Source organism: Hibiscus syriacus, unplaced genomic scaffold (genome assembly GCF_006381635.1).
Source record: "Hibiscus syriacus cultivar Baekdansim isolate YM2019G1 unplaced genomic scaffold, ASM638163v2 tig00111022_pilon, whole genome shotgun sequence".
NCBI lineage: Eukaryota > Viridiplantae > Streptophyta > Magnoliopsida > Malvales > Malvaceae > Hibiscus > Hibiscus syriacus.
The window spans coordinates 4,625,933-4,697,101 of record NW_024062956.1 but is presented as its reverse complement, the minus strand read 5'-3'; the positions used below and the strand labels follow the sequence as shown (position 1 = coordinate 4,697,101).

At 37.3% G+C, this 71,169-nt stretch overlaps 6 protein-coding genes, 1 long non-coding RNA gene and 3 pseudogenes across 9 annotated transcripts in view; 5 read left to right on the top strand and 5 right to left on the bottom strand.

Annotated features, from left to right (window-relative positions):
* Window positions 1-22,644: 22,644 nt before the first annotated feature.
* On the bottom strand, window positions 22,645-23,675 carry LOC120150211. The gene is made up of 2 exons (XR_005518509.1): window positions 23,529-23,675; window positions 22,645-22,789 (listed from the first exon to the last, which is right to left on the bottom strand). It is a non-coding gene; the product is annotated as an uncharacterized LOC120150211 (long non-coding RNA).
* A 1,238-nt stretch (window positions 23,676-24,913) lies between these two features.
* LOC120150314 (elongation factor 1-gamma 2-like) lies at window positions 24,914-27,799 on the bottom strand. Of its 2 annotated transcripts, XM_039163008.1 has the most exons (8): window positions 27,759-27,799; window positions 27,623-27,667; window positions 26,799-26,948; window positions 26,629-26,689; window positions 26,496-26,548; window positions 26,282-26,383; window positions 25,520-26,036; window positions 24,914-25,441 (listed from the first exon to the last, which is right to left on the bottom strand). In XM_039163008.1, exons 2-8 carry the CDS (start codon window positions 27,629-27,631, stop codon window positions 25,062-25,064), a joined length of 1,272 nt encoding a protein of 423 aa, XP_039018939.1. In that variant the 5' UTR covers window positions 27,632-27,667; window positions 27,759-27,799; the 3' UTR covers window positions 24,914-25,061. The 2 variants fall into 2 exon arrangements, with proteins under 2 accessions (XP_039018939.1, XP_039018938.1); XM_039163007.1 differs by lacking the exon at window positions 27,759-27,799 and having other exon boundaries at window positions 27,623-27,718.
* Window positions 27,800-31,881: 4,082 nt separating this feature from the next.
* LOC120150629 lies at window positions 31,882-34,644 on the bottom strand (annotated as a pseudogene).
* A 2,748-nt stretch (window positions 34,645-37,392) lies between these two features.
* LOC120150643 lies at window positions 37,393-40,995 on the top strand (annotated as a pseudogene).
* Window positions 40,996-42,107: 1,112 nt separating this feature from the next.
* LOC120150389 (cytochrome c-like) lies at window positions 42,108-44,123 on the top strand. Its single transcript, XM_039163071.1, has 3 exons — window positions 42,108-42,302; window positions 42,910-43,043; window positions 43,861-44,123. The coding sequence occupies exons 1-3, from the start codon at window positions 42,191-42,193 to the stop codon at window positions 43,951-43,953; spliced, it is 339 nt and encodes a 112-aa protein (XP_039019002.1). The 5' UTR covers window positions 42,108-42,190; the 3' UTR covers window positions 43,954-44,123.
* A 1,486-nt stretch (window positions 44,124-45,609) lies between these two features.
* LOC120150253 (uncharacterized protein At5g08430-like) lies at window positions 45,610-50,148 on the top strand. 2 transcript variants are annotated; one of them, XM_039162945.1, is made up of 10 exons: window positions 45,610-45,704; window positions 46,339-46,418; window positions 46,793-46,980; window positions 47,215-48,082; window positions 48,287-48,399; window positions 48,481-48,540; window positions 48,872-48,922; window positions 49,022-49,092; window positions 49,248-49,501; window positions 49,831-50,148. In XM_039162945.1, the coding sequence occupies exons 1-10, from the start codon at window positions 45,610-45,612 to the stop codon at window positions 50,133-50,135; spliced, it is 2,085 nt and encodes a 694-aa protein (XP_039018876.1). In that variant the 3' UTR covers window positions 50,136-50,148. The 2 variants fall into 2 exon arrangements, with proteins under 2 accessions (XP_039018876.1, XP_039018875.1); XM_039162944.1 differs by having other exon boundaries at window positions 49,822-50,148.
* On the top strand, window positions 50,144-50,553 carry LOC120150254 (zinc finger CCCH domain-containing protein 44-like). Its single transcript, XM_039162946.1, has one exon. It carries the CDS (start codon window positions 50,175-50,177, stop codon window positions 50,535-50,537), a length of 363 nt encoding a protein of 120 aa, XP_039018877.1. The 5' UTR covers window positions 50,144-50,174; the 3' UTR covers window positions 50,538-50,553.
* A 2,755-nt stretch (window positions 50,554-53,308) lies between these two features.
* LOC120150628 lies at window positions 53,309-55,390 on the top strand. The gene is made up of 11 exons (XM_039163269.1): window positions 53,309-53,481; window positions 53,578-53,637; window positions 53,728-53,829; window positions 53,935-54,018; window positions 54,101-54,219; window positions 54,303-54,404; window positions 54,522-54,638; window positions 54,734-54,799; window positions 54,891-54,957; window positions 55,080-55,133; window positions 55,208-55,390. Exons 2-11 carry the CDS (start codon window positions 53,605-53,607, stop codon window positions 55,388-55,390), a joined length of 927 nt encoding a protein of 308 aa, XP_039019200.1. The 5' UTR covers window positions 53,309-53,481; window positions 53,578-53,604.
* Window positions 55,391-56,717: 1,327 nt separating this feature from the next.
* LOC120150371 lies at window positions 56,718-66,239 on the bottom strand (annotated as a pseudogene).
* A 3,867-nt stretch (window positions 66,240-70,106) lies between these two features.
* Window positions 70,107-71,169, bottom strand: part of LOC120150376 (protein ALTERED XYLOGLUCAN 4-like) — a 1,453-nt gene continuing 390 nt past the window's right edge. Inside the window, exon 2 of the mRNA XM_039163063.1 lies at window positions 70,107-71,169. This exon is cut by the window's right edge and continues 78 nt beyond it. Coding sequence (XP_039018994.1) covers window positions 70,128-71,169 — 1,042 coding nt within the window. The 3' untranslated portion in view covers window positions 70,107-70,127.

Below are 71,169 nucleotides of genomic sequence, written 5' to 3'. Positions count from 1 at the left end.
TGAGTTTGAGGTTAATTGTCGTGGAAGGAATCATCATCAAGGGAAGTTTGGAATTTTTTGTTTGAAGAGTCAAATCAAGAACCCATCATTTTTTGGATATTAGGTGGGATTCGGAGATTTCTTTGGAAATATTTTAAATGGAAGTATTTAAGGAGACTCAAGAATGATATAGGGTCCTGTCATATGGGAGGAAAATTTTATTATGTGTTTCGTTGGAAGCAGAATGTTCAACAGGACGGTATTGCTCATTGCAGTATGGGGTTGGTCTACTCGATATACTGTTTGGTTCAGACAGTAGGTGAGAGTAGCTGGGATCAGGTATGGGGCGGGTTTTTGAAGTCATGTCGAGCAGAGCAGGTTAATAGTTGCGACGACTACAGTATGGACAGGTCATGCGATCACTGTACGGACATGTCTAAAGGTTGGAAAATATGTGGGAGATTGACTGTTTTTGGGGAAATGTTTTATTTACATATGTCTATCTTGGGCGATATAATGGTTAGATATTTTATTTTAAAGGGTCTATTTAGAGTTGGCAGAGGGTGTAAGAGGGGAAAGTCACATCAGAGAGCTTATAGTCAATTCGGTGGGGTTACTAGACGGGAAAAGGAAATGAGGCTAAGGGGAGAGAAGGTTTTTCTTTCTTACTTCATTATCTATAGAAAGTTTTCTGCCATTTTCTTTGTTCTTCGAAGTAACTCTTACAAAAAAGGGAGTAGGAGTGGTAATTTGATTTCTCATGCGGTTGCTCATTGTACTAACACAATGTCTGAAGAGGTTGCGGATCTTATGAAGCATTTGCGATTCAATGAAGAGGAATCGGAGGATATCTCTCCACCAAGGGTGATTACTAAAAATGACGTGGTTGAAATGGATAAATGGATCGTAGCAAAGATAATTGGATTTAAGATAGTGGATAGTGAGGTGGTGTTAAGGGTCTTTCGTTTGATTGGGGGCCATGCTAGACTCATAGACTCAAGCATTTTGAAAGATAATATGTTCGTGTTTAAGTTCAAAACGCTCTCGGACAAGCAAGCGATTTTGAAACGCACCCCATGGAGTTTTGAAGGAACTCTCTTTTCAATCACCCACTTTGATCCTACTTTAACTCTTGAAGAATTCGATTTTAGGCCCCTTGCTGTGTGGGTTAGAATTTATGAGCTCTCTTTGGGGTTAATAAGGATTGAGACAGTGGAAAAGATAGGTAATAAGATTGGGAAGACCATTACTACCGACACAAGGTCAGGAGAAGGAAGAATGGGCGACTACCTTCGCGTAATGATGGAAATTGATTGCACTAAGCCGTTACGTAGATGTGCCAAGATGGGGGTGCTTACAAATGGGCAACCGAGGAAATGCTTACTAAAGTATGAACGACTGCTGGCATTTTCTCATAGATGTGGTGTTATTGGTCATGTGTTTACGGAATGTCCGGGTTTCTCGGAGCATTTACAGCAGCCGCTCCAGTTTGGAGAATGGCTCAGAGTGTTGCCTATGAAGCGGGCAGAAGCTAGCAGCAATAGAAGAAGAGAATGGATAATTTATGTTGAAGGGGAAAATGATGATAGGTCGATGACAAGTTCGGCGAATAGCCCGCTATCGAATCGTGTTGCAATGAGCCCCCGAGGTAGACCGTGGTTGTCAGGAAGAGATCTGTTACATTCTTCCAACTCTAATTAGGAGGATAAATCTGATCCGACTGATCCCACAAGATCATATAGCTCCCTTTCTCGAACGTTCTCGTAGGTATTTATGACTCGTGAGCGAGAGTTTTTGGAGGAGAATCATCCAGACCAAGAACCGAGTGTGAGGTCCATAGTAGGTTCTTCTAGCTCGGGGAAAAGAAAGAACGGGGAGCCGAGTAAAGGGAAAAGGAAGATTAAAAGGGTGAATCGGCAGACGGTGCATATTTTTTACTCTACTTTAAATTCTAAAGTAGGTGTTAGTGTGGAGAAGGACCCAAGCGAATTACCAGAGGGAGATGCGGGAGATGCTTTAGTTACGGCAGAGGCTGAGGTTTAGCCTCGTCAGGAGCTGTGACGATCCTGTGCTGGAACTGTCGGGAGCTTGGGAATCCCGCGACAGTTCGAGAGCTTAGGAGATTGATCTCCGAAAAGGACCCGATGTTGATTTTTGTTTCTAAAACTAAGTTGCGAAAAAATAAGACGGAGGCTATAAGACTGGCTACAAAAATGTTTGGTTGTTTTTCAGTAGAAAGAGCGGAGGATTGCGTGGGCTTAATGATACTTTGGAATGAGGGTTTTGATGTCTCGCTTCAGAGCTTCTCCAACTTGCATATTGGTGTGGAAGTTCTTTGGATGAAGCAGAAATTTAGATTTACGGGGTTTTATGAGCGCAGTGCATGGTCGGATAAAAAGCATAATTGGGAGGTGATTTCTCATTTGGCTTCCACCTCTTCACTTCCTTGGTGTTTGGGAGGAGACTTCAATGAAATTATTCATCCGGACGAGAAGAGAGGAGGTCAGAAACCGGTGAGGGTTCATATGGAGGAATTCCAGCGTTGTCTTCGTGGAGCCGATTTCTGGGACATTAGACCTAAGATTGGATGGTTTTCTTGGGTAAGTGATACTCGAGCTAAGTCGTTTGTGTGCGAGAGAATTGATAGATTTGTTGCGAAAAATGACTGGCGGCTCTTGTTCCCGGAGTGTTCAGTGGAAACGATTTCGACGGCGATGTCTGATCATTCTGCGGTCTCGTTGAGCTTGGAGGGTGCTATTACGAGTTGCTCTCCTCGAAGGGATTATTTTAAATTTGATGCGTGTTGAGCTAATGAATATCAATGCCGAAATATTATGCATCGCGTTTGGGAGAATAATGAAGATTCTTTCTCGGTTAAAGTGGGGAAGATAGGGGCTACGCTAGGAGATTGGTAGAAAGCGAGAATGAGTCATGCCAAGAGGGATGAGAGGCGCTTAAGGAGTAATATTCTTAGGCTTGATTCAGGTCTGGTCACTGATGAGTCTTGTGAACAACGCAGGAAAACACTTGTGGATCTTAAGGATATTATGGATAAAGATGAGAAATTTTGGCTTCAAAGATCTCGTGTTGTGTGGCTTAAGGATGGGGGTCGTAATTCTTCTTTTTTCCATGCAAGAGCTAATGGGCGTCGCAAAAAGAATTGGATCGAGGGGTTGGAGAGTGAAGGGGGTTGGTGTGACAAGCTGGAGGACATTTTTGGTGTTGCTACAAGCTACTTTTCCTTTTCCTCTCTCTTTTGTTCTTTTGAAGCGGCTCCCGACGAGGAAATTCTCCAAGCCATTGCTCGATGTGTTTCGCCTAGTGATAATGAGATGCTTTGTTGAGAATTCTCTGTCGAGGAGGTCACCATTGCTTTTTCTCAAGTTAATCCCTCGAAAGCTCCAGGATTCGATGGCCTTCCAGGTCAATTTTTTCGTTCTTTTTGAAATATTATTGGATATGATTTTGTTAATCTTTGTCTTAGCCTTTTTGAATGGTATGATGGATTTTAATTATGTTAATCGTACTATTATTGTTCTTATTCCCAATGTTACCAGTCCAAAATTAATGAAGCAATTTAGACCGATTAGCTTATGCTCGGTCATCTATAAAGTTGTGTCAAAAGCTATAGTTAACCGCCTTAAACCATTGATGCATGTTTGTGTTGTCGAGAAACAATGCACGTTTGTCCCTGGTCGTCGTATATCCGACAATTTTGTAGTGGCTTATGAACTTATCCATTATCTTAAGGGGTCTAAAAATGGCCTTAACAAGGGCGCTGCTATTAAGTTAGATATGGAGAAAGCTTATGATAGAGTGGAATGGGGATTTTTGTTGGATGTTATGCTTCGGATGGGTTTTAGTTATTCCTTTGTCAATCTTATTCGGAAGTGTATTTCCACGGTCTCTTTCCAAGTGTGTATTAATGATGTGCGTATTAATGATGTGCTATCTGACTCTTTCATTCCTCAGAGGGGTCTCTGACAAGGAGATCCCTTATCTCCATATGTGTTTCTGTTTTGCGCTCAGGGACTTTCTGCTTTACTTCTTAAGGCCCAAAGGAGGAAAGAGATTAAGGGCATTAGAGCGAGCTTGAGAGGGCCGAGGATTACTCATTTGTTGTATGCAGATGATAGTTTGTTGTTCGTGAAGAATTTGGCTACGGAGGTGCGCAAAGTAAAGAGTATCTTGGCTCAGTATGAGAAGGCTTCAGGGCAGAAGGTGAACTATAAGAAGTCCAGCATTTTCTTCAGTCCAAATACCCCCGGTGTGGATAGGAGGATCTTCTTAAGTGAGTTAGGAGTCGTTGAGACCTCGGACCCGGGGAATTACCTTGGTCTTCCTCTTGCAGTAGGGAAAGGCAAACGGGAAGCTTTCAACTTTATCAGAGATAAGACAGAGAAGAGGATTCAAGGTTGGACTAAGAGACTCTTTTCTTTTGGAGGACGAGAAGTATTCATCAAGTCTGTGGTTCAGGCTCTTCCCGCATATGCCATGACATGTTATCTTCTCCCGGAGGGTGTTATTGATGATATTAAGTCTCAAGCTAGATCTTTTTGGTGGTCTGGGAAACAAAATACTAGAGGATGGGCGATGGTAGCATGGGATAAGATTTGTCGTTCCAAAAAATTTGGAGGGATGGGCTTCAGGGACCTTAGTCTGTTTAATATTGCGCTCCTTGGGAATCAGATTTGGAGACTTATTCAGGATGAACATTCTTTGGCTTTCAAGGTCCTTAAAGCAAAATACTTCCCGTGCTCTTCGTTTTTTGAGGCAAAACTTGGGGCTAGATATTCTTATGCTTGGGCGAGTCTCATAAAGGCCAAAGAAGCCCTCAAGGATGGTTTTGTTTTTTGGAGAGTGGGTATGGAGAGCAAGGCTCGCATGTTCGAGGATAAATGGGGGGACGCTTTTCCTATTCGTTGGAACGAAAGATATATGGATCATGCTGAACAGCCGGTTAGAGTTGCGGATTTTATGATTCCAGGGTATGCGAGGTGGGATGAACATAAGGTGGTTAGAGTGCTACGGACGGAGGAAGCTTCGCAAGTTCTTAATACGTTGATAGCCCTGACATGGGGTGACAGATTATTGTGGGGTCATCATAGTTCGAGATGTTACTCTACTAAGTCAGGCTATAATTGGTTGAAAATTCAAAATAGCCCGTCTTTGATTGCGGAAGGCATTTGGAATGCTGTGGCTAAAGCGAAGGTTCTCCCAAAAATCAAAATTTTTGGTTAGCGCATTTGTCATGAAGCCATTCCCGTGGGATCTAAAATTAAACAAGTAAAACTTGGAGATGGCGTTTGCCCTCTTTGTCTTAGTGAGCTAGAATCGATTATGCATGCGATTAAAGATTTCCCCAAAGCAAAGAAAGTTCTTTTGATGTCGGGTCTTCCCCCCGAGATTGTTGATTGGTGTGGAAACTCTTCTCTCCTTTGGTTGTAATATGTTCAGTCCAAGCTGAATGGTGAAGGATTTGAATTGTTTCTTTCTTTGCTTTGGAACATTTGGAACCGATGCAATAATCTTGTTCACAATGGGGAATTGCAATCGGATAGGGATATCATTATCAATTCTTCGAATTTGATTGGGGAGTACAAAATTGCTACGAATCCTTTAGGGAGTTCAAGTGATGATGTAATTCTCCGAAGACCGCGTATTTTGAGTAAGCCTTCCCAGGATGAGGTTAAAATTAATGTTGATGGGGCTTATTGTAAGGCTTCTCGAGTTGCGGCTGTTGGCATAGTGGCTCGGGATTCGCATGGAATGGTTATCGGGGGATTGGCTAAGAAGATTGATACTCCGTTCATGGCCGAGTCCACTGAAGCAGTTGCTTTTACTGAGGGTATTCGCTTCGCTTCCGAGAATGGTTGGAACAATGCTATTATCGAAGGCGATGTCATTACGATTGTTTACAGGTTGTCTAATCAGGTCACTAAAAAGACACAGGACATCTCTACAATTTGATTGTTGCTCAATGAGGCTAGATTGATTTTAGCTGACCTCCCTTCTGTTAAAGTGCACTATGTGTGTAGGGAAGCTAACCGAGTTGCCCATTCTTTAGCTCAATGGACCTTATCGAACCACAATCCAGTTTGGTTTTTCTTATATGAACCTGATTGTATTAAGCAAGTTGTAATTGATGATGCTATTGGAATATAAGCTTTTATTCCTTCAAAAAAAAAGAGGATCACAAAGACAGTTTATCTACACACCTCGAAGAGGATGAGCTCAGTTTTCAATGATGTCAGTCGCGAAGGCCAAGTTCAGCCTCGAGGTCACCATCTTCTTCAAACAACTTCAAAAGACGGGCATATTGTTCGTCTCGTTTCCTTTTCTGCTGTAAACACACAATTTCGTCCTTGCTTATAACAATATATTATACAATATCTATGTGTTACATTATTTTAGTGTGCACTATGTACATTGTATAATATGCATGCATATGATATTATTTTATACAGCAATAAAATGGCCCAAGCGACCCAGGCCCAACAGACTCGTGACCCAGCAAGCAAAGGTTTCCAGGAACCCTAGCAAGTTCCAGCCAACGCCGTAACTGTCCCCATGCGAGAGTCCCGTGTCCCATGTCTCACCGGCATTCATCCCCGGTTATCTCGGCGCCTTGAACTCCTCAATGTCAAACAACCACCAACAAACGTAAGCACGTGAAACAAAAGCAAAGCAACGTGCATTAGTAGGACTCCAAACAACCAAACCGAGTCTTACTCGGATTCAATCTCTAAGGACAGTTTATTTCTTGTACTATAAATAAGATGTAACCCCATTGTATTTGGGAGACACAAAAAATACTGGAAATCACGAGTGCACACACAGGAAATTACTCAGTGAAAAAAAAAACGAGCCTTGTAAGCGTTTCAAGAAGAAATAAAAAGGTGAAAGTTTATACTTTTCTTACTTCTTTCCCTTGCATGCGTTATGTCCTTGTCGTTTTACTCGAAAAAACAGAAGATTTGGGGCCGATGAACACACGGGAACCGTGATATTCTCTCTTAGATCTACGGTTCCCCGAGGCTCGGTTGGAAAAAATATTTTGGTTTTTAAAACGTGCGGGCGAAGAGCTTTCAAAAAAACCAGTTTTTTTAGTTGGTTGCCGCCGATGACCGGCGGCCGTCGCCGATTAACGGCGGTGGCAAGGCGGCGAGAGGAGGCCAGGGAGGCCGATTTCTGGAATACATAGCCTTGTTCTTCGTTTTGAAGAACAAGGCAGAGGAAATGAAAGAGAGAAAGAAGTTCTCTCGTTTGGTGAAGAGAGAAATGAGCGAGATTAAAAAAATTTTAACTTTTATAACAGCTCTTGACCCGCGTCTGGACCCGACCCGGTTTTGATGGACCCGCGTGTTTTTTGCAAGAAGCGAGAGATTTGCGTTTTGGTTCTCCAGTTTCAAAAACCTTTAATTTGGTCCTCTGAATCGATTATTGAACCCGAAATCCTTGTAAATTGACCCTCGAGTTTATTTCGTTTTCAATTTAGTCCCTACTATTATTATATACTATATTTTCATTATTATTATATTTTATTCCTTTATTATATATATATATATATTTATGTTTATTTCATTTTATTTTATTATACATATATATATATACATATAATCATCGTATTTTTATTATTTTAAGTATCATTGATAGCGTATATAAACATATTTTTTTCCCTTTATTATTATAGGTATATTCTTTATATTTTTCATTTACTTTATGTATTTATTTTTATTTATCTCTATACATAACCATCGTTAATTTATTATTTAAGTATTATTGATAGCGTATATAAACATATTTTTTTCTTTTATTATTATCTGTATATTTATTTCTATTCATTGTTTTATTAATAATATATTTGTTATTTATATATAGTTTTCGGGTTTTTTAACATCATTATCATTTTCATTTTATTCTACTTTATATTTTTAGTTTATTTTCATTATTACTTTTTATTTTATACGTACATATTTGATTATAGTTATTTATTTATTTTAGTTTTTTTTTTAGTTTTTATTTATTTATTACTATTATATATATCTTTTTCCCATTATTTACATCTTTATCATTATTACCGTTATTCTTATTTATCATTTGTTTACTTATCTTTTATTTTATTTTTATTGTATTTCCTCTAATATTTTATATATTTATATATGTATATATATTATGTATACTTTATGTAATTTTTATTATTATTTTTCTAATGCCTTATTTATATGCCATATTTTATTTTCTTTTCTTTTTTTCTTCTCTCTATTTTACCTTACGTTTTTATGCTTGTCCTTATTTTTGTTTCATTCATGTTCTCTACCTTTATGTTAATTATGTTTATTGTTTATTTTTGTCTATTTTGTTCTTATTGCACTTTCTTTATTTTTGATTTATTTTCACCACCATTTGTTAACGCTTTCATGACTTTTTAAGGGTATACTTTTAAATCGAATCAGTGGTAAGCAATTTGGATCAATATTTTACCTTTTAATTTAACTTTCAATTTTCTTAATTAAAGACAACTGGAAATTACACAGTACCGAAAGGGCAGTTCAAGGGTGCTAGCCCTTCCTTGACTGTAACCGACTCCCGAATCCGACATATCTCTGGTAAGACGCAGATCAGGTAAGAAATAGGGTATCCGATCAACCCATTTATTTTTAAATAAATGATCGGTGGCGACTCCAATCCACATTTTTCAAGTCGAAGCCCAATTCCGGGGCCCAACCGAAAGACGGTTACGACAGCTTGGCGACTCCGCTGGGGACACAGGTAAGTGGGTCAGGCTAAGGTAATTTCCAGTTGTCTTTTTAATGAAAAGGGTAAGTTTGAACTTTAAGGTAACATTTCGATCCTTATTACTTACTTTTGGTTATATTTTTTTGAGTAAATAGTTGGACTGACCGTTTTCTAATGATTTCAGTTTTCCAAACTTTTTCATCCAAAGGCTCTATACCCGAGCTCCGAACCCTTTAAGTGGGGGTGAAAGCGACGCATTCGTGTGAATTTATTCACCGCATATGCCTAGCGAGTAGCCTTCGGGATTCATATACCTTATGTCTTCGTGTGAATTTATTCTCCGCATAGACATAAGGGAATGTGTCCCCTCGAGTTTAACTTAGTCCACACAAGCCTGTGATGGGTTTAGGACTAAGGGTCTGGTAAGCCCAAGGGGGCACCAGCAAGGAGAACTCGGGTACCGTTTTTAGAACCTAAACCAGGAGACTTCGAAGAAATAGAGCCTACCCCAAAACCACATTCCAAAACCTAGGACAATTGTTTCCTAATCATTTGTTTTTTTTCTTATGTTTTTATTGCCATTTATTTCTTGTTATTTTTATTTATTTTCATTTATTTTTATTTTACTAACCATTTGCCTTTGTGTTTGTTTTTAGCATTTGCATCATAACAAGAGGCCATTGATCCCTAAAAAGACGTTCATTACGTACAAAATAATCTGAATTAATGGATAAAGGTGTTGTAATACAAGAGATTAAAAACCCTGAGGTACGACTATGGTCCGAGAAGACTCAGAAGGAAAAGGGAGACAGTCTTCAAGACAGCTATGTGTCAGAGCTGGTTAGCTACGCCTCGATCAGCCTAAAGCAAAATGACGTACAAGAGCTCCGGGATATCTGGGACAGTTGGAAGAATGAGGTGAAACAGAAGTTCAGCCAACGGTACGGTGATGTTGCACTTTTGCTTCATGTTAAGATTGATGAGCCCTTAATTAGAGCCTTGGTTCAATTCTGGAACCCGGGATACAGTTGCTTCACCTTTAACCGGGAAGACATGGTGCCCACCATAGAAGAGTACACTACACTGCTGCATTGTGAAAACATCAAACTCGAGCGGGCCTACCTTAAGCACATTAAAAGTCAACCTTTCAAAAATACACTAGCTAAGGTTGCCGGAGTTGATGAAAAATGGGTAACTGACCGAGCTCGATGTAAGGGTAGTGGAGAAGGAATCGCTTGGCTTCATATCAAACAACTAATGAAGCACCATCCTGATGAATGGAAGACAATAGACCTGTTTGCATTAGGTCTGTATGGTCTAATTTTATTCCCAAAGACCTTGGGATACATCGATGCCACCGTAGTGGAGCTATTCGAAACAACTCTCGAGAAGGGTCAATCCAGCACCAGCCATCTTGGCTGAGACCTTTCGATCTCTCAATCATTGCCGAAGAACTGGCGGAGGAAGATTCACGGGTGCATTCAGCTCCTTCAAGTCTGGATTCACAGCCACTTCTGGAAGACTGACGGGGTTGCCTACCGCCGTTTCAGCACCACCTATTCACCTCTAGGTGAATTTATTACCTTAAAATGGCATGAAGGCGCCTCGAAAGAAAAATGGATGAAGGTCTTTACGCATCTTCAAGACCGAGATATTGTTTGGAGAGCCCCTTGGTTATTCCTCAGTGATGTTCTTTTTCGATGTGGTGACTCCGACACTGTGACCTTACTTGGACTTTGGGGAGCAGTCGGGTATGCTCCGCTATTAGCACTCAGACAATATGGAGCACGTCAGTTTGTCCCAGCAACATGCGGGTTAGCTAGGTCAGAGTTTGAGTATCACGGCGACAGCTATAAGAAGATGATCAAAGAAGTAGCCGATTCGTGGAGGAAAGTATTCCGGATGGATGTTGTAGCTGCCAGAAGTATGCTCACTCCGGATTATGTGGAGTGGCGAAGATTGAGAAAGAATGACAATATCCCTGTGCCAGACTGTGATGACACCCGGACCATGGAGGAACATCTCAGGCACGTCCCTTCTGAACTCGAGATAGCCAAGACCGAGTTTGAAGCCGTGAATAATGAGCTGAAGCAAAGAATAAAGGAACTTGAAGCTGAACGTTATCAGTGGAAGCTTGATGCTGACTCTCAGAAAGATCGGGCAGAAAAACTGGAAAAAGAACAAAAAAGAGTCCGTTTTGAGCTCGAAGACTTGAGAAAGGGGTATCAAGATAAGGTCAAGGATAACTCCAAGCTGAAGGTAACCTCTGAATACTGGAAAGATGAAGCTCATAGCCTGAAAAGGAAGTTCGAGGGGCCTGATGAGAGAGCTTGGAAAGAACAAACAAAGACTGCCCAAAGACGCTTGGCAGATAGTCAATATCAGAACCAACGCTTGAGAATTCGGGTAGCTGACTTAGAGAAACAGCATGAGAAAGATGGCAAGACGATAGCTGAGTTAGAAGCTATTATAGATGGATTCAACAGGCAAGCAAACGAGCTTCAGATGGTGCCCTTCGACGGAGGACTACAATGGCGTTTCCGTTGGGAACAAGCACAACGAAGGGTGAGGGCCCGAGACGCAACCATCCGAGATTTCCTGGATCAAGTGCAAAAAGCAGCCCATCATCTTCACGGCCTAGCAAGGGAAGCTGGTGTGGTTCGACAAGGCATTCAACCAGTGACAGATGAAGGCAGAAGACTTGTCAACCTACTGGAAGCTGTTCGGGGTCTAGAGGATTTAGTCCGAATGTACCTTTAATCTGTCTTTATGTCTCTAAAAAGATAAAACATTTTCGTCTGAATAAGGATTATTTATAATAATGAACACTTTTCTGGATCAATGCCTCCAATTGCATAAATCATACATTGCATTTCTTGCATTTTATATTTCATGTTTGTTTATTTTATATTTTCCATGTTTTTACATTCATATTAACTAACAGAACATGTCTCAGACACCGAGCTTACCACCGCAAGCATCAGATACACATCACCCGCACAATACTCGAGCAAAAAAGAGACAAATGGAAGCCAGAATGGAGAAGATCGAAGAACACATGGCAAGACTTCAAAAGGAGCTAGAAGATAAGATGGCTTAGAACAGTGAAAGTACTCTTGAGTCCATCAAGAAAAATCAGGAGTCCTTGGTCGACCAAATCGTAGCCAAGTTGTCAGGTCTACAGCAAGCTAGTGCATCAGGGGGTATCTCTTCCGAGGGGGTGGCCATACCACCAACCCCGCAAGTGTTTCTCTCACCCGGAATATTACCCGGGGACGCATCTGCTACTAAAGGGAAAGCAGCACTACCCGGGGACTCATTCGCTACCAAAGCGAAAGTTGCACCTGCTGTGAAGATACAAACTTCTACAATCATCCCTGATGATCATCCGGATGATTATAATGTCCCAGACTTGACGAGGAAGATAAAGCCAAAAAGATGGAAGAAAAGATAAAAATATTAGAAGATCAAATAAAGATGGTCCAGGGAGACCATGATTATTATGGAGTGGACGCAATGGAGCTAAGCCTAGTTCCAGACTTGGTGCTTCCACCAAAGTTTAAAATTCCTGAGTTTGAGAAGTTCGACGGGAACAGCTGCCCTTCAGCCCATATCACTATGTTCTGTCGAAAGATGACAGGATATGGAGGGAATGATCAACTCCTGATCCATTGTTTTCAGGAGAGCCTGTCCGGTTCAGCTATTCGGTGGTACAACCAGCTTAGCCGAACTCATATCAAGACGTGGAAAGACTTAGCCAAGTCTTTCCTGGAGCAGTATAAGCATATCAACGATATGAGACCAGACCGGGTCATGTTACAAAGCCTGGAGAAGAAACACGATGAGAGTTTCCGACAATACGCACAGAGATGGAGGGATTTATCTGTGCAAGTTCATCCACCTTTGGATGAAAAGGAAACTAGAAAGCTGTTTGTACAGACCCTGAGGGCACCTTACTTCGGGCATTTGGTAGCAATCACGTCGGGGAGTTTTTCAGATTTAGTCATGGCCGGAGAAATGATCGAGTTGGCCATTAAACAAGGAAAGATTGAGGGAGGAGACTCCAGTAAAAAGCCTCCCACGAAAAACAAGGAGCGAGAGATCAACAATGTGAACACCTACAATGTCAACAAGGGGGTTACGATCTCAAGCTCAAATTCCACAGCAGCTGTACCATCCGGTACTTCTAGACAGAACCAGAGAGAACCGAGAAGAGAAAGGGAAAGGGAGCAGTTTGACCCCATTCCCATGACGTATAAAGAATTATACCAACAGCTCTTCGACACTCATGCAGTGTCGCCTTATCCTATGAATCCAATAAATCCCCCTTACCCGAAATGGTATGACGAGAGCGCTCATTGCGAATACCATGGCGGTGTGCAGGGGCATTCGATTGAAAGTTGTCTCGCATTCAAGAGACTTGTGCAAAGAATGAGAAACAAGAATTGGATCACTTTCAACTCCGGAGCACCAAACGTCGCCCAGAATCCCTTGCCCAATCATTAGGAGACAGGAATCAATGCCATTACTACTGAAGGGGGAAGGAGAATTAAATTAAGTGTTTCGGAAATTAAATCTCCTTTGGCTTGGGTATGGAGCCAAATAGTAAAGGCATGATTTCTTGCACCATATCCAGATACGACAGAAAATGAAGATGGTATCCATTGTTGTTACCACAACAAAGAAGGGCATAAAGTGCAAGATTGCCCAGAGTTCAGATTGTTAGTCCAGCTCATGATGGATCGAAAGGAGCTGGAGTTTTACGAAGAAATTCAAGATTCTTTGGAAGCAGATGTTTGTGCCACCGGAGAATCATCAGATAGAAAATTTGGTAGGGGTAGTCCTTTGATAATTACCCCTAAGGCAAGCATGACAGTGACAACACCAGCCAAGGTGGTAATCTCCGTACCGCGGCCTTTTCAATATAAGGACAATCGGCAAGTGCCATGGAAGTACGAATGTCAGGTGAGTACTTCCAGAGGAGGTAATAGTAAAGTGGGGCAAAGACCACTGGAGCCATTCAAAGAAGATGTGCTAGTCGTCAATGAACCTATAAAGGAGGAAGAAGCTAAAGAGTTCCTCAAGATCTTGAAGCACAACGAGTACAACATTGTAGAACAGCTCCACAACTTACCTACACGTACTTCAATGCTAGCACTATTTTTAAGCTCGGAAGCACACCGAGAAGCGTTGTTGAATGTCCTTAGTCAAACGTTCGTGCCACAAGACATACCAGTCAGCAAGATGGATCGACTGGTGAACAATATTCAAGCTGATAATCTCATCTCATTTTCAGATGATGAGATTCCATCAGGAGGAAGAGGCCGAACGAAGGCGTTACACATTACTACCTACTGTAAGGGGCACGCTTTACCAAGTGTCTTAATCGACAACGGTTCAGCCCTGAACGTGATGCCTTCGATTACATTGAAGAGGCTACCAATAGATACCTCTCATATGAGAGCTTGTCAGAATGTGGTCCGAGCATTTGATGGGACCAAAAGAGAGGTAATCGGAAAGATCGAGATACCATTGACCATTGGACCAGCCACCTATGATGTTGAGTTCCTTGTGATGGATATCATGCCGTCCTATAGCTGTCTTTTGGGAAGGCCGTGGATTCATCAAGCAGGTGCAATACCCTCCACGTTGCACCAGAAAGTTAAATTTGTTATCGATAGAGCCTTAGTAACTATCAACGCTGAGGAAGATATCGTGGCAAGCGTGACCACGGAGGCTCCATACATCGAAGTAGATGAGGAAGCGGTAGAATGTTCGTTCCGCTCCTTAGAGTTTGTGAATGCCACATTTGTGGCGGAAGGAAAGAGAATCCCAAGACCTCGACTCTCCAAGTGCACAAGGATGGAGATCAAGCAAACCCTAGGCCGAGGCGCCAGAACCGGGAGAGGTTTTGGGAAATATTTGCAAGGGATGATCAATCCTGTCATTCCTATCTCAAAATTAGACCAATTTGGGCTCGAATTTTCAGCCCAGTTATCATGAAAAGAGAAAGGAGATCCAAAAGAACCGGGAGAGAAGGATAGCCAGATTGACTGGAAACGAACTCCAATGGAAGCCTATGACATTCCCGCCGCTCTTCAGAACATTCAAGTCAAGTGGTTATGTGTTTGAGACCACCATGTCCGAGTTACAAACGGCTCTGGAAGATCTGAACGTTAATGCCGTGTCCACAGAAGATGTTGACAACGAAGATAGATCCAGGATATGCCCTCTGCCACATGGATTCGTACCTAGCAGTTGGTCGGTGGAAGAACTACCTGTGGTTTACAAGAATCTTTCAGAGTAATATTCGAACTATCCCTATTTGCCTATACCCGGGGCAATAGGTGATCTTTTGTAAGGGTGAATAAATGTTTTGTTTAAGTTTAATAAAGGATGCATTTTTCTTTTCCATGGCAAACAAAGTTTTCTTTTATTCATTATCTATCTCCTTCAGTATTTCATTTCCAGTTACTCTCAAAGTTAGTTCTTGACCATTCCGTGTGGGATATTATCCTCTCACACATACACATCTTCCTCTTTTTCAGGTTCCCAGATAACGATAATGTGGGCACTAATGACCCTGATCCGGAGGTGGATTTTGAATCAACCATTTGTCTTGGGGAATTTGAAGAATGCGATAATGAAGAAGAGTACAACTTACCTACCGAATTGTTGAGAATGATAGAAAAAGAAGAAAAGCAAATACTGCCGCATGAGGAGGCGATCGAAATCTTAAATTTGGGCACTGAGGAAGATCAAAAGGAGGTTAAAATCGGCACAACTCTTTCGACTGAAGCGAGAAAAAACCTGATAGCCTTACTTCAGGAGTACGAAGATGTGTTTGCTTGGTCGTATCAAGACATGCCGGGACTAGACAGATATGGTAGTTCACAAACTGCCAATCAAACCAGAATTCAAACCAGTGCAGCAAAAAACTGAGAAGAATGCGACCAGAAATGCTCCTTAAGATCAAGGAAGAAGTCAAGAAGCAATTTGATGCCGGTTTTCTCCAAGTGGCCAAATACCCTGAGTGGGTGGCCAACATAGTGCCTGTGCCGAAGAATGACGGGAAAGTGCGCATGTGTGTCGATTACCGGGACCTTAATAAGGCCAGTCCCAAGGACAACTTTCCTCTGCCACACATAGACACTCTGGTGGACAATACGGCCGGGAACGCCTACTTTTCATTCATGGATGGATTCTCGGGGTACAATCAGATCAAGATGAATCCCGAAGACATGGAGAAAACCACTTTCGTCACAATGTGGGGAACTTTCTGTTACAAAGTGATGCCTTTCGGATTAAAGAATGCTGGGGCAACATATCAGAGAGCTATGGTGACCCTATTCCACGACATGATGCACAAAGAGATCGAAGTTTATGTTGACGACATGATTGTTAAGGCACAAACCGAGAATGAACATGTCAAGAATCTGAAGAAGCTCTTCCAGAGATTGAGAAAGTTCCAACTGAGACTAAACCCTAGCAAATGTACCTTCGGGGTAACATCTGGAAACTATTAGGCTTTATAGTCAGCAGGAGAGGCATACAGGTCGATCCTGATAAGGTTAAGGCTATCCAGAATCTACCTCCACCACGAACCCAAAAAGAAGTCCGAGGTTTTCTGGGCAGACTAAACTACATAGCTCGATTTATCTCTCAGTTAACCGACAAATGTGACCCCATCTTTCGCCTCCTCCGAAAGAATAGCCCTGGAGCATGGGATAAAAACTGTCAGATTGCATTTGAGAAGGTAAAAGAGTACTTGTCTCACACTCCTGTCCTGATGTCCCCTATCCCAGGAAAACCTCTGTTTTTGTATCTCTCCATATTCGAGAACTCCATGGGGTGTGTTCTGGGCCAACACGATGAGTCCGGGAAGAAGGAAAGAGCCATCTACTACTTAAGCAAGAAGTTCACCGATGGCGAGGTCCGATATCCTCCTATTGAGAAGGTTTGTTGTGCCCTGATATGGGCTACAAAAAGACTTCGACAATACATGTTGTATCACACCACTTGGCTGATTTCCAAGTTAGACCCACTAAAATACATGATGGGTGTACCTGCTCTATCCGGAAGGCTAGCCCGATGGCAGATGCTTTTGTCTGAATTTGACGTCGAATACGTGAGCCAAAAAGCGGTAAAAGGCAGCGCCATATCCGATTTTTTGGCAAGCAGAACTGATGAGAGCTATGAGCCACTGGACTTTGATTTCCCAGACGAGGACTTAATGGCCATATCTTTAGAGGAAGCAAGCATTTCAACGGACGGTTCCTGGAGAATGCACTTCGATGGGGCATCAAATGCACTAGGACATGGCATCGGGGCAATTCTAGTCTCCCCATAAGGGAGTCACTACCCATTTACCAGCAGACTGAACTTTGATTGTACCAATAACATGGCAGAATATGAAGCCTGTGTCTTGGGAATTCGGGCTGCACTGGGGCAAAATATAAAGACTTTACGGGTGTATGGAGACTCAGCCTTAGTAATCTATCAGCTCCGAAGAGAGTGGGAAACCAAGGATATAAAGCTGTTAGAATACCGAAAGCTAGTGTTAGATTTGCTCGAAGAGTTCGACGAAGTTACCTTCCATACGTGCCTAGAGAAGAAAATCAGATGGCTGACGCTTTAGCTACCTTGGCAGCCGCATTCAGGGCTGGTGGGGAGTCTGAAATGATGCCAATCAACATGCAGTCGTATGAGTACCCAGCTCATTGTTACCAAATTGAAGAAGTAAAAGATACTAAGCCTTGGTATTACGACATTCTGTAGTATATCAAGCATCGGAGTTATCCAGAAAAAGCCACTGAAATCGAGAAGAGAACCCTTAGAAGGTTGGCAGCTGGATACGTCCTTGACGGAGAGGTTTTATACAAGAAAAGCCATAACCAAGTTCTGTTAAGGTGCGTCGATGCTGAAGAGGCAAAAATGATAGTGGAAGAAGTACATGATGGGGTTTGTGGAGCACATGCAAATGGGCATATGATGTCAAGACAAATAATGAGATGCGGATATTTTTGGTCCACACTGGAAAGTGATTGCATCAACTATGCTAGGAGATGTCATAAATGTCAGATTTATGGAGACAAGATAAATGTTCCACCCATCCACTTCATGTAATGACGTCACCATGGCCTTTTCCGTGTGGGGCATGGACGTTATCGGGCAAATCCATCCGAAGGCTTCGAATGGTCACCGTTTCATTCTCGTAGCAATTGATTATTTCACGAAATGGGTAGAGGCCGCGTCATACGCCAGTGTCACTCAATCCACTATTTACAAGTTTCTGAAGAAAGAAATTATATGTCGGTATGGTCTACCTGAAAGGATTATCACCGATAACGCAACAAACTTGAACAACAAGATGATGAGTGCTGCTTGCGAACAGTTCAACATAAAACACCACAATTCCACTGCTTACAGACCAAAGATGAACGGAGCAGTAGAAGCAGCAAACAAAAATATTAAGAAGATAGTGGAGAAAACAACTGAAACCTACAAAGACTGGCATGAGAAGTTGCCTTTTGCTTTGTTCGCCTATCGAACCTCGGTACGTACATCGACTGGGGCAACTCCATTTTCACTAGCCTATGGAATGGAAGCAGTGCTACCCATTGAAGTCGAGATTCCGTCTCTCAGGGTCTTGTCAGAAGTCAAACTAGATGATGCAGAGTGGGCACAATCCAGATATGATCAGCTTAATCTGATAGATGAAAAAAGACTGAAAGCCATTCATCATGGTCAAATCTATCAGAAACGAATGATCCGAGCTCATGACAAAAAAGTGCGCCCGAGAATATTCCGTGAGGGGGATCTAGTGCTAAAAAGAATTTGGCCAGTCCAGAAAGATTTCGAGGAAAATGGACGCCAAATTGGGAAGGACCTTATGTCGTGAAGAAGGCTTTCTCAGAGGAGCCCTTATCCTGGCTGAAATGGACGGACCTGAGCTGCCACATCCCATTAACTCGGACGCATTCAAGAAATACTTCGCTTAGGATGAAACCGAGAGGGCGTCCTAAGTTGAAAAAAAAATGAAAAAAAAAAACAAAAAAAAAAAACAAAAAACGCTTAGGGTGAAAACCCGAAAGGGCGCCCTAAATTGAAAAAAGAAGAGAAAATAAGGTGGGTTCAAGACGAAAACCCGCAAGGGCGTCTTGCAACCAAGGATGGGTCCAAGTTGAAAACCCGGAAAGGGCGATTTGGATATCAACGGTGGAAACATCCCGGCACATGAATCTTCTACGAACCCAACAAATCGGAGAAATGTTGCACCCTCCCAAACGTTGTCGCATTTTCAAAGATCCTTTGGCAAAGGCTGCACACAAAGTCACCAAACGGCTTTTCAACTCAGAAGTGCCCACGTTATCGAGATCTAAGACATTCATTTACACATCATTGTGTATTCGTTTTCTAGAATGTTTGCCATGTATTATTTGTTCTTCTCCTCCCTTATGAATAAAGACCATCTTTCCTCCAATACCTTTTGAGCATCTTGAATTAGATTTAAACCTAATGGTTTATTTATTTTTATGAAAGATAATCACATATTGTTGTACAAAGATTCATTGAAAAGTACAGGTACTCAGAAGCCGATCAAGGCTCATGCACATGCTTGAAATGGTTGAGGGGCATCTTCAAAAAAAAAAAAAAATCATCAAAAGAATTTAAGATCAGGGATCGGAACTTCAAGCTCAAGAGTCAACAACGACAGGCCACCGGAGATCGAGATTACTCTCCAGAGCTCAGAATAACATATGTTGCATATGCATTTTAGGCATACCTAAGAGCATGACATCCATAACATCACATATATGCATATCTTTGCAGGTTTTACCCAGAGCCAATTTCAACTTCACAACGAAGGATATTGGACTCCAGACAACGTAAGTTCAACTTCACGACGAAGGGACCGCTGGTTTTCAACAAACATTTCTCAATTTCAGAGCCAATTTCAACTTCACAACGAAGGATATTGGACTCCCGACAACGCAAGTTCAACTTCACGACGAAGGGACCGCTGGTTGTCACCAAACATTTCTCCAATTCAGAGCCAATTTCAATTTCAAAACGAAAGATATTGGACTGCAGACAACGTAAGTTCAACTTCACGACGAAGGGACCGCTGGTTGTCAACAAACATTTCTCAATTTCAGAGCCAATTTCAACTTCACAACGAAGGATATTGGACTCCAGACAACGCAAGTTCAACTTCACGACGAAGGGACCGCTGGTTGTCACCAAACATTTCTCAAATTTAGAGCCAATTTCAACTTCACAGCGAAGGATATTGGACTCCAGACAACGCAAGTTCAACTTCACGACGAAGGGACCGCTGGTTGTCACCAAACATTTCTCCAATTTAGAGCCAATTTCAACTTCACAACGAAGGATATTCAAGTCAAGGCTCAACTTCACGACGAAGGGGCCATATACATATATAACTTCACAACGAAGGGCATTAGGATATTCGATATGGACGTAATTTGTGTATTTTAATCTTTGCTATATTCTCGTTACACGATAATAAGCAAAGAGGGGCAGCTGTAAACACACAATTTCGTCCTTGCTTATAACAATATATTATACAATATCTATGTGTTACATTATTTTAGTGTGCACTATGTACATTGTATAATATGCATGCATATGATATTATTTTATACAGCAATAAAATGGCCCAAGCGACCCAGGCCCAACAGACTCGTGACCCAGCAAGCAAAGGTTTCCAGGAACCCTAGCAAGTTCCAGCCAACGCCGTAACTGTCCCCATGCGAGAGTCCCGTGTCCCATGTCTCACCGGCATTCATCCCCGGTTATCTCGGCGCCTTGAACTCCTCAATGTCAAACAACCACCAACAAACGTAAGCACGTGAAACAAAAGCAAAGCAACGTGCATTAGTAGGACTCCAAACAACCAAACCGAGTCTTACTCGGATTCAATCTCTAAGGACAGTTTATTTCTTGTACTATAAATAAGATGTAACCCCATTGTATTTGGGAGACACAAAAAATACTGGAAATCACGAGTGCACACACAGGAAATTACTCAGTGAAAAAAAAACGAGCCTTGTAAGCGTTTCAAGAAGAAATAAAAAGGTGAAAGTTTATACCTTTCTTACTTCTTTCCCTTGCATGCGTTATGTCCTTGTCGTTTTACTCGAAAAAACAGAAGATTGGGGCCGATGAACACACGGGAACCGTGATATTCTCTCTTAGATCTACGGTTCCCCGAGGCTCGGTTGGAAAAATATTTTGGTTTTAAAACGTGCGGGCGAAGAGCTTTTAAAAAAACCAGTTTTTTTAGTTGGTTGCCGCCGATGACCGGCGGCCGTCGCCGATCAACGGCGGTGGCAAGGCGGCGAGAGGAGGCCAGGGAGGCCGATTTCTGGAATACATAGCCTTGTTCTTCGTTTTGAAGAATAAGGCAGAGGAAATGAAAGAGAGAAAGAAGTTATCTCGTTTGGTGAAGAGAGAAATGAGCGAGATTAAAAAATTTTAACTTTTATAACAGCTCTTGACCCGCGTCTGGACCCGACCCGGTTTTGATGGACCCGCGTGTTTTTTGCAAGAAGCGAGAGATTTGCGTTTTGGTTCTCCAGTTTCAAAAACCTTTAATTTGGTCCTCTGAATCGATTATTGAACCCGAAATCCTTGTAAATTGACCCTCGAGTTTATTTCGTTTTCAATTTAGTCCCTACTATTATATACTATATTTTCATTATATTATATTTATTCCTTTATTCTATATATATATATATTTTATGTATTTCATTTTATTTATTATACATATATATATACATATAATCATCGTATTTTATTATTTTAAGTATCATTGATAGCGTATATAAACATATATTTTTTCCCTTTTATTATTATAGGTATATCTTTATTTTTCATTTACTTTATGTATTTATTTTATTTATCTCTATACATAACCATCGTTAATTTATTATTTTAAGTATTTTGATAGCGTATATAAACATATTTTTTTTCTTTTATTATTATCTGTATATTTATTTCTATTCATTTGTTTTATTTAATAATATATTTGTTATTTATATATAGTTTTCGGGTTTTTTAACATCATTATCATTTTCATTTTATTCTACTTTATATTTTTTAATTTATTTCATTATTACTTTTTATTTATCGTACATATTGATTATAGTTATTATTTATTTTAGTTTTTTTTTTTTAGTTTTATTTATTTATTACTATTATATCTTTTTCCCATTATTTACATCTTTATCATTATTACCGTTATTCTTATTTATCATTTGTTTACTTGTCTTTTTTTATTTTTATTGTATTTCCTCTAATATTTTATATTTATATATGTATATATTATGTATACTTTATGTAATTTTTATTATTTTTTTCTAATGCCTTATTTATATGCCATATTTTATTTTATTTTCTTTTTTTCTTCTCTCTATTTTACCTTACGTTTTTATGCTTGTCCTTATTTTTGTTTCATTCATGTTCTCTACCTTTATGTTAATTATGTTTATTGTTTATTTTTGTCTATTTTGTTCTTTATTGCACTTTCTTTATTTTTGATTTATTTTCACCACCATTTGTTAACGCTTCTCATGACTTTTTAAGGGTATACTTTTAAATCGAATCAGTGGTAAGCAATTTGGATCAATATTTTACCTTTTAATTTAACTTTCAATTTTCTTAATTAAAGACAACTGGAAATTACACAGTACCGAAAGGGCAGTTCAAGGGTGCTAGCCCTTCCTTGACTGTAACCGACTCCCGAATCCGACACATCTCTGGTAAGACGCAGATCAGGTAAGAAATAGGGTATCCGATCAACCCATTTATTTTTAAATAAATGATCGGTGGCGACTCCAATCCACATTTTTCAAGTCGAAGCCCAATTCCGGGGCCCAACCGAAAGACGGTTACGACATCTGCCATACCTTGAAAAGAAAAAACGAAAACAACCCCACAGCAGCCAGCCCAACCAATATGATAGCTAACTTGGTCCCTACATTATTATTTCCATTCGACTTTGTCTTTGAGCTGATTTTTGAATTCGTAGAGTCATCAGAAAAACCTGAGAAAAAAAAAAGGAAACAACTTGGAGCAAATTGTTTTGACATTTTCAATAATTTTTCCGAGTAATAAGAACAATTTATACTTAAGTCCAACACAATAACTTAAATAAGTGTTCTAACAAATTCAGCTGAAGAAGGTTCAACTAAGGCTTAAAAGCAAGCACCTAATTCCTAAATAGTAAGAACTATTGGTGTGTGAAACAAAAGTTCATGGATCCAAGACCAGCTATGCGTAACAGCATGATTTGATGTCAAAACCATTTTCTCGAAATCATAATTTCCTAAATTTCATTAATAAAAAAATTTCATAAATTTCATGGAATCTTGAACTTATTACAAAGTTCAATATTCTCAAAAGCAAACAGGAATAGCAGATATTATACATATACATTTAGATTCATTCTTCAAAGTCCAAATTCTAGCTTTACAGTTTAAATTTCTCGGAATCGCAATTCCTCAAAATCAGTTCTTCCGATGCTAATTTTTTTCTCAGCAGCTAAACATGAAGATTTTAAGTACTACTAAAACCTAATAAGCATGAGAGATTAACGAATTAATTAAACAAGATTAAAGGTGAGATTCAAAGCAGTATCAATACAAAAACTTGTTTGATCTCGATGCAGAAGTAAACATTTACAAAATTTTCATGCAATTAATAATTCAAATTTCGGCCAAAATTAATCGACATTTCATTTAAAAAAACAAAAGATCGAGTACTAAGCGGTGTAAAAAGGATACCTAAAATGAATTGATGAAAAACGGAAGCGAAAAGCAGTTAAAAAATGCAGCGATCCACTCCTCGAAATTTCAGTCATTTCAGCGACAGAGGATTCGGTCTTTTGCAGCGTACAAAGCTTGAAGTGACTTGCAAGGATGCATTTATTTTTGTAATGTTGCCCAAAAATATTTTAGTTAGGTTAAACTACCTAGTTAGTTATCTAACTATTAGTGTATTTTTATTTTGGTCACAAAATCACTTATATTTTCGATCAATTTTATTTTTGTTTAAATCATTAAGAAAATAATAACAATTCCTTTTTGATTGATTAATTAACATATTTACTATTTTTTATAATTAACACATTTAATTTTTGTCCAAACTTCTCTCAATCAATTAACAATAAATGTGTACACACAATGCATATGTTGCTATTCAAATAAAAAACCTATAAGGAGAACAAACAGTTACAACACTCTTTTTTAACCACCGATCGTTTCATGAGTTTCTCATAAATTTTATTTAAAATATAATTTTGATATCTTTAATATAATATTTAAACATTAATTTGATACATAAATTCTGACTGGATATTATTATGTACATATAATAAATTTTTTATTATAACTTGTATGTATATATAAATCTTTGATTTTGATTCAACAATACACATCTAAATAAATAAATATATTTAATATCAATTTATTAAAATTAAATTAAAAAAATATCAAATATAAAATTATACTAAATCAAAATTCATATATATAATATTACACAACAGTATACACCACTGGTGTATACTTTTCAGTCTTCTTAAAATATTGCCTCCATTCATAGTAAATTTCTTCAATGCTCGTAGTTTTTATTTCATAAATCTGTAATGTTAATTTATTTTTCTTTTAATTTACGATCAATTACTTGTAATTATCTTCTATAATCCGTAACAATTATCGTAATTTAACCAAGATGGGCTCCAAAGGAGGGTGAAAATAAAATCCACCGGAAATCTTGGGATGGGAAGGAAGGATAGAGGTGGCATGGGATTAACAGGGAAAATTCTATAAGGTGGGTGACAGAAAACTTCTGCTACTGGTCCTGAGGTAGTGGACTGGAAATTGGCTTTGTGTAAAGGAGTTGAAATTGCTGTAAGAGAGAAATGGGAGAAAGTTATTGCTACTGCTGCTCTGAAAATTAAGAGTGATAGAAGATGGAAATCATGGCCAGATTTCGAGTAAGTAGATAACCTCATCAAGGAGATTTCAAGTCATTAAGCGTGATGTGATACGAACAGAGCCGCTGACGGTGGCTGTTCAAGCTAAGCCGGCGATGTACTCGAAGGGTCAGATTAATCAACCATTCATGCTGGATAAGATGTTTTACAGTAAAAAAGGTAGTTTTTAAAATCAATTGTGAAACAAAAATAGCACTTAAACCCATCCTAGTTCATACATCTGAAGAGGAAAACTTGGTTGAAATGACACACGAGTCTACCAAAAATTGAAATATCATAGCATAGAAAATAGAAGGTAAAGGGAAGAGAGATTGCTAGCTTCTCATTTAAAGCACTTGGCATCCAACAGAGGCTCTCCCTCAAAAGGTTCACAGTCTTCTATCATCTGACTCGCTCGTTCCTTCTGTTCTTCATCGGTGATATCGACCTTCTTCCACTCATACAGTTCCATGTCGTAGCACTCGTCGAGGACGAATTGAGGAATTTCTTGCCCGCGGAAAAGCCATAATCCTTTGACCTTGAATGGGGGCTCGGCTCCGATTACCAACATCTTCCCGAATGCATATTTGCGCGCCAAATCCATTCTCTGTAAGAACCCTCCTACTTTGTTCATGGTGACAAATGAGACTGTATTCTCCTCATTGTATTTGTAGTCGCAGAACCAGAGTGAGAATCCTTCGGGATCGTACATGTCCCAGAACCCTGAAATAGATACAGGAGAAAATAAATCAGAACTTGGAAATCTCAGTGCAAAACAAGTGATGAAACCAACCGGGATACCTTTAATTGCAACCTCACGGAAATTTGTCTTTGTGTTGGAGTACAGCCTCTTCCAATCGTCGAGTACCATCTTACTGGGCGGCAGCAAATCGAGAGGATTCTTCGGTTTGGGCTTTGGTGCCTCTTCCTCCTCAGCAGCCTCAGCCTTTGCTGGCGGTTTCTCAGCCTCCTTTTTTGTTTCTTTCTTTGGTTCAGCCTTGGCCTTTGGTTTAGTCTCTTTCGGCTGAGCTGCAGGCTTCTTCAATGTAACAGGTGGCATGGTCTCTGCCTGCTTTACTTCACCGATAATCTTCTTGAAATTTGGCTGATTAACCATGGTCCAGAAGTACCTCTCGATGTGAGGGAATTCCGAGGTAAAACTCTTCGTCATTATATGGAAAAAACCCATATAGAGATTGCATGTCATGATAATGTCAGCAAGGGTGACTGAGTGCCCAACCAGGTAGGTATTGGAAGCAAGGTGAGTGCTTAATGAGCCCAGTGCTCTCTTCAATGAAGCAATAGCAGCTTCCTCGGCCTACATTACTCAAATAAATTAGAGTTCAGTTAAAATTAGACGGGTAAGAATGACAGCATCAAAGGAATCGGATAGAAAACAGCTTAATCTCTTCAAAATAAACAAGAAAAAGACACCGCCAGCCTAGTCAATCCAACTGGGATGCTTCTGAACCAAAATTACTTGGATTCATTCACTTCAAGAAACTATGACGGAAGAACCTGATGAAAAAAGTTGTCTCAAAAGCTACTGTGCATACAACTTACGGGAGGAAGGTAGACAGACAAACCAACTCTTGGATAGAGCCATTTTGCAATATTAGCATCAACTTCCATGGATGCAAAATCAATCCACTGCTCAATACGAGCCTGAGAAAAATCAAGCAAATGTATATGTGCATCAAGTATAATAGTTTAAATTGAACTTAATTGATGCCACAAGATCAAGAAGATCATGGTACTGGTAGTGATAAAAACTTACATAATCAATCAATGTAGAACCGAATAGAGGATTGTCAGCCTTTGAGCGAGTAACTGCAATAGGAAGTAAGGAGATCAATAAGTAAACAACAATCACCAGAAGAAAATGTAGATTTCAGTTTGTCTCCTCTAACCGTAACGAGCAATAGCATTGCTCTCAAATATGGGACCCTCGGGTGTTTCTAGCACAGGAACCTATATAAAAGTCACAGATATTCGTCTCTGAGAATTCAAAGAAAAATAATGCAACTTACAAATACAAAAGTATTCTCTCAAAATTTAATCTATCAATAAGCATAGTTACCTTTCCAATAGGGTTCATTTTGAGGAACTCAGGAGTTTTATTCGAGACACCCATCTCAAAGTTCTGAACCAATTTGACCTCCACGCCACTGTATTCAGCGGCAATGAGTGCCTTAAAGGCATTTTTGTTTGTGTTTCCAGCATGCAAGAACTGCATGTACATCAAATATCAACGACGTTCACAAAATTAATTCCAACACCAAACACCACATTCAAAAGACAGTTTTCCTTTGGATCATAAATAGCATCAATTGCAACAACAAAAAACATATCTAATAGAAATGTGACATTTATGGATGTACTCAATGCGAATTTAGTAGTAGATTTGAAATTCTTGAAGATATTGGTAAATCTTTCAAATACATAATCATATCAAATCTGAGCCCGGATCTCACTATTTTCACATTCTAAATTTGGTAATAATACTTGGCATCTCCAACTATTATCCATAGTTAAACTATCACTGTCGATATCAACGCAACTCTCTGCAGTAAGACTCATTTATTGTTGCTAGTTAATCGATCACAGTTGATACCAGAAGCGGTGAAGTTGAAATCCATTTGCGAACGATATTAATATTTGCCAAAATCCGTCAACTATTCCACTAAGTTACGACTACGAGCAAAATAATATAACATTATATTTAATCTTCTACTTCATTTTTTTATAGAACATGCTACTTAAAATTTTCACCTCGACACTTCGAATTCCAATTGAAGATCAACTCTCCAACTTCTCTGTAATCACTTCGTTTCCTATGATTTTTTTAACAGCTAAATTACCCAATTCAATGAATTAAGGAGGAAAAAAGAGAAGAAAACTTACCAAAGACATGGCTTGATTGACAACAAGGAGACTCAGAGTTCAGATCTGAAAATATAAAACGAAAAAAAAAAAGAGCTATGACTAACAATCTTATGAAAAAGAAAGCGTAAGGGGACAAGAAATGAGAGAATATTACAGCAGCCGCAAGGAGCCAAAGAGTAGAGTGTAAAAAGAGGAAAAGTTAAAGAAGACGTCCGGGTTTTTGTAGACTGAAGAGGGTATATTTAAGAATCATTTTGGATCCGATCGGAGTTCAAACGGGTACGGATTGTAATAGAGGTTATTTTTGGGTTAACTACACCATATGTCACTAAATATTGTCCGGACTCATTTATATCACAAAATTTTCAGTTTTATCAATTATAATATTTAATTTTAGTTTTACATTTAGTTATGTCACTCTACCGTTAAATCAATAATAAGATGATGACATGACTAACAATTGCTGACGATGTATGTCGCACCAAAACGATATTATTTTATTACTTTTTGAGTATTACAGTTTTTCGTCGCAGTTGGTAGTCAATCATTACCCATCATTAATCGTCTTTTGCGATAAAATCAGTATCAAAATGTTCTCAATTTATTCATCTTTCTTCTTTTAGAATTAGTTTTCCATGAAATCCACTTAAAATCAATCAAATTAAACAAAATATATATTATTTTTTAGATGTTTGGATGTCTTCTTAGATTTACACGATTTAAGGTATTTGTTTGAAAATCCAAAATGTGAGAAGCATTAATTAGAGATGACGAATAGCATATCTCAAAATTATCCTCATCGAACGGTTATTAAAAGAGATCGAACTATTAATATGTTAAATTTTTAAATAGATTTTCATTGATTTTGAGTGGATTTTATGGAAAACCAATCATAGGAGAAGATATCATAGTGAAATGTGAACATTTTGATAACAATATTGCCACGAAAAAGACTAAGGACGGGCAATGATGGGTAGTCAAAAAGTGCACTGCCAAAAAAGTAACTTGTTTAAAAGTTTAATGATAAAATCGATACATCCTTAAAATTGAGTGCCTAAAACAACATCATCTTTGGCATTAATAGTCGTAGCCAAAATGACGTTGTTTTGGTGTGGCAGGCCACATTAGCAACCATTAGTCACGTCATCATCTTATTAATGACTTACGAGATGAATGGTATAATTAAATATAAAACTAAAGTTTAATGCTATAATAGGAAAAATAAAAAGTTTAGTGGTATAAACTAGTGAACGAGCAAAGTTCAGTAGTATTTAATGTAGTTTATCCTTGTTTTAATGTTGATCATGAGTTGTGTTAAGTCAAGTTTTTGATCTACTTAAATTGAAGGGTAAACTACTTCAAATATCACTCACTTTTAGGCTCATACTCATTTATGCCATCAACGTTTTAATTTTGTCAATTTTAACACTAACGTTTAAGTTTAACTACAATTATGTCATTCCGCCGATAATGGATTAATGACACGATGACATGACATCTACGTGTCGTGATATTGCTGACGTGGCTCCCTCACCAAAACGACGTCGTTTTGGCATGACTGTGTTTGGTGCTAAAAACCTAAAACGACGTAGTTTTATTTAAGAAAATGTAGTAAGATTATGTTTTTTAGGGGATTTGAACTCGGAACCTTTTGAATAAAAAACAAGGCTTAAACACTACACCAACTTAAAGTTTTGATTTAATTTCATAAACATAATATACATAACATGAGTTAGTATTCCAAAAGTTACTTTCTAAAAAACTCATGAAATTATTAAAATTCTAAAAAAAACACCTTAAATTCCAGAAAGTCTCAAAAAACTCCTAAATTTCTAAAAATCTCAAAAATCATAAACTCTAAATTGTAATCCCTAAAAATCATAAGATTCATTTTTTGGAATGAATTTAGGGATTACCAAAAAATCATAAATTTTAAATCGTAATCCCAAAAAATCATAAAAATCATAAGATTTATTTTTTGAATTGAATTTAGGGATTATCAAAAAATTATAAACTCCCTAAAAAATGAATCTTATGATTTTTAGGGATTATGATTTAGAGTTTATGATTTGTTTTTGGGATTTTTAGGAATTTAGGAGTTTTTTGAGATTTTCTAGAATTTAAGATATTTTTTGGGAATTTTAATAATTTCAAGGGGTTTTTTTAGAAATAAACTCCCTAAAAATGAATCTTATGATTTTTAGAGATTACGATTACGATTTTATATTTTTTGAGATTTTTAAAAATTTAGGAGTTTTTGAGATTTTCTGAAATTTAAGATTTTTTTTAGAATTTTAATAATTTCATGGATTTTTTAGAAAATAACTTTTTGGATTACTAACTAATGTTATGTATATTATATTTGTAAAATTAAATCAAAACTTTAAGTTGTAGTGGTTAAGCCTTGTTTTTTATTCAAAAGGTCCTGAGTTCAAATCCTCTCAAAAACATAATTTTACTAAATTTTTTCAAACAAAACTACGTCGTTTTGGGTTTTTTAGCACCAAACACAGTCATGCCAAAACGACCCAAAACGACATTGTTTTGGTGAGAGAGCCACGTCAACAACGTCACGGCAAGGAGATGTCATGTCATCTTGTCGTTAATCCATTAACAACGAAGTGATATAATTGCAGTTAAACTTAAACGTTAGTGTTAAAATTAATGAAATTGAAACGTTGGTGGCATAAATGAGTCCGAGCCTAAAGGTGAGTGGTATTTGAAGTAGTTCACCCTAAAATTAATTCGAGTATAATATTTTTTGTATTTGCTATCTAATTTGAATATGGAGAAGTTTCATTTGAATTGAAATTTTACCCAATTTTAAGGTAAACATTTACACTCGATTGTACCCGACATATATATATATATATAATTCATAAAATAATAACTTAATTGAAAAAAAAATATAGAGAGATGAGTGTTATACCAATTACCTCTAAATACATAAAGGTCAAATATACAATGATTCTCAGGTCAAGTTGGATATTTTTATTTTAAATCCAAATCAATTTATTCTTATATTAAAAAAAACTCGACTGAACCCAACTCAATTTTATTTTTTTAATAAAAAGACCTTATCGGGCTATATCAAAATCCATCACTAAGTACATTGATCCCTCTTAAAAGGAAAAAAATATAATGAAGTTTAAAAGTGACAGCGTCGTATATTATATAAAATATTTATTCGTTAATATTATAACAACTATTTGAATCTAATTTAACATCGAATACTCTTATGAGTAAGGTAGACATAATATAGTGAATAACAGTAAAATTTTATCATCAATAATTTAATGTCTTATACATGTAATGTTTCTGTAATCTTACTTATTTGAACCCTAAAATTTAAAACTTCTACTCTCTAAATTTTAAATTTTAAACTTTAAACACTAAATTATAAATCTTAAAATCTCCCAAATAAATGAGTAGGATAAACAATATTATGTAAACTGAAATTTATATAACCTATATATGAGATGGTGTTTTTAATTTTAACATCCATATAATGACCAAGTTTTATTCATAAATTATTTCATTAAAAATTCTCTTGGGATATAAAAATCGTATAATTTTTATTAATTTTATCTTGAATTAAACTTATACAAATAGGGTTGTAAATTAGATGTGATAGATTGCGAGCTATTTAAGACCGACTCGGTCAACTCTTGAATCGAATAGACTCGACTCGAACTCAAATTCTTAATGAGCAGAAACGAGTTACTTAATACCTGAATAAAAAAATTCGCGAAAAGCTTGCAAAAATAATATATCAAATTTTATTTTTTTAAATTAAATTAAATTATTATTAATATTTATATTTATATATTATTTTTTTAAAAAATATAATATAAGACTTTCATATACTTCATGTTTAGGTTCAAATTCAAGTTTGAGCTTCAATTAAGCTAAGTTCAAGAATATTTCGAGTTCAAGTTTTTTCAAATTCGAGTCGAGCTTGACAATTTTAAATTCATGAGTTTTTAATCGAGTCAAGTTTGATTTTACACTTTTCTAGTCGAGTCGAGCTTGGTACTACTCAAACTCGACAGTGCTAATTACAAAATATATACTTGGTATAAATCTATTTTTTTCGCAAGTGAACTACAATGCGAATGTTTTAAACCATGTTAAAACGGAATTCAAATTATACTTGATGAAAAATATATGAAAAAATTATAAAACTTTAGCATGCAATTTTGTAAAAATAATATACTATAGTGATATTGTTTTAATTTTATTGTTTTACAAAATGTAACTCTTTCTTTCTAATTATATTAATTTTGAAGAAGAAGAAAAATTATACGATGTTTAATCTGTAATACTTTTACTTGCTGGTGCTGAGCTTTGGGATGAAACAAAACACTGGAAAACAAAGCCGGTTGTGTTGTCACCTTTCTTTCCTTGCAAGGCAAACTTGACTCCGTCGGTCGGTTACGATCAAACTCATTTTTCACTATTGTATGTCTTTTCCGAACGAGCTTGGCGGTCGGCATACGGCATTAGTCTCTCATGCTCTTTCAGCATTTCGTCAAGGTTTTCTCCAGGACCCGGAGGAATCAGTGGCTCCGAACAATGAATTCGGTTTTTGTTCGGAGCATAACCCTTCACCTGTGTGTTACAGAACTGTTAGCATATGGTACTAACTTTTCATGGATTGCTAACACATAACATTACCTTACCATTGCCGATTCCCTGGACAAAAGGTGTGAAGAGTTCGGCTTATTAAATAACGATGGGAGGGTTGATCATTATCGAGATGGCTAAATCCGGCTTTAAAATGCCCTTCTGGACAGCGTGGACCGGTCATATGGAACCGTGAATGGCCTCTTACTGCAACCGAGTTAGAAAACCGGGACAATTCTGCTGCTCCAAATTGTCGAGCACCAGCCTTGATAGATGGGATCTTGTTTCTGTTCATAATCCGTGATGATCCGAAGTTACCACGGTGCATTGACAGGCCGGAATGAGAGTATACGTTTCTAGGCATTCCTTTCGGAGGCTCAGTAGGGCAGCCTGTACGATTTACTTCAATGAAACTTTTAGTGTTCAACTGCCATTGCCGGTTCTGTATCAAGCACCATAGTTACTCTAACATACTGTCATAAACATGCATGAGCAAATACATCTTACAGCTAAAGAGGTACCTCAATAGATGGCTGTAATCCGACATTGAATTCTGGATCAAGGATCGCTGTTGATTCTCTGGAAACCTTTCCAAAGGAATTGTTTCCGCGAACTTTCCCGCAGTCCGGAAAATACCTTATAGATTCGTCGTTTTGAAGCTTGATATCAAACTCCTTACTAGGTCGGTACTTGGGCAAGTTGATGGATCACAGGGGAGAGGATTTGTTGTAAAGAACTGTGAACGAAATGATGTAGGATAACTCATATGCAACTTATCTGTTTAACTTCAGCAACATGTTGATTCTCGAGGAATCGACATAAACAGAAGCAATTGGACTAACAGAGAGATTGATTACCTCACTCTGAAGTGCCGAAGAAGCAGTTCCACGAAGTTCGGGTTCTGTTGCAAGAAGAACCTCCAAAAAGGCCAGAGTAGAAGCAGGGAAGTCCTTGAATGTCTCCCTAATGCTACGGTTATACGGTCGTTGAGGTTTGAAAATGGTCGCATGCGGTAATTTTGATCTCTTCCAATACTCCTCTGAAGGCGATCCACAGAGTTTGAAGATTTTATGCAGTTGCTCCACCTACAATGAATAAAATGCTGAGATCATCATGCCCCGTAAATCGACTAACTACAAAAACTCGAATGCACATCCTATTGGTAGAGCAACAAGTACCTCGGTTCTTCCAGGCATGATAGGCTTTCCAGCAAATAATTCTGCAAGAATGCAACCAGCGCTCCAAAGATCAACGGCAGCTCCATAGTCTGTACAACCGAGCAAAAGCTCCGGAGGGCGGTACCACAAAGTTACGACACGGCTCGTCATAGGTTGCTTCTCATCGGCACGGGAAAAAGTTGCCAGTCCGAAATCAGCTATCTTGAGGTTACCATTATTGTCTATCAGGAGATTTGCGCCCTTAATGTCACGATGCAGAATGCCTCGACTATGGCAATGGTCCAGTCCGTTGAGCAGCTGCTGCATATAACACTTGATCTGCACCAGAATCTCGAAAACTTCAGCACTTGAAAAGCCCGAATAACCTATGCACATGTATTCGAACATACCTGAGCCTCCGTGAGCTTAATCCCTGGCGTTGCTGCAAGCCCTGCAAGATCATGCTCCATGTATTCGAATATAAGTACAGACTTCCAGACACCCTAGAAGTGATTATACCTTCAAGCTTCATAACATTTGAGTGATCGAGCCTGCGCAGAATAATGATCTCTTTCACCATGAATCGAATACTCTCGGGGTCCATATTAGCAAATCGAACTTTCTTCAATGCGACGATCTTGTTCGTTTCGATGTCACGAGCTTTGTACACGCTGCTGTAAGCCCCTTGACCGATCTATATAATTATAACAAGAATAGGCGGCATGTATGATACAACTTTCAAAGTAAGCACTAAGCATAAATAAGAAAACTCGAAATTTTGAAAATAGGTATGGTACAAACCTTTTCCAACCGTTCATATGAGTCTGCCTTGCTAGGAATCCACCCACTGATGGCTTCTCCGGCGACAGATACTAACCATGACGGCCACCCGGCAACGATCTGCCCACCTCTCTCGCCACCGGTCACGCTCATAAGCCTCGAAAACCTCGGCTGCTGCCCTTCTCCACCCCTAGCCATTGCATCCAATGATAGTCCCCTTTGAAGCTGTGATGGGGTGTTTTTAAACTTCTCGACGACTGCCATGCCAACTTGTTTTCCTCATAATCGGAACCCAACTTTTGACTCGGCTGCTGGCTTGAGATCAACCATGCAGTGGCGTTCGTCTCCGCCGCGACATTGTCATTCTCCGGAGAAACACAACTCCTTGTACCCTTCTGATGAGTCCTCTTTCTCTCCATGTTTAATATCCTCGACATATTCATTTGGTTGATTTTCTTTCGAACAGATGCAACCCATGGTGTAAAACTTCACGAACTAGGAATTCGCCTCGTTCAATGATGAACTTACACTGCAGATCTACAAGAACACAGATGCATGGAAATTGAGGAAACAATGTTCTTTAAACCAAATGATGGAACCCCAAAACAAATCAAAACAAACTTCAGGTAAAGTTAACCAGAAATTGAAGAATAAAACAAAATGGAAAGAACAAATGAGAAACAAATGTTCATGCAACTAAAAACCTAGGAAAGAACAAACCAGAACATTGTTTTGCCAGGTGTATATAGTGAACTGTTAACATTCGTTTTTAATGGATTTTTTTAGTTAAAAATGGTTAGAAATTATAATACGAATTTTGTGGTTAACTGATACAGATTGTTCATAGTTTGAACCTTTTTTTTATTTCAGCTCGAACAAAATCGGTTGTACAAGGCCTCACAAAGGTGACGCTTCCAGCTTGTCCACAATAACAAAGATGACACTCCGACAAGACGAGGGTCAAACGATCAAACAGGCGATGAGGGACCCCTTTCGGCGACATGGCGATGGCTAAGCTCTTCCACTTAGTCATCTCTTCTATTTAGAGATTTAGAGATATACGAAGGGATAGATGATCGATTGTAATTTTAAAATTTTAAATTATCATATGATTTAAATAATTTTTTTATTAATAATATATTATTGCTTTTAAATTTTATAAAATCATTCTATAGTATACTTCCGTTTATATTCCTACCTCCTACGTGAAGAAGCTTGTTTGACGTAAGACCATGTTGGCCTAAAAGGTATATCAGGCGAGTCGATCGTAAGTTATGTAGTGTTAAATTCGTGTTCATTAAAAAATATAAAGAATATAACAAATTGCCCGTGAACTTATTAGTCAAGTTTGACCTTACTCGACTCAACTCGTTAAAATTTTGAATCGAATTCGAATTCAAATCAAATCAATCTAAATCGAACATTAATCAAATTTTAACTCAATCGAATTCGAGCAACACAAGAGATGCGAGCACCCTATAATTTCATCTATACATGCAATGTTTTTCGCTTATGAAAACATTTTGGCATATACTGTTTTAGGTCAAATAATGGTTATAGTACCTTTAATATATCGAAATTTAAATTATTTTTGATATTTTGTGATGTTCATTTATTTTTAATTTATCTTTAATTTTAAAATAAAAAATTATTTTTAACTTGATTCGAATAATTTTATTCTTGTTCAATAAAATAAATAGATAATTAAAAAAACATTACAATAATTATTTTTAAATATGTTTAGAGCGATTATAACAATTATTCATTCATATCAGATCAAAAAATATTTTACCTTATATTTGATTCTATCCTAATCCCAACACTCTACTTCACAAAATCCATTTGGTTCATCTCAAATTCAAATAAAATATAATAAAATAAAATCATATTAAAATTCGTGATATTTTAACCATCTTTATTTATGTTTAATATAAATTATATAACTTTAAATTCGAGTCACGTCTACTATGTATAAAGCATGTGTGAATTATGTTTAAATTTGATTTTATTCAAATATTTTTTTAAATGTATTCAAATGTTATTACTTGTGAATGGTGCAAAAATTATTCTATTCTAGATTATAATCTGATTTGTGTGTAATAATAACTGATTATTATTAGTGATTATGATTTATAATAATTATAATATATTCCATATTAAGTAAATAATTTGTCCCTTCTTACAAAATAAAATCTAATTTGTTTCTCTTTTATCAGATTTCATACCAAAAGAAGAAAACGAAAATCTCGATTTTTTTTATGAAGAAATTATAATAAAACCACGCTCTTCATAAGGAAAGAGTAGAGAAAAACAAGGGTTAATTCACCAAGTATCCCTAAACTATGGCCTAAAGTTTAAATTGGTATATAAAATTTAAAATATTACAATAAAATTTTTAAAATACTAATTTTGTATCAATTATATACTTTCATCAACATAACCATTTAGTACTGTTATAGATTTGATGTGATATATTTTTAAATAAATACGAATCTATCATGATAGTTAGTGATAAATTACAATACATGTTTAATATTTGATTAAAGTATTTTAAATATGTTTAACGTTAAATAAATTGGTCTTCTCGCTATGTATCACCATGGAATGGTGCTTGCTGCCCGCAACATTCCTATCAATGGCCCCAGCAATGCTGCTCTCGTGGAAGTAATGACTATTATCATGGGTGTTTACCTAGCACTCGAATAAGAGATTCACATGTTTGAATAGAGAGTAATGCATCAATTGTTGTCCAATAGTTGTTCTTCTCACAGTCAGATCTGTCTGCTACTAATTTTCATCTGACTGAAGCTTGAGATTTATTTCGAGTTCATCGTCATATTATTCTTCATGCTATTCGTCGATCAAGTAATAATGTTGCATATTCTCTCGCACAGTTTACATTATCCAACTATACTTCGTTATTATGGTTTTTTAATTTCCTTCATGTATTTCAAACGTTCTTGTAATCAGTATCATTCATTTCATGGCTAATGTTACAAAGTGTGTTTTTTTTTTGAAAAAAAAACACTGCAACTAGGGGTTACACTTATATTTTTAGGACTTAATTGGAAAGTTTGAAAATTGAGACCAATTTAGAATTCAAGCAATAGTTTTGGGGATGTTTTGACGGATTATCCCAGATCAGTTAAGAGTAAGCAAATCGCTTGAAACGCCGACATGAAAAAAGCCACGTAGGCACGGAAAACGCACCGAGCCTGATCCCAGACGAAGAACTTACGAAGCAAGTGGCTCGGATAACATAGCTGGAGACAGCCTGTCACCAACAAATCCCCACTCACCTATTCCGCTAACTTCTCTCTCCTCTCTCCGCATCTTGGCTTTCACTTCACATCCAGTTTTAGGGTTTTTCCTTCGATCTCCTTTTATTCGATTCTGCATTTCGTCTCCCGACTTCGACGGATTAAGACTCTCCGCTTCGTAAGCTCTTCGATGACCTAAATTTCACTCATTTTGGTTCTGTTGGAGTTTGTTGCGGTGTTACTGAAGTTACTGTTCTTTTTATAAATTTTCGGGGACTTTTAGCTTAATGATTATACTGCATGCACCGTTGATGGAAATGAATGTTGAAGATTTGACGTTTAGTTCGTGTATTTCATTCTTTCTTTTGGAAAAAAATGCTTGGATTTGGATTGTTGGTTTGCTAAAGATAGTAATTTAGTATATATTTGAATAATTTGTAATTGTGATAAACGGAGGGAAAAGAATAGGAAAGAAATGTATAGATTTTCAACTTATCCTTTAGAATTATATTAAGCTTAGAAGAAATCATATATGTTCTAGTGGGTTAGTTACATAAAGAAAGAATGGAAAACTTTCAGTCTACATTTATACCGAGGTTTTACGTCATTCATGTTATATATATGTTTCTGAGTTGTGAATGTAAGAAACTAATTTGCTGTGTTATTATGGTGGACTTTTTCTATGAGGGAGGGCATTAAGTATAATGTGCTTTGTATGCTAACGATTAGTGAGATATGTTAGGGCTAGGTATATTTCATCTTCTTTGTCGTTAAGGGCATGTGTAGGATATTGTTCATATTGTGTTAAATAGGATTATTGGATGATAAAATGGAGCTAATTGTTGGGTGTTATTACTTGATCATTCCCTTTGAATTTTTTATAACCGTTTTGCTTGTATACCTATGTGGATATTTTGATTGAACATCAGATATAGTTTATTAGGGATTGATTTTAGTATATTTCTCTAAATGATGTAAAGTGTAGCTTTTGATTTGCTAATCTTGTATGAACTTGTCTTTCATACACGGTGATTATTTACTTAAATATCTCAAGTTCTTACCTAATATCTGTTTTTTTTTTGTCTAGTCAATATGATCTGTTACTTTTGGTTATGTTGTTTTGGAAACATATGGCCTGTATTTCCATTGATTGGTGTCTCAAATGTTTAATTAATATGGCACACAAGAATTCGTTGTCATTTTAAAAGGACATGCAGCAATTTGTTCTCATACTGACATAGACGTTAGTAGTGATGCGTTACTTTTTCTTATGCTAATGCTGAAATGTATGCCCTTGTATTGTCATTGATTGTGGTCTTGATTCTTGAATGTATAATAAAGATGACATGCTGGAATTCGCTGTCCTGCTGACATAGTCGTTAACGGTGATGCGGTACTTTTGCTAATATTGATTGGGAAACTTTGGCCTGAATTGTCACTGGTTGTTGTCTCAAATTTTTAATTAAGCTGAGACGTAAGAATACCCATGTATTAGCTAAAATTGGTAATGTTTTCTTATTTTTTCGAACTTGAATAAATGAAACTGGCGTTACGATTTTGTATGGTAATTTGGAATTTGGATTAGTCTGTGCCAGTGCAACATGACCTGTAAGCCGTTTCTGCCATGTAATGTAATTATTGCAATTCATATCTGTTCACATATAGACTGCTATATAAGTGGTCTTACTCGGGCTTTCATCCAACACATTTGAAGTTCTTTCATGAGGATGTTTTGTGTATTAGGTGATTGTGTGTCTCTGACTCACTGACTTGCTTCGTGGTCATATGCGTATGAATGTGTATCTTTGTTTCATTATAGATTTTATTTAACCTCTTTACAGACTTTGAAATGTTTCTTTTGTTATAGATTTTCACTCATAGTTTTTTTTTTGTTCCACAGGTTCTTGGATCAAATATTTGAAGTCTGAGCGAAAACTTGAAGGTTAGTTGGTGAAACAGCTGTCTACTTGTGATATTTGTTGAGTTGATTAATGCTTGACTTACATGGATCTGTTGGACCAGCAAGAAGATAAGTTCTATTGATTGTGCTGCTTATTCATCTTCTTAGGTGGTTAATCTTTATGTCATCCAGTATTGGTTCAGTAGTAGCTTCTAGATATAATTCTCAGAAGGTTGCTTGTACGTCGGAGGATCCATTGCGTCCATGCTAGCAGGGAGCATGCGTGGAATCTGTGTTTCGGGTAATGCCCCTGACGATAATTTTTGCCGAAGCATTCGGTGTGTTGACAATTTGTCTAGTTGCTCTGTTGATTCTTCTTGGTTTGGTGTGCATCGGATACACATTTTACTTGCGTTCGCATGTTCTTAGACTAGAATTTAATCAGTTCAGTATCTTCAGTGGTCCTTGGATAATCAGAATCACATTTGTTTTGTTCACCATTTGGTGGGGTTTCGGTGAAATTCTACGGCTAAATTTTCTAAGGAGGCAAGGCAAAGTGTTTAATGCACTTGATTTTAAATGGCAAGAAAATGTCTGCAAATGTTACATCGTTTCAAATCTAGGTTTTGCAGAACCTTGCCTCTTCCTCACTCTCGTGCTTCTTCTCCGTGCACCTTTACAGAATATAGACACGGGAATCCTCAGCCAAAAATGGAATGGGAAAATAGCAGGCTGTGTTCTCCTCTTCTGCCTCCCATTGTTTATTCTTCAACTATTTCTCATTTTGATTGGATCCGAGTTACGCGAGGTTAGGAGAGAGTTACCACCGTATTTCACTAGAGTAGCTGCCCCGGGGATGCAAAATTCTGATGACATAGCTCTTTGCACTTACCCTTTACTGAATACTATTCTTCTCGGGCTTTTTGCCACTGCCTTGACTGCCTATTTATTATGGCTCGGAAGGCGGATTTTGAAATTGGTTATCAATAAGGGTTTGCAGAAGAGAGTTTATACATTAATTTTCTCGGTTTCGACTTTCCTTCCATTAAGGGTGATTTTACTTGGTTTGTCTGTTTTTTCTAAACCAGAGAAATATCTGTTTGAAGCTCTTGCATTCTCAGCTTTTCTTGCCGAACTATGTTGTGCTGGGTCTGTATTGTCATACTTGTATACTGCCCGGTGGCGGATTGTCTAGCCCTTGGGAATCTTAATGACTTGGAGGCTCGGAGAAGGGTTGTTTTCGATGATAATGACACTGCTTCACTGTTTGCTAATCTGGGTCATCCTGAAGGAAGTGTTGCAATGAGCCTAGAACGGAGTTCCGACGCCTCTACTAAGCGTGGATCAATTTCTTTTCGGACTTTCGTAAGAGAGGAGACCTCATCCGGGCCATTTGTGGAATTGAGCCTCTTTTCTCCTAGCCGGGGTGGGAGCCCTCCAGGCTCACCTGCTCGTGTTGGCTGGCCGATGAGGTCTCCTACTAGACATGTTCATGGGCAAGGAAACTGAGTGGTGGTGAATATCAATTTTATGGTAAAGAAGAAACTGATTGTAAAGGGTTTAGCTTTCAATCAGGATTTTCGTTCTTGGGTGCTTTGCTTTCCCTGTAGTTTTAGATATGGTGGTTTTTGCTTCATGGAATTTTTAATCGAAACCCTTTTTTGCCTTTTAATTTATTAAAATTGTAGTTATTTATTTCATGTTATAAGTATATTTTAAAATAATATATATTATAAATTTGTTAAGTAAACCGGTTATAAAATTTTGACTTAAAATTATTTAGGTAAATGGCATGGATGACCTCCTAATTATGGGGATTTTAAATACACCGATTGTCATTGGATTTTAAAAAACTTTAATTTTAACAGAGTTTCAATATTATTTTCTGTCACTAGAACGTTAACGATGAGATGGCAATGTTATTTTTGGCTTGTTTTCTGTAAAAAATTGACTATTATTAAATCTTCCCTTGTCACTAATCATCATTTGTTGTATAATTAGTATAAAAATGTTTTCGTTTAATTCATCTTTCTTCTCATCCAATTGATTTCCTATAAAACTCAATTTGAATCAATGAAGATTTATTTAAAGGTTTGATGTTCTATTAACATTCATTCCTTCAACGGTCGTCTGATAAGATTAATTTCAATATGTTGTTTATCTTTTCTAAGAGAATATTTTTCACTATTTATAATTTTTGAACAAATGCTAAACTCTTAAATTCTAAAAAAAATCTTAAATCATTAATAATGATGTTTTTGTGATTAATTTCGTGAATTTAAAAGAGATATTAAAGGAATATAAATTGATAAAATAATAGAAATTAACAAGACGAGTTCACTAATGTTTAGAGTGACCGTAAAAGAAAAAAAATGATGGTTTCAACGATGACTGAAAATAGGTAAAAAGTCATAAATTTAACTGATAAAAAAATAAATTGATAAAATAATAAAAAACAATGAGACGAGTTCATTAGTATCTAAAGTGACTGCAAAAGACATAAAAAATGATAGTTTCAAAGGAGACTGAAAAATAGATAAAACTTAATAATTTTAATTTCTATATCAGCATTAAACTGTCACATCATTTAACTATTAATAATTTAACGATCTATTAAAAAAAGAGTTTAATAGAAAAATTGAAGTTTTTAAAGTTAATGACAAAATCGATACATAAACCAACTTCAGTGACTAACATAGTAGTTTACTCTAATAAACAAATACTATTTTTCCCCTTTCGAGAAAATTTACTCAATATATTAGTGGTACGCCAAAACCCTAGCAAAAGCTTCACCGCTACTTTCAACCTGCTACGCCAAACAAAGACGAACAAAAAGCAAAAAAGTATTTGAAATCAAAAGGCAATGGCCACATTCGAACAAGCTCCGCCCGGAGATTTGAAATCCGGGGAGAAGATCTTTAAGACTAAGTGCGCTCAGTGCCACACCGTCGAAAAAGGCGCCGGCCACAAGCAAGGTCGGTTTCTCTCAGATCTGATTTATTTTGTGCTCATTTTTGTAAGATAATAATTTTTTACTTCTATCAGTTTGCTTGTATAGCGGCTTCTTTCATTTCATTTTCGTGTGTGTTATTATTATTATTGGTTAGGAGTTTTTGATCTTGCTTGTTCTTCTGAACAAAAGAAGAATCTTGTTTGTTCTTAGATTTATTAATCTTATTTATTATTGTTATTATTATTATTATTTGGTTACAAAGCTTATTTATTATTATTTGATAACTGGAACCGGTCCGGTTTTAAATTTTTAAAAGGATGTGTATGTTTCTCGAATACAACGATTTGCTTTGAAACGATATGATCCGGTCCTGACCCTAATCTGAAGTCTGATATGATCGACCAGAATCCGAATCTGATTTGATAAAAAGGTCAACTACCTGAATTCAAAGTGACCTGAACTATAATTATCCGAACCCAAAATGTTCTGAATTCAAAGCAACCTTAACTCCAATTTGGATTGATCAAACCAAAAACCAACCCAACTTGCCTAATTGATGTGATCCACCAAACTTCACTACTATGTCGAAGTTTAAGGAATCATAAGCTGAGATTTATTGAAATTTGCAGGGCCAAATTTGAATGGGCTTTTTGGGAGGCAATCTGGTACAACACCAGGATACTCCTACTCTGCTGCTAACAAAAATATGGCTGTAATTTGGGAAGAGAAGACATTGTATGACTATTTGCTTAATCCCAAGAAGGTATGTGCAAGTCTTTTATCATTTTCAGTTTGATGATGTGAGATTTGCATGCTATTGTATGTTTGTAAATTTTGAATACGCAAGGAAAACCATGCTGGTAATGAATTCTGTTTCTTTATGTGTCAATAGTTTTTATATATTACAATGAGCTTGTTTTTTAGGATGTGAACTGATGACTGTCCAAAACATGAAAACAATTACTTCGTTTTTTTTGGGTTGGGGGGGGGGTTCGAAAACTAGTGAATCCCAAATCAGCATAACATTGTGTTCTAAGATAAATTTCCCCCAACAAGTGTGTTTCCCGGGGTTTGAAACCGATACTACTATTGAGGAAGTGTTAACATGGAAGTGGTTGATATTGATTGCCTTGTTGTCAGCATAACATTGTTTGTGCTACTGATTGATCATCGGGTTCCATTAATGAAATATGACATTTGGGTGAAAAAAAGTTTTTTTGCTTTAAGTATAGGATATGAAGTGATCAGAATTTATTTATGTACAAAGGGGGAACACGCAAAGAATGTGATTTCTTACAAGATTGTTCTCATATGGTATAGTAGTTGTTCACGTTAATGTTGATTTCTCCTGGTATAGCGCCTTCTTGCTTGTTCGTGTCATTTTATGTGATAATTGCATTATTGCATTACATATGCCAATTAGTATTACTATTCTTGCATTTTGGCGATATTGTGCATTTGGTGCAGTTTTGTGGGTTTAGATTGGTATGAAGTATAGATATATCTACACTACTCTCTCTCTCCTCGAGAATGATATTTCATTGTTGAATTTGTTTGCCTGTAAATTTGATTTTGTGCAGTATATTCCTGGGACGAAGATGGTTTTCCCTGGATTGAAGAAGCCGCAGGATCGTGCCGACCTCATTGCTTATCTGAAAGAATCGACTGCCTGATTCATTGCCCTTTTTTTTATTATAATCTGTTTCGGAACCGAAACAAAATGAAGAATTTTGATCAATGATTTATTTTCCTTACAGGAAAGAAAAGAACCAATGCATTGTTAAAATAAAGAAAACCTTCAAAACAACTCCAAGATAAATTTGGGTGTTGGAGTTGATGATTTTGTCTGTGTGCAAAGACCAATCTTACGAGGATGAAACATTTGATGATTTTGTTTAGCGACAGTGGCCCTTAACTTTATTATTTTATCTTATATTCTCATATGATGAACTTATTTTCTTGGCTTTATTATCTAAAACATAATAAAATTGTGTTTGCATCTTAATTTTTTAGTGCAGGCGATTGAGTTGTTTGGGTTTAAAGTTGAAATTTATATTAATAAAAAAATAAAGTTTTTATTAATTATTTTAAACAAAGTAAGATTGAAAGTATGATGTGAATAGAATAAATTGAGTTGGCACACTTATTTCATGAATCTATAAATGATTCAAATCCGAACCAAAACAAATGTAAAATTCATCATTAATTCTAAGTTCTAATATTTATACGTGTAAATATTGAAGGCCAAATTACTTAAATGTCATCATGAAAAAATAATTTTTAAACTAATAGTTATTTTTAATTAATTTTTAAAATAGTATTATTTTATTAATAAAATGTATTATGAGAAATTGAAAATAAAGATATATTAATCAGTTATATTTTATAATTCTTTTCAAAAAAAATATATTTTTCATGAATTAAATTTTAAATGACTCAATAATTATATGAAACTAGAGACGGTAATTGAACATGTCATATCATATTTTTAATCGATTTGAAGTTGATACGAGTATAATATATAAATATATATTATAAGAATCATTCCTAAACATATAGAAGAAAATTACATTATTGACCTATGACATATCAAATTGAATATTTTTCATTCTAGATAAAAAGTTAAAAAATTAACACTATAAAATTAAGTTGAAATCCACCAAGTTATAACAAATTGTCATTCTACGTAAAATCTTAAACTACCTCTTTGAAATTTAATGTTGCTTTTCAAATACTTAGTCACTTCTACTTTTTGACATACACATGTATAATTCTTTCATGGATACCATTGAAATTAATTAAAAATCATTAATATATATTTCTTTAAACATATACTGATTAGGAAGTATCAACACGACAGTGGCAGTGACCTGAGAAACATAAACAAATGATATCCTTATTTTGTAACTGATTAATTTGTACATAATTCCCAAAATCAATCAAACATGTAATTCATTCCATATATATATATATGTGTGTGTGTGTCAAAAGTAATTATACAGTCTGTACAAAAATAAGTAATATTAACGTGGATTTTTTTTTTAATTTTTGGAGTGATGGCTCTTTGCATTCCCATTAATTAACACTTCCCGGAATCCGCCAACTTTATAAAAAGAAGAAAAAAACCCAGAATCAAGTTTGCTTCACTCTCTGAATTTTTTTTTCAGGCTTTGAGACAAAACCCAAGAAGGTTTGGGGTTTTAAGATTCTAAAAGGTATGTTCATATCTGGACTGATCAATTGCAAAATGATTGGTTTTTGGCTTGATTTTCTGGGTTTAAGAAGGTTTTAGACTTGATTTTCTTTTCCCTGGAAAATTTTGAAGGAAAATGACAAAGAAAAATACGAGAAGGAAGGAAGATATAGCAGAAGATTACTGCTTTTTTTGCAAAGATGGTGGCTTGCTCAGGATTTGCGACTATAAGTGAGTTTGTTCCCAACTCTCAACCCTTTTACCCAACAGTTTACAAGTTTATCTGTGCAAAGAAACAATAGTACAATACAAAAGCCAATGGGTCATTGTTTATTCATTTATAAAGGTGGGTTGGGGAACTGGTACTGTGAGGAGGTAGGACCATTGTTGTCTCCTCACACTGCCCTAGACCATGTAGGGCTTAAGTGTGTGTGTATATATATATATATATATATTTATTTATGCATGAATGAATGAATGAAGGAATGAATGCAGATACTTATGGGTTAATTTATAAAATTTTAGGGGTTAAATTATAAAATTTTAGAAGATGAACACATATTATCAAAAGAAAAAATAAAGAAAATATCTAAAATATTTATAATTTGAACCCGGCCTGCCACTCGGTCCATCTGTGCATGTATATGTGTATGTAACATGGACAACACGTAGACAAGTTCCCACCGTGGTTGAATGTTGTCAACCGTGATGCTTTCTATTAGCTAAATATTATTCTAATTAAAGCAACCTTAATCTGTTTAAAATCAGGTTTGTGAACTTCTTTTATAGGAAATTTTAGTATAATGAAATGTATGGTGGCAACATTTCTTTGAACAAACTAATTGATGCAGCTTGGTTGTTACAGGAATTGTCTCAAAAGTTTTCATCCTCAATGCGTCGGAAAGGATGATTCTCTGTTGGAAACCGATGACAGGTGGCTTTGTCGTAAGTAACAAATTCCTTGTTTACCGGTGGTAGCCGAACATTACTTTGATCTGTGGCTATTTGCACCTTTCTGCTTTTGTTGTGAATGCCAAATGCTAATGCCAAATCGTTTGAATCAAACCGAGGCTCGAAGTTGCACCTCGTGTTTTTGTAATGGTGTTCTTCATCTTATGTTACATTTAACAGTTTATGTAACTTGCCTTGATATGATAATTGGATATTGTATTCTTACATGGTTCACAATGTTTAATTTGTATGCATCCCTGCTAAATTTCATCTATGTAGTTTCTTACTTCGACAAAATTTTCTCGTACTCAATGATGCATGATTGTTAGAAAATATCATATACTTGCTAACATGGATCTATGTTTCAGGTTGGCACTTTTGCGTCATTTGTGATAAACTGGCGAAATTTCGTTGCTTTTGTTGTCCATACGCCGTATGCGGGCGCTGTCTCTGGGATACCGAGTTTGCAGTAATCAAAGGGACAAAGGGTTTATGCAGTATGTGTTTAGAGCTTGCACTACTTATTGAAGACAAGAAGGATGTCAACTCCAGTGGGGTATGGGCTTCTTCCTACTAAGTTGTGTTAAATTTATTTAAAGCTTGCTTTCTCGAGATTCTGTTTCTTTTGGAATATATTTCTCATTCAATTTCAAGGGAACGATTGCGGTGTTAAATGGACATTCTCGACAAATTACCACTATGTTCTTTTCAGCCAAAGATCGTTGGCACGTGTTCATGAATGCTACTATCTATTACTTGTTCTTTTGACTATGTTCTGGTTGATTTGCAGGTGAAGGTAGACTTCAATGATACAGCAACATACGAGTACCTTTACAAATGCTATTGGGAGGTGTTGAAAGAAAAGGAAGGATTGACTTCACAGCAATTGTATTCATCAAATCATTTGTTGAAGAACGGGAAAAATTATGATGCTCAAGCGAACTACAAGTATAGAGAAGAATGCATCAGGGACTTTGATGATGATAGTATATCCGAGGGTGATGATTGGATAGAAAGTCGAGTGCAATGTAGGAAAAAAAAGAGAGGAAAGCTCTCTCCAACTAAAAGAAAGGGAAAGCCGAAGACAAGGGAATACCTTGGATGGGCATCAAAACAGCTTGTTGAGTTCCTGACATCCATAGGTAAAGATGCGACAAAAGAATTGTCTCAGTACGATGTCGTAACCGTAGTCACAGAATACTGCAACGAGAACAAGCTGTTTCTCAATGAAAAAAACAAAAAAGTTATATGTGATGAAAGGTTGCAATCTCTTTTGGGAAGGAAATCAGTACACAAAAACGGTATCCATAAGCTACTGACAGTTCATTTTTCTGAGAACTTGGAGAAATCAGAAGATTCAGTCGGATTTAGTTTGGAGGAAGATGACAACGTCTCCGTGCCTTGTAAAAGGCAGCGGAAGTCAAGCCCTGACTGGAAGTTTGAGGAAAAGGAAATAGCAACGAATCTGCGCCAAGGCTATTTGGCAGCAATAGTTTCTGGAAACATAAAACTTGTCTATCTGAAGAGGAGTTTGGTCCTGGAGCTAGCAAAACAACTCGATAAATTTAATGATAAAATCGTCGGAAGTTTCGTTAGGGTAAAATCAGACCCTAATGACTACTTTCAGAAGAATTCTTACATGCTAGTGCAAGTTAAAGGTAATTGTTTAATTTGTTTGTACTTTTACAACAAAGAAGAATCGAGAAAATCCTTTCGATAATGCATACAACTTGTGCCCGTTGCTTGCCTATTTGCTTCAACGGTTGATGTTCTTAAGGTGGGATGTGACTATCATGTATTTATATCTTGAATATATTCGAACTTAACCGATTTGGCCTCTTCTTCATATTACTTCTTCGTAGGTATAAAGGAAACTTCAATGAAGGAAGAGATGACTTCTACGATTCTCCTGCAAGTTTCTAACAGGCTAAAAGAAATTCGTGTTTGCGAGCTCTCAGATGACGACTTCACCGAGGTATTTTTTTGTCGTTGCCTTCTTCCATCTTGCACCATTACATATTGCCAAATAGGCTTAACTGTGTAGTCTTGTTTACAGGAAGAAATTGAAGATTTAAATCGGCGGATGGGAACTCGCATGCTTGAAAGGCCTACTGTTGTAAGTTCTTAATTAAGTTATTTCAGGAACATGCAGCTGGTTTACAAGATCACCTCTTGGAAATATGATTATTGTATTTTCTTTACATTTCTTTATATACTATATGGTATACAACTATGTTACTTGGACTCGGTTGTGAGTGTATGATACCAGTATGTATCCGGCACGGGTATGGGCTAATATATTCATGTGTCAGACACGAGTGTTAGACACACAAATACTTGGAGAAGAACAAAGAGCAAAATAGAACCACATACTTTGTATGAGAAATGAATTATTGATCGGAACTAAAAATAAAAGAAAATATTAACCTGAATGCGTTGTCGGACAGCTGCAGCATGAGCAGAAAGCCAGAAGCCTGCACGAGGATATGACAAAACATGTAAGTATTATGAATTCGGTATATAAGAATTAGGACTCTTTTGAAATTTAGTTTTTTTTTTACACTAATTTTTCTGTATTGTTTTGAATAACATGCCAGTGGATTAAGAACGAGTTGGTTTTGTTGCAAAGCCAGATCAACCGGGCAAATGAGAAAGGATGGAGGAGAGAATATCCTTTGATATAGTTTCACGAGTTTATCGTACCGAGATATATAGAAAACTGTTGATAATTAATCACTATTTCCGTAGGTAACAATGCTGATGTATATCGAAAGTAGTAAACATATCTTGAGAAGAAGGCAGTGAACCTTAACCTGTTTATACACTCTCGGAGTACATGTATAAACTGCAACTACTTCAGACACCTTCGGAACAGTCCCGCCTACTTCATGAGGTTCCAGAAGTGGTTGCGGAGGCTGCAGAGCCTGAACCTGCCTTGAAGGACTCTTTGAAAGAATATAGAGAAGAGCATAAAGCCTCATCTGAATCGGCCCCAGGATCAATTTCTAGAATTCAAAAATGCATTTCAGAGAACAATGTGGTCTCTAGTTGCCCGAATGATGGAATGGATGCTGCAGGTATGATGTGCTTACAAGTTGGGGTTGCTTATGGAATAAGTAACGGTGAAATATAATTTCTATTTCGTCTATTAGAAGAATAAGAGTATTAATGAGGCTAGAAGTTTGATCTGATTTGTTATTTAGTTCTATTTGTAGTGTCTATAATCACGCCATTAATCGATTCCACCGGTGCAACCAAAACCTATTAGTCAAATGATGATTTAAACGTTTTGGAGTCTCGAGGAGATAGAACGATCATGATTTACATGAAACAGATAGGAAAGACCCGAATTCTCGTCCTCTGGAGACTATACACTAATGAAATGCATTTGGTGCAGTTATTCCAGAAGGAAAGCAGCAAGACGTGAGGAAGGCGTTTTTTTCTACCAGCATTGAATGCAATGAAACGACGAGGGATCAAAATTCTCAAGTAAATCGAAGCTGTAATGAGACACCTGTTCCTCAGTTACAGGCACCAAAAGAAGAATCCACAGATAGCCAAACTGGAAGTGTTTGTCCCGGAAAGCAACATAAATGTGGCAATGCTACTGGTGCTGGGGAAACGCTACCTCGTCCTGTCCTCATTGGTGAGCATTTAAGCGATGATGGAATACAAGCTGCAAGGAAGCCTGTTCCTCTGTTGCTTCCTTGAGAAGAATCTGCAGACAGCCAAACTAAAACTTCTCATCAGATGAAGCAAAGTAAACATGGTGATGCTGCTAGTGCTGGGGAAAAGCTACCTCAGCCTATCGACGCTGGTGTGCATGTAAAAGTGGAAAACCACCAGGTCGAGGTGATTGATCTAAGCGACGATGAAATAGACGATGCAGCTATTGCAACGAGCCACCAAACATCAGCAGATCATGATTCCTCCATATGGTATTGCATTAGTCCACAAGGTAACACTAAGGGTCCTTACTCGATGCAATTGCTTAAACAATGGAGCGCGTCGAGCAGGAGCCATTGCGAGTTACACTTCAAAGTTTACAAGAGTGGTCAGAGACCGGAAGAGGCACTCCTTCTCGTCGATGCTTTTCGGCATAATTTCAACTGAAAATGAAAGGAATCTCCATCTTTAACTTCGAAGTTTTCTTTTTTGTTTTTGAATGCTTGATAGCTTGGAAAAGGTCTGAATTTATGAATAGTTTTTGCACATTACTTGACTTATTAATTAGTCCCTCTACTTTTAATTCAGTGATTTTGATCCTGTAAAATGTTCTATATGCACATTCAAAACTCACCAAATACAAACTCATCTCGATTTACTTCCTGATCAACTCCTTTGAGATAGAACCGGAACCCAAAACCCTTCATTTTGTTTGAGCTTTTCGATGGCTCTCCAACATGTTCTGTATCCTCGTCAGAGGAGTTTCGTCTTTCGATTTATATATGTTATAAAAGTTTTTATATATTTAAAAAATCTTCAATCTTTCTAAAATTAATTAAATTACCATTCTTTTTAAAAAAATATCAATTAAATATTTTTACTACGTTATTATAATGATAATGTTATCATGTTATCATCTTGAACCGTTACATCAATATAATTAATTGTTATATCAATGTTAGATATAGTAATAGATCAGATGAGACTGAGTTTTTGGTCCACTTGAATCTAACTAGACCCCTCCCCTTGCACCTGACACTGATTTAAGGAGGTTCCACTCGATTCGAGTCCAACTTGATTTTCAGGACAACAAACTCACACCCGCACACATTTACATATGTATAACATTTTTATTAGGTAAAATATGGGCATAATTGAAATACACATATATATTATGTAATTATCTGTAAATATATAAGTGATAATTATAATATTTTCTTGTGTCAGGTAAAGTTTTCTCACCCTAAACTCGAACTCGACATGACCTAATCCTTCAAAACATTCAATCCACACGAATTTTCAAAAATTAACCCTACATAATCGAGTCGAGTCAAAATTTATCGAATTTAAATCAAATACTCATCCCTAATTCATATCATAACACTCAACAACAATTTCTATCAATCAAATGATAATATTAATATAATTTAAGAGTTTAAAGACAACACTAATACAATTAAAATTGATAATAATCACCAACAACCAGTTGATCTAGTGGGATGAGGCACTAGGTCCCTTAATTAAAGTCAGGAATTCGAAGTATGGCATTTGTGAAGGGAGCAATATGGGTTGGGAGGGTCTTCCTCTCATCTGTAGTACTCGATCTGGATTAGTCAGTCAATAAATCAGATACTAGTGATTAATTAAAAAAAATTGATAATAATCGAATATAAATAAAAATATCTTTTTAAGTCTAATAATAAAATGTATTTCAATCACAATATCCTTATGCAAGTATTGTTATTGGGAGATTCGAATCTTTCTTCTTAAAGAATAGTATTTCTCAAATTATAAGCTAAGGAGTATGATTACAAATTAAGGGATACCTAGCGGAGTTGATACATCATGTTCTCCCATGTCTTTTATTTTAATATTAACAAATAACATTAATTATTTTTTATATAATACAAATATAGAAAAAGTTAAATACAATATTATGAGTTGGTTTTCGATTTAAATTTTATATTATTTAAAAGATTAACCGTAATAATTAATTTCAACGATAAATATTTATATTATTTATAAAAATATTATTTTAAGACAAATCCAACTGGGATTGCGACATCCTTAATAAAAGTCAAAAAGGTATGAACACGTGGTGGCCAGATAATAGCGAGTTCGTTGTGTTCCCTATACTCGAACTTACTTCATCGCACGTTCTTTATAGTTTATAACAAACCCCGTTTATAGCAAACCCCGCGGATAGCGGCGCGTGTCCGGAAAGTGGCGCGTGTCTCTATACACATTACTTAAAAAAAACGGCCTCTCTCTCTCTGTTCTTCTATAAAAACTGCTGAGGAGTTCGACCTTTGCTTTGTCTCTACGACATCGTTTCCTTGTATTGCGGAAGTTGACTGCTTTAAGACTTCTTTTTTACCAATGATTCTCCCCTTTTAAGTCCATGCTTTCTTCTGTAGGCTTTCTCGTCATGTAAATTATAGCAAAAAGAAGACTTTTGGTTTGTTTTTCTAGCTTGGGTATCTCTCTATCGATCTGGGTTTTGTTTTTTCATGCAATGATGAAGCCTTTCGATTGTATAAGTTCTCTTGAGAACTCTCCGTTTCATTCATTTATGGGTCTGCAAAAGGTTCTTCCTTTTCTTTTTCGTGATTTTCTGTTTAAATTTTGCTTCTTTTTCCCTCTTCTTCTTTTGTTATCAATGTCCATTAGTACCTCATAGGGTCCTGTGGTTTCTGAAAATGGCAGTTATGTATGTATGTATATATTAATATATGTATTTGGCTTTTCTTGTGATTATAGTTTAAGATATTATAACTTAGTAAAGTGGGAAGGATTGGTTAATTGGTATTAAGTAATTGGTAGTTCCTGGTTGGTGTTTACCATGAGAAGAAAGAGCTAGTAGAATTCACATGTTTGAATTTAATTGTTTTGAAAATGGCAGTAATTTTGACATACATACATACATACATACATACATGCATACATGCATACTTGAGTTTGCCAGTTTTGGATTGCATTGTTTATTTTACAGCAATGATGTTTGAATGATTCATACTTTTCAAATTGCTTGATTTTCAGTTGCTGTCCTCCTTGTCCCTTGTTTTATGTTTTTCATGTTTTGAACAATGGCGATTGATCGATGGTTTCTTAGACAAATTTCGTTGTTGCATATACACTTTGTAGTGTATAATAAAACTCGGAAGCCACTCTTCATAGGACGTCTTTCCGATTCTCCTCCGTAAAATTTGAAGTGTATCATGAAATGTGATTCTAAATTCTTCTGCTTAAATGTTCCATTACCTTGCAGGCTTATGTAGTTTCAGAACCGAAGAATAAGAGGTCATGTCTCTGCAATCTCTTCATCGTCGCGTCTTTGATTTGCAGTGCTTACTTCATTAGTAGTGCGATTATCACTAAGGAATACAAAGATGTATGTATTCCTTCTTTTCGAATTTCTTGTTGAAGTTTGATTGTTAACAATTCATGGATGTCTTTTATTCGAACATCTGTAAATCTATGTATACAGAGATTATCGAGTTGGGAGGTGATTAATATGCTTCAGAATTCAAAATCCGATACGTGCCAGGTCAGTTGTCTTTAGGGGAAAGAGCTTTGCCGCTCGTAAAATCTTTTGAAATGTTCTCCATCTCTCGAAATAATTTCCTTTCCCTTGTAGATTCAATGCAGGCCTCCGGGGAGTGAGGCGTTACCTCAAGGCATTGTGGTCAAAACATCAAACTTGCAAATGCAGCCATTATGGCACAATGGTGTAAACAACGTACCGTCGAAATACTTTACTGTAAAAAAAAAGGTCTAGAATTAGATGTTGTGATGCCGGTTGATCTTATTTGATTGTCTTCTCTGCATTATACTGCAATTTCAGGCCAATCCCGAGCCATCTTCAAACTTGTTGGCCATTGCTGTCGGAATAAAGCAAAAGGAAATTGTTGATCGAATTGTTAAAAAGGTGCCTCGAGTTCTCCAATGCTCTTTTCAAGCTCACTAATATCTTATTATATTTAAACTTAATAACGATCATTCCGGTGCAGTTTCCGGCAAGAGATTTTGTTGTGATGCTGTTCCACTATGACGGTATTGTGGATGAATGGAAATATTTCGAATGGAGTGATCGGGCCATACATGTGTCTGCAATGAATCAAACAAAATGGTAACATTGCTTTTACCAAGATGTTTATCTTTGCCGAAAGCTTCTTATTAATGCTAATCAGCTACTATCGTACTTTGTTGCAGGTGGTTTGCCAAACGTTTCTTGCATCCGGACATAGTCGCTCAATACAAGTATATATTCCTCTGGGATGAGGACCTGGGAGTAGATAACTTTGATCCAATCCAGTATGTATTCATGTCACCGTAACGATGTCTGAATTCACAATCATGCACACACATGTAACACTGTTTCTGTTGATTCGTTTCAAATGGTGCTTAAATCGTATTAAAAACCTTGTGTAGTTATTTGTCTATTGTTGAAGACGAGGGACTTGAGATATCACAACCAGCACTCGATCCTGTTAAGTCGGAGGTTCATCATCAGATCACCGCACGCCAAAGGAATTCAAGAGTGCACAGGTTAGGGGGAAATTAAGAGTTAAAACTTCGCTACAACATATGATGTTCTTTAATCTCGCTCGTTACGACATTTATGATCCATGTTGTTTGAATAGAAGGATATACAAGTTTAAAGGCAGCGGAAGGTGTGATGGTCGCAGCACTGCTCCTCCATGCATAGGGTAAACTACTACTAAATTCACGGCCCCTTTCATATAGCGACAACCTGTTGCATCGATTATTCTTAAGCGGTTAATTTGTTATGCTTTGCAGTTGGGTGGAAATGATGGCTCCCGTATTCTCGAGAGCCGCCTGGCGCTGCGTATGGTATATGATCCAGGTACGAAGTACTTTCATATTGCCTATTCAAATATCATTGCTTCATGTACACGTAGTTGTGTACCGAACTGCACCATTTTCGGTTTTACAAGAACCATTTTCTAATCTTTCATTGACCTACAGAATGATTTGATCCATGCTTGGGGTCTCGATATGCAGCTCGGTTATTGTGTGCAGGTAAATTTTCTAAACCTGATAGCATCCTTGTCCGATTCTCGTCGGCATTCCACTGATATTCAACCTTCATTCAGGGCGATCGTATGAAAAATGTCGGAGTCGTTGATGCTCAGTATGTAGTTCATTTCGGTCTTCCTACCCTTGGCGTTAAGGATGAAAACGAGGCAAGTATTTCATCGGAACAATTTAAATGGAAGGGTCTTATCTTTGGTCTAGACAATATTACCCGACATATGCACGTCGGATTTCACTACTAATCTCTACAGTCCATTATCTTTTCGGCGATGCAGTTAAATTCCACGGAACTTATTATTACTCGGAAGGAGCACTTACCTAAATCGGAATCACCGGTCTGTTTACGTAACCTGAATTTTCCCGACCTAAAAGTCTTTTAACGATTTGTAAAACCGTTCATCTTTGAAATTGCAGGCACCATCCGAATCCCGTAAAGTCGACAATAGACCTGAAGTAAGGCCACCTAAACATAGCTTAAGACATATATGTATGCATTTTTGTATGTACGTACGTACATATAAATACGTACCGAATGTGCAACCGTATTGGTGTAAACTATACCATGCTAATGTTTGCAGGTAAGAAGACAGTCCTTCGTCGAAATGCAGATGTTCCGAAGAAGATGGGAAAATGCTGCGAAGGAGGATAAATGTTGGGTTGATCCTTACCAACAATCAGCTAACGAAAGCACCCACTAATTTATTTATTTAGGTCTAATTACAGTTTTCATCCCTCTACTATATTGAAAGATGAGATTTATGCCAAATGGAAGTACAGGGATTAAATATCAAGTTTGAGTATAGTAGAGGGACCAAAACCAAATTTGACCCTTATTCATCTGGTCATTGAGTTCTTTTTTATTCATTTATTTTTGCTATGTAATAGATCATCTGTGCTTGTCAATTTTTGGATTTTGGATGTTATTCATTATTCATTAATGTCAATAACATAATGTAAATGTAAAATTACATTTTGATCCCTAAAGTATTAAAAATTGCATTTTGACCCCTGTAAATTAACTTTTATGTTGACCCGAAAAGGTTTTCCAACATTGTCCCAACTTACACGGAGATAAAAGAATTAGGTGATTGCTTTACAATCTAACATAATTTGATGTAGACGTTTAAAGGTCAAATTATGATTTTGGTCCCTTGGTTATGCTTAAATTTGAGATTTAATTCACATATTTCAATTTGGTATACTTTGTTTGTTCCTTGGTTATTCGAGTATTTCTTGTAAAATGGTATTGTAGAATTCCTTATTTTTATAATATCATTGATTAGTTTAAATAAATATCACTACTTAGCTATTCTTATTAAAAAGTTGAGATTTTTTTTATTTAAAAAAACCTGAATTAACAATCGTGTAATATTTCTTATCCGATTCGGATATTCGGTCGAATAGATGTTACATTATTCATAACAAGGACCATTCGAAAACAGGTATAGATATTGTTGGTTAAGTAAGGATATAATTTCGAGTTTCGATATTTTAAATGTTTTTAAAATAATTTAAGTATCGATACTATACAACCAATGATAATAAACCGAGGCCAAAAGCCCAAAAGAACTCAACATATATGTTTTTATCTTAGTGTCAAAATAATGGTAAAAACGGACAGTATCACTTGAAAACCATGGCCTAAGATCGCACTGATGGGAAGAACTTGTTGAGATTGAAGGGCAAGGAATAGAACTCCTCGTTTCTCGGATCCGTTTTTTTTTTTTTTGATAGAAAGGCCCCATTAAAATCCTCCTTCAATCCCTCCATGTTATGAGAGTAACATGAAGGAACAACGAAGGAGGAAAAGAGAGCCAAGAAAACTTTTATTCACAAGAACCAGATTACAAGCTTGAACAAACTCCTACACTTCCAACGGAAGAACATAAAACTTAACACAAACATCCAACAAAACAGGGAGGAACAATTCCTGTTAAACAACACAACTATAACCAAAATCACCCTATCCCATCTTTAGCAAGTTTATCAGCTTCCCAGTTTGCCGCCCTTGAAGTATGCCTAAAAATAATATCCTTTCCAATCAAAAGTGAAATTATATCCTTCACCAAGGATAGATGCAAAGGAGGGGTTAAACCCGGATTCTGAATCCACTTCAGAGCGTTAGAAGAGTCTGATTCCAAGATAACTCTTTGATTTGCGACAAAATCCAACTCCCCCATAAGACAAATCCCTCTTTTGATAGCCAACAGCTCAGCCAAAATAGGAGGACCACCCCCTACTGCTTCAGAAAACCACTGAAGCAATAGACCTCTGCTATCTCGAAACAGACCACCAATACCTCCTTTTTCCCAACCCGAAACCATCGCTCCATCAACATTTAACTTTAGAAACCCCTCCGGTGGAGGAACCCAGCAAGCAGGTTGAGAGCAAACCTTTCTTGATCTACCAATCGAGTCAGCAATTTTCAAATCACCTACTAGAGAATCTAGAGGAATACCCACATCCTTGAAATGAGCACTAAACCAGGAAGCCACTCTGAATCTAACAATGAAAGATAATCTGACCAAATCCAGCTTGCCTTTCTTAAAGATAATCTCATTTCTACATTTCCATACTGACCACATCACTGCCCTAGGAATGAATCTCCAAATCAAAGAGTTAGTCATTAAATCATCCCACAAAATTAGAAATTCCATTGTACACTTTGGAGTCACCAATGACACATCCCACATTTTCAAGAAGGAGGACCACAGACCCCACACAACCCTACAATGCAGAAACAGATGAGAAACTGATTCCACCTCCCTACCACACAGAACACAACGTTGGTCAACAATCTCTGCAACACCTCTCTTTGCTAACTCCTCTTTAACCGGTACTCTATGTTGTACTAGTTGCCAGACAAACAATTCCACCCTTGGAGGAGCTAAACCAGACCAAATAGTCTTATCCCAATTCACTTGATTTTGCTCAGAATCACGTTGTACATAAAAAGCTTTTATACAAGATTTAGCTGTAAAATTTCCTTCACCATTCCCTAACCAAATCCAACAATCATCTGCAGTGGGAAAAGGAGAGGTATTATTCAACATAGAAATCAATTGCATCCACTGTTCTACTTCCCAATCAGCCAAATTCCTTCTCATTTGGATGTCCCACACCCAACCCGAAGCATTATTTTCCCTAAACTCTTTCACTTTACCCGATTTATTAATTGAGAGAACATAAAGTCTAGGAAACAACGATTTCAGGGGAACATCACCCAACCATACATCATTCCAGAACTGCACATCTTCCCCTTTCCCCGCCTTCAATCGCATATTCCTTTTAAGACATTCTCCAAAATCATCACTATTGAAGAAGTTTTTCACGACACCTTTCCAAATCCACGATGCACGAGCTGGCACCGAATTCTCCAAAATAATAGATTTGGGATCCAAATTGTAGGCGGCACAAATCACTTTCTTCCACCAAGAATTCTTTTCAGAAGAAAACTTCCAAACCCATTTTCCTAATAAAGCTCGGTTCAAAAGTGCTAGATTAGGGACCCCTAGACCCCCCATATATCTTGGTTTAGAGACCGACTTCCACTTGACCCAATGGATTTTCTTCTTATCAATCGAATCCCCCCACAGAAATGAAGCCATGATAGAGTTAAGTTTGAGTATCACAGTAGCTGGGATTCTGAACATAGACATAAAATAGACCGGAAGAGAGCATAGCACCGATTTGACCAAAACCACTCTTCCCGCTACCGACAGAGAATTAGCTATCCAACCAGTCAATTTAGCATTAAATCTCGCCACTATCGGATCCCACATAGCAGCCGAATTCCTCTTGTATCCCAAAGGCAGACCTAAATATTCAGATGGAAGATATCCAACCGAGCAGCCAATAACTTCAGCCCAATTAGTTAGCTCCCCTTCTTCAACATTGATTCCAAAAATCCTGCTTTTACCTAGATTTAACTTCAGCCCCACCAGTAGTTCATAAATCAGTAACACTCTTCTAATATTCCTCAACTCACGAATGTAACCTTTACTGAAAATTATAAGATCATCCGCAAATTGAAGGTGTGACAGCTTGAATGCTCGGTCCTGCAGTCCTAACTCGAACCCCGAAAACAATCCCATATCTACTGCTTTAGTTAACAGTAAATGCAACAACTCCGTAGCCAAATTGAAAAGCATAGGTGAAAGTGAACAACCCTGTCTTAAACCTCTGGAAATATGAAATTTCTCTGTTGGAGATCCATTTAACAAGACCGAAATCTCAGCAGTTGACATGCACTGGAACATCCACGACCTCCACTTTTCACCAAACCCCATTTTGCTCATAATTTGAATCAAAATTTTCCAATCTACCGAATCATAAGCTCTCATAAAATCCACCTTGAAAACTACTCCCTTCAGCCCTCTCTTCCTCCAAAAATCAATACTCTCATTTGCAATGAAAGAGCAATCCAAGATATTCCTCCCCGGAATAAAAGCAAATTGGGACTGACTTATAATATCATTGAGATACAAACTCAATCTTCTAGCTAAGACCTTAGAGATGACTTTATAAAGACCTCCCACTAGGCTAATTGGCCTAAACTCTTCCAACCCCTCCGGATTTGCCTTCTTTGGAATAAGAGAAATAAAGGAGAAGTTAACCTCCGGCTCCCAAACCTTTCCCACATAGAAATCCCTAAAAAACCTCATCATATCATCCTTCAAATTAGGCCAGAACTTCTTAAAAAACCCTAAGTTCAGACCATCCGGACCCGGAGCTTTGTTGATATCTGAATGAGCAATAGCTTCCCAAACTTCCTCTTCAGAAAAAGGCTTCTCCAAAGCTAAACACTGACCTTCGGACAACTTGAGAAAATCCAGATTTAATTCCTCTGCCTCCAGGGTGTTTGTTTGATTATACAACCTCTTGAAAAACTCCACCACTGAAGCTTTTACTGACCTTGGGTCTTCAACAACTTCACCATCAACTTTGATAGCTTTTATGTAGTTTATCCTCCCTCTAATTACTGCACTATGATGGAAAAACCTTGTGTTCTTATCCCCCTCCAATCTCCATTTCAATCTAGACTTTTGCATCCAAATTGATTCTTCCTTCTTTTGTAACTCCCATAATTCTCTCTTTGCTTCAACAATAGAATTCATTGACACCAAAGAAGACCCTTGTTGCAATTTTATTTCCATATCCTGTATCTCAGTCTCCAAGGTTCTGATTCTGCTTGGTAATTGGAGAAAACCCTTACCAGCCCAATTTTTTGCGACATCCTTCACCCGGTTAAGAGTTTTGGAAATGGGTCTCGAGTTTTCTTGTGTACCCCGATTGAACAGTTCCTTTGTCAACAGTTCACTAAACCCTTCCTCCTCCAACATATAATTAAACAATCTAAACGGTTTTGGCCCCCAATTGCACTCCCTATTCTCCAGCAGAATAATATTGTGATCAGAAATGGACCTAGGCTGCAGATTTTGATTGATCATTGGGAATTGCGAGAAAAAACTATGATCAACTAAAAACCGATCCAATCTCTCAAAAGTGGGAACTTCCCTGTTATTACACCACGTGAACTGACCTCCCACTAAGGGTAAATCGATTAGATTTGCCTTAGAGACAAAATCTCGAAAAATATTCATCGACGTCAAATTCACATCACCACCCCTTTCTCTTCCTTCGTCAAAAAGGCATTAAAATCCCCACCTAAACAAACTGGGCAGTCCACCTGTTCCAGAAAGGAAAGTAAATCCCTAAAAAATGGCTCTTTATCAGCCTCCACACTTGGACCATAAACATTTATGAAACAACAATGGTTTGTCATACCATCCAACCAACCCTTTAACGCCACAAATCTAGTTCGGATGACCTTTTCCTTCACCACAAATACCTTCTGATTCCACATTGTTATTAGACCACCAGCCGAACCTACAGCAGGCACAACTGCCCACCCATTAAGGATTTTACCTCCCATTTTCCTACCTAACATAGTGCTAACAATTTCCAATTTGGATTCTTGCAAAAATAAGATAGTTGGTTTTTTCTCCTCTACAAATCTCCTAATGGCATGTGCTTTAACCTTCCTACCCAGACCCCTAACATTCCAACACATAATGGACCATTCTACCATCAAAAGCATTTTATGACCATACCCCCTAAACCAACTACCACCCCTCAATCATCTCTATCCTTCACCAAAGGAACAACTTTGGTCAGGAATTCATTTTCTCCGCCTTTAAACTTTACCCCCAATAAATTGGATACTCTCCAACACTCCATTGCTTCTGTCCTCCTCTGATTCTTTTCTCCTGCTCCAATACCATCATCCATACCATCACAACTTTTGGCAATCCTCCTCCTAGCATAAACTTTATTCTGATATCCTCTCTCGACATTATTACCCGATACACTCCCCCCAAAAGGTCTTCGCATTGATAGAGACACAGACTCATTCTGCATACCATATCCAACCTGTGTATCTGAAATTGAAGGCTCAGTCTTCTTTCCATTCTTCTTTGGTGATGGACTAAACTGCTCAGGCCCAAATACTTCCCTCCTTCCCATGTTGGAATAAGCCCATCCTCTTGAACCACTTTATCTTTCCCCGAGGAGTCTCCTTGCAAGCTGACCACCTTTTTTCTCCCATCAGAAAAAGTCCCTGACACAGTCTGCTTGCTGCAACCTTCACCTAGTACTGTCCCCTCGATACAAAGGTCAACCTTTGAACTGTCCTCGGCTTCAGTGCTATTTTTCAAACTCCCCTCGTTCATTGGTCCACCTCCCTGTGAAGAACCTCGGACCCACTCTTCAACCCTGCTTCTAGAGTCTGACATCTGCTGAGAATTAACCTGCCCTTGCAGACCACCTCGATCCTCCCCTTTGCTCCCCTCTGACGAATCCCTCTCCCACGGAACCACTGTTCCTCCTTGAGAACCATCTTCATCGACCCTTTCATCATCTTCCCCTTCCTCAAGCTCAGGGAAGAAATCATCACTGCTGTCTACCTTAATCTTGATAGTAAAGGACCTTCCAAGAGTATTAAAAATGACATATGGAGGGATGTCAAACGGACTTTCAACTCTTAATAACATCTGAGCCACCCTGCAGTCAACTCTTTGAGCTGTCTGTTCTTGAATCTTCACTAATTTGCCCCATCTCGATGCCAAACTAGTAAAAAAAGAAACTGACCAGCAGTTTAACGGAACGCCCATCATGGATACTGAGCAGTAAGGTAATGGAACACCCTTCTCTTCGATCACCGGCTCCAACCTTTCAAACCAAAAGGACAAAACTTCCCATTTATCTTCTATAGCTGCTTCCTTCTCCTCCACAGACCGGAAAACTACCAAACATGCATTTCTCGCATAACCCCATCTAACTACCTTAACATTGATTCCATCTGTTCTCAATGCCCTTTGCACAAACTCAACCTCAAATATCCCTTTAACGATACCTGTTAATGAAGTCCTCAGCCATGCTCTTTCCTCCAAAGGAATGAAGAAATCCATGTCGTTCTTCTCCTCTCTCCTATCCCCAAGGTTTCTGGATTGCTGACCCTCATCTTTTTTCACACCTACTACTGTATCCTTATATGTTCTGCCATCCTGGAACCTGTTCATCATCTCCTTCTTCCTAGCCTCAACCACTTGGCTAGATGCATTTTGCCTTTTCGTAACCTCGACACCTACACCTCCAGCCTCCACTACTCTATTGCGATTCAAGTTCCTCGGACCACTACTCCTCTGATATTTCGCAAAAGATACTAATATCCTCCTCCCATCAACAAGGACGTTGTTCATCTTCTCCTTCGCAGCAATCAAATCCTCCTTACTCGCAAAATGCACAAAAGCAAACGTCTTGTTCTTGTAGTTGGGTCTGCTATTAACAAACGGAATAAAAACTTTAATCACCTTACCAAAACGGCTAAACTGATCCCACAATACCCTCCTATGCACTCTCCTACTAAGATTATCAATGAAAGCAACCCACGATCCTCCTACAACACCTAACATTTTAGTTTAGAATTCTGGTTATGGAATTCATTAAGGATTTGATTAGCTAACATGAAAAAAATTCAAGTAAGATTCCTGATATTTGCAGTTTTTTCTTCTTTATGATCACAGTTGTATAAAGTTGTGATAAAAACCCAAAACCCATTCTCGGATCCGTTTTGAACGATCGAAAATTGTCCCACCACTACATTCCGCGATCCTTCCTAATGGCGACGTCTTCCCCGTGCAACGTGACTTCGAGGAACATCTCCAATAAGCCGGCAACGAATGCTTCCGACGAGCAAGACACGTTGATCATGTCATTGAACTGCAAACAAACAAGAGCTTAAGGTTCAAATGTCCCATGAAAGCTGTAACAAGGGTAAATGAGAGTGAGATAGTTACCCATCTGGCTCTGGTGTGAATCGGACCGTAACCGTTAACTGCTGTGTACTCATTGAAGTACTGTGGGATCGATAAGCCGATGAAAACAGAGAAGCCTTGTATGAACTTTGTTCTGAAGCTATTTAAATTGCAGAACTAAAGCAGTCCGAGACCAACCGAACCTGGACACGTAATTACGACGAATCTTGAATCATGAAGCTCTTGAATGGAACATAAACGATGAGGCTTTGATTTGCACAAGACTCACCTACATATGCAAAGAAAAGACAATAAAAAGCTGCGATAATCGGGGCTGGAATGGAGGCGAATACGGCCCCGAATTTACCTGATCAAAATCCATGGAAAGGTATAAGTACATACGAAAGAAATAGACTGAGAGATTGACATTTTAGAACTTACCAAGGATGGAGAAGAAGATCATGAACCCGGCCGATATCTGGACAACTCTTCGACTGCCAACACGAGTCAATGCCAACAAACCGGCGTTCTCACTGCATAAAATGCATGGAAGGTTCAAATAGGTGTATACATTTCAGTGCAAACAGTCAATTCTCACAAGGATCTTACACCGAAACAGACGATCCATTCCCGGTTCCAAATATGCCGGAGAAGAGAATGCAACGCCCTATGATCAAAAGAAAACATGACATATTAGAACCAGAATCACGAAGAGAATATCGATCATAAAACATTCTATCTGCCAACCGATACCGCGGCTAAGAACGGAAGGTGGCGGTGGAGTGGCACTTGCATATATTGAAACAACAATGAAGGTACCAGTAGACTGTTTAATCACAAACAAGATTAGAGACATTAACAGATTCCATTCAAATTTAGCAGACAATAGCAAAGATTACGAAACCGAGAAACAAACATCTACTAGATCAATAAACGAAGCTGCCATCATAGGGAAAGATTCTTCGGCATCGAACAAAGGAGCTCCCCATTGAAAAGGATATGGAACTCTTATCATTCACAATGTGTTTTACAATAACAACCAGCAATGATAATCATAATGCCTTGTGAAGGAAGAAACAACAGTGTCTTACCAAGGAGCAGCACCTATAATCCCAGCTCGATCGGTTCGACAGCTTAATTGAGTTTTCGCTCCGGTGTTCTTATATTCCCCACCAACGGTGAGCAGGTGAGCATATATCCAGACAATCACAACCGAGAATATGACAGCCATTGAGATCGTTACAATTCCAAAAATTCATCAAACCTGTATTTAGTGTCACTTTTGCTGCAAAAAATCGAAACTACCTGCGACAAAATTACAAGAAGGATGATCTGTGGTAGGCCGATCTCGATGCATTTCCCAAGCTACAGAAGAAATATCCAGACTTGAGCTGAAGAGCAGAGATAGCACAGGAGAAAGAAGATGCTGATACATACCACTGGAAAACCGAGTTCATAGAGCCCAAAGCCGGACATCACAACCAGCGGAACAGCCGAAAGTGGACTTAAGAACCTAGACAAGCATTGAAAGGCATAAATTACATTGAGTCTCCGATTAAACACTAAATTGAACATACCAACATCATCATGCAAAACTTACCTAACAACATTACGCCGAAGGCCGCTAAACCCGAGAACGATCTGAAGAGTCGAGGCAACGATAAGAGGACCCTGGATCGCACGCATTATCGTCTCAAATTTCTGCATATTTGATAGATCAAAACCAGTCCAATTCAGATGTTAAGGTGTACATAAGCACATCACATGTATATAGTACAAAACTTCATGAACTTATTGAAGCAACCTCCTGAGGATTCACAATGTCGCTATATCGGCCGGCCAAGATAATGGAAAGGGTGGTCGGCACAAAAGTGTAAGAACCTCCGATCACCGCCGGTAGACGAGTACCGAAAAATGTTTGAAACAATGTATTCACCCCGGCCAAAAATAGCAATGTCTGGATCATCTTGGCTTTCTCTTCCTGATGCAGTCGCATACATAATTTGAGACAAAAATACACAAGAGAGAGAGAGAGAGAGAGAGAGAGAGAGAGAAACTAGTTGATTATTTTGGGGGAAAAACATACATTTCCACCTCCCATCTGAGGAACCAGTGATGTTGGTATAAGAACAGTGGTCCCAAGCATCACTAAGTAATGTTGAAAACCCAGTAATATAGCTTCAGCTGCAATGAGAGAGAAAATACATATTTGATTCAAATATTAACACTTGAATATAGCTGAAAAAGAGAAGAAGAAGACATAAACACTTGAATATAGCTAGAAGAAGAAGAAGAAGATATAAACAATTGCATACAGTTAGAGGAAGAAGAAGAAGATATAAACACTTGCATGTATCTAGAAGAAGAAGAAGAAGAAGAAGAAGAAGAAGAAGATATAAACACTTGAATATAGCTAGAAGAACAAGAGGATACAAACACTTGAATATAGCTGACGAAGAAGAAGAGCTCACGCCAAGGAGGAGGACAAGTAATGCAATAGGCAATGTTAAGCAATTGATCCCTGACTGGATGTGGTAGTATTTCTTCTTGCTTTGGTGGTGGCGCAGCTCCTCCACCACCACCAGCACCTCCTCCGCCTGCCATTTTCCCCTTGCTTCAAAACAATCCAAAAATCAAAACTTTATCAAAACCCACACTCTAAAAACCGAAACCCAAATTGCCAAAAGTGGTTCCAAGTTGAGAAAACGTTGCAATAAACCAACAACAACAAAAAACCCAGAGAAAATATCACAAGTCCCCTTGCAATGGAAAGTGAGAAAGGTAATGGACAAACTTCATTGAAATGGCAGATAAAAGAATAACAGAACAACAGTCAAAGGAAGTATGATTAAGTAATTCAATGACTCTGCTTAAGGCATCATAAGGTGGAGTTTGTTTACACCAATGAAAAGAGAAAGAGAGTGAGGTCTGAAGAGGAAAAAACCAAAAATTCCTTTACGGGGTTTGAAGTTTGAACTAAACGGGGGAATCTGATCTTTGGCTTTGATTTTCTCAACTTATTTTAATGGGTGAATTCTGTTGACTACGCTCTTGCTTCTTCAACCACGTAAAGCTAAAGGCTTGGAGTACGTGGAGAAGCAGCAACTCCATCATCACTTTGACCAAAGTAAGCATTGACTAAACCAAGTAGCTATAACGTATGTGCAAGACTATGCACTCTAACCATTTTATCAAAATAAATTAAAGGGTAAAGTATAGTAATGGTCACTTAACTTTTCTAAAGATTTCATTTAGGTCCTCCAACTTTTAAAACTTGCAATACAGTCTCCAACATTTAGTCCGTTTGCAATATGGCCCCCCAGTATTTAGTCTATTTGTAATATGGTCTCCAACCGTTTGACGTCGTTACACTGTCGTTAGTACGTTTGCAATATGGTCACTAAACTTTTCAGGCATTTTCATTTAGGTCCCCCAACTTTTAAAACTTACAACATAGTCCTAAATTTCATTCTAAACCCCAAATTCCTTTTCGATCTTGAATTTCCTTTTTTGCTTTTCTCTTCTCATTTCCAGCGTAACTTTTCAGTCGAGGATGCATGGGAAATTCTAATCTAACTTTGAATTATGTGGAGGTGTTGACTTGAATAAGGGTCCATTGAGAGAATACCCGACCAAGGGACTATCGAGACCATCAACGATTCAAGGTGTAATGTTAGATACATGTCATCTCAGGTGAAGCATGGATGTTCGATGAAATGCTTGTGAGAAAAAAATAGGGTTAAAAATGCAGAGTTGACAAATACTACTAAGATGAAGTAAGTATCATTATTGAAAGTCACCAACAAAGCTGGAATTATTTTGTATAAATGGCATATAATAATTTCTTCGTTTAATCCTTGTGCTTAAAGATTTTCCAACAGATGATCAAATATAATGAAATCTCAAACAACGCATTCACCTCTCAGTCTCTTTCGCAACTCGAAAGACATCATGACAAGGTTAAGTAGCTACTCCAAATATACTACGCTGTCATGATACCTTTCGAGTTACGTGCATGCAGAATTGTCTTCTAAAGCTATAATTCAATACAATTCAACTGTAAAATTTTCCAAAATATGAAGAAGAAAAATTATTTCGTTCACGATATATCAGTCTCATAATCAACATGAACTTATTAAAAAGAATACGAACTCACAGGACGTCGAAAACCACAAGTCGGATCAATACAATCCCCAGTAAACTAGTACCAGCAGTCTCTCGGATTGAGCCTGGCGATTCCACTATGTCGATACTCACAACCAATTCCCTGATTTAAAGAAAAACCAAACAAGAAGATCAAAAAAAATTAGCCTAAGACTCTATTTCACTTTTATTCTGATGGACTGAATATCTTTCATAAAAAGTACTAAAAGTTTTGATTAAGAAGAAAGAAAGAAAATTAGATGGTTTTGGTTCAAAACTAACACCGAATATCCAGATCATTGACATGCAGTTCTAGAAACATAAAAATTTCAACAAAAAACACACAATGCGAGTTGAAAATGGGAAAGTGCGAAAGAGGAAAAGCTTACTTCCGGATAGCCCAAAAGAGAAAATAAATACCTTCTTGCAAGTGAGGGGAGAGGCTAAGAAATAAAAGCAATCGGTGTTGCGTTCAAGCAATTCTTCCTCCATTTTTTCTTTGTAAATAAAAAGCTGAAAGATAGAGCACTGCTTGGTTTATAATTTTACATAGCGGAAAATTAAAGAACAAAAACCAAACGAGAGGTGATTGCGCTGTTTGGGATTTCATTATATTTGATCATCTGTTGGAAAATCTTAAAGTACAAGGATTAAACGAATAAATTATTATATGTCATTTATACAAAATAATTTCAGCTTTGTTGATGACTTTCAACAATGATACTTAGTTCATCTTAGTAGTATTTGTCAACTTTGCATTTCTAACCCCATTTTTTTCTCACAAGCATTTCATCGAACATCTATGCTTCACCTGAGATGACATGTATCTACCATTACACCTTGAATCGTTGATGATCTCGATAGTCTCTTGGTCGAGTCTTCTCTCAATATACCCTTATTCAAGTCAACACCTCCACATAATTCAAAGTTAGATTAGAATTTCCCATGCATCCTCGGGTCTTATTCAATATACCCTTATTCAAAGTTAAGCTGGAAATGAGAAGAGAGAAGCGAAAAAAGGAAATTTGAGATCGAAAAGGAATTTGGGTTTTATAATGAAATTTAGGTATGTGTTGCAAATTTTAAAAGTTGAGGGACCTAAATGCAAGCACCTGAAAAGTTCAGTGACCATATTGCAAAACGTACTAACGGTAGTGTAAAGGCGTCAAACGGTCGTGGACCATATTGCAAACAGAATAAATGTTGGGGGACCATATTACAAACGGACTAAATATTGAGGGACTGTATTGCAAGTTTTAAAAGTTGGGGGACCTAAATGAAAGATTAAAAAAATTCAGTAACCATTACTATGTTTTACCCTAAATTAAAAATATATTAATTTGATCTTAATTTTTTAAATATTTCAATACAATATCTTTACATACGTATCGTTATTTGATCATGTTTATATTAACACATATTTTTCACTTGTAAATGTGTGTCTCTTTTCTAATAATAAACTTATTTTATTCTCAATTTTATCATATTTTTCTATTTTTTACAACATTTACCAAAATTAACTTAGGTTTGGAGCATTATAATTAAATTATATATATATTCTTAATAATGTCAGCATATCCAGAAATTTAAAAATAGAAGTCTAAAATTTTAATTTTCTTTTCTTAAAAATAATAAATATATAAAAATTATAATTTTTTTAACACATTAAATTAAATTTAACTATTTTTTTAAATTAAGGGGTTTAGTGCATCCGCCGCTGATGTCAGCTAATTCAAGAAGAGCTTGTGGGATTTTTGTAATTACAAATGGCATTAAATTGGAAGCAGTTTTCAGAATTCTGATTAGTCCTTTTCTTTTGTCTTTTTGGGTATTGTCAAACACGCCAATCAAATTCCGGGCATGCATTGGTTCAGATAAAGACACGTAAAATAATACAATATTTTATTTTTTAGAAGTAAAACTGAATTAAATATTTTGTTTCCTTTGCATTGTTTTGATTATTTTAATTTATGAACCGAAAAATAAATCGAATATATTAAATAGTTATTTGAACTATAATCAAATCAAATTAATAAAATTCTAAATATTAAGTATTAGGGACTTAGCTGCTTCTTGCATTGCCTGCTGCATGAACTAAGTTCTTTTGTTAAATTTGTTTGGTACACTACTTAAAGTTAAGTACAAAAATTAATTAAATTATTTGATATTAGTTTAAAGGACAACATGATCTTGAAAATAAATAAAATAAAATTTATCTAATGCATTACTGATTCATGTACCTTGGAAAAAGTCTTAAATTCGAGTATTATACATAAATCTTTTATTTTAGAAATTTGATCTAGCTTAACCTCGAATATAATCGAGAGTTTATGCAATACTTTTGGTACCAAAATGAACAAAAAAAAGTTCGGGTATCAAAGTAAAATAAACGAGTATAATTTAGGGAAAATTTGAATATTAAGCCTAAAAAGAAACCCCACACTATGTTCCAACACAATGGCAACCTAAAGCAATTATCTCATTTACCAACCCAAAACCTAGCAATACGGTATGGCTTTTTTTATGGTATTAGCCTCACTACTCTCCTTGAACGAGCATTCCATCTCTTGATAACTTGTAACATTATCTGATTCCAAGTATCGATCGGACCCGGCAAACACCAATGGACGCAATCATTTTGAACTCGATCGTGAATCCCATTAGCGAATGGGAATGCATACATGTAAGGCCCCGGATGGCCATCAGGCCTAAGTAGTGACAATTTGGTCACATCCAATATTGCTAGCCTCACCCGAGCATTAAACCGCTTAGCATTCAGTCTTGCGGCTTCCATTTCTTCGATCACGATAGCTCTCATTTCTGCATCCATTCCTTCGAGCTTCCTCTCACCTCTCCTATAAGGTTTCGTCCTCGAACAAGCACCGGCATTGTCCCATTCACCTTCAAAATGCGAAGGTGAAAACGTGGTAAAAAACACATCAATCCCATTACCATTGTTAGCCCCTTTCCTCTCGATTATCGTCTTCAATGCCATCTTTATAGCCTTCCTCATCGCACCGTAGAACCCTATCTCGGTATGATTCAATGCATTGCAGTGATGGCAACCTAAGACCGAACCGCCCTCGTAATAAACCGCCGGATGGAGGAACCAATGACCTATTGACAGTACAATCATATCAATATGGTCCAAATCAGCTCCCCACCTCTCATCAACACTATCCACATACAATTCATTATAATTCGGACCGTATCTTGATTTCTCGAAGCCTCTAACCAGAAACGGCGACCAATAAACTGATACGACGATGTTATGAGAAGCGAAATGCCATCGCCGGAACTTGTTGTCTTCGCCACTCGTGTAAATCAAGTTAGGCTTGGAGACGGTGGCTAGAATGCATAGGAGCGATTCTAATTGGTTCCTAGCCATGGAATCACCAAGGAAAGCTACGTGTTTGTTGTTAAGTAAGGTCATGAATGCATCGGGATCGAACCTCGGCAGCCAGCATCGCCTCGGTTTCCATCGCCAATATAGGTAATCAAGATCAGGTCTGCCATGGGAGATGCAATTCTGACCGTCCTTGATGGTGCCGCAGGTGGTGCCA

What these genes read in the sequence shown, in the direction of transcription:
- LOC120150253 (XM_039162944.1), top strand. Translation starts at nt 45,610, where the DNA reads ATGACAAAGAAAAATACGAGAAGGAAGGAAGATATAGCAGAAGATTAC. An exon ending in CTCAGGATTTGCGACTATAA is followed by an intron (nt 45,705 to 46,338) that starts GTGAGTTTGTTC and finishes TGGTTGTTACAG; the next exon opens with GAATTGTCTCAAAAGTTTTC. An exon ending in TGATGGAATGGATGCTGCAG is followed by an intron (nt 49,502 to 49,821) that starts GTATGATGTGCT and finishes CATTTGGTGCAG; the next exon opens with TTATTCCAGAAGGAAAGCAG.
- LOC120150314 (XM_039163008.1), bottom strand. An exon ending in AAATGAACCCTATTGGAAAG is followed by an intron (nt 26,690 to 26,798) that starts GTAACTATGCTT and finishes ACTTTTATATAG; the next exon opens with GTTCCTGTGCTAGAAACACC. An exon ending in CAATGCTATTGCTCGTTACG is followed by an intron (nt 26,549 to 26,628) that starts GTTAGAGGAGAC and finishes TTCCTATTGCAG; the next exon opens with TTACTCGCTCAAAGGCTGAC.
- LOC120150254 (XM_039162946.1), top strand. Translation starts at nt 50,175, where the DNA reads ATGAAGCAAAGTAAACATGGTGATGCTGCTAGTGCTGGGGAAAAGCTA.
- LOC120150628 (XM_039163269.1), top strand. Translation starts at nt 53,605, where the DNA reads ATGCTTCAGAATTCAAAATCCGATACGTGCCAG. An exon ending in CAAAATCCGATACGTGCCAG is followed by an intron (nt 53,638 to 53,727) that starts GTCAGTTGTCTT and finishes TTTCCCTTGTAG; the next exon opens with ATTCAATGCAGGCCTCCGGG. An exon ending in GGCACAATGGTGTAAACAAC is followed by an intron (nt 53,830 to 53,934) that starts GTACCGTCGAAA and finishes CTGCAATTTCAG; the next exon opens with GCCAATCCCGAGCCATCTTC.
- LOC120150389 (XM_039163071.1), top strand. Translation starts at nt 42,191, where the DNA reads ATGGCCACATTCGAACAAGCTCCGCCCGGAGATTTGAAATCCGGGGAG. An exon ending in AGGCGCCGGCCACAAGCAAG is followed by an intron (nt 42,303 to 42,909) that starts GTCGGTTTCTCT and finishes TGAAATTTGCAG; the next exon opens with GGCCAAATTTGAATGGGCTT. An exon ending in ATTTGCTTAATCCCAAGAAG is followed by an intron (nt 43,044 to 43,860) that starts GTATGTGCAAGT and finishes GATTTTGTGCAG; the next exon opens with TATATTCCTGGGACGAAGAT.